The sequence below is a fragment of the Hevea brasiliensis genome, chromosome 5 (assembly GCF_030052815.1).
Source record: "Hevea brasiliensis isolate MT/VB/25A 57/8 chromosome 5, ASM3005281v1, whole genome shotgun sequence".
In the NCBI taxonomy this organism is placed as follows: Eukaryota; Viridiplantae; Streptophyta; class Magnoliopsida; order Malpighiales; family Euphorbiaceae; genus Hevea; species Hevea brasiliensis.
The window spans coordinates 3,017,238-3,068,779 of NC_079497.1; the positions used below are offsets into that span (position 1 = coordinate 3,017,238).

Sequence of the window (51,542 nt, forward strand, 5' to 3'; positions counted from 1 at the left end):
CAACTTCCCACTGGGTTACCCATCGCTAGGGCACCGGCTCATTTAACTTAGTTGTATTTTATTTTTAAAATTTTTTCCACATTTTTCTTGCTAATATTTGAGTTAATTATGGTTCCTCACTTTAGTTTAAATATTTTTCCAGACGTTCTAACTGTCTGGACCTACACCGGTCACCAGAACAGTAAAATGTACATAATGAATACAGTGGGGTTGTTACATTAAAAGTGCTATGAATGTTGTATTGTAGTTTGGGAGAAGGAGGATTAAACATTGGAAGTACAATTTGTGTGCAGGTTGTGTGATTGATAAAGGCAGTGTATAATTTGAGTCATAACCTAATTATGTGACCTCAATTGGTATGAGGCCAATTGGAGGCAAAACTAGACATAAAATGGACCAACTTTCACGTAGAAAACTTGCCAAAATTCTATCCAGAAAATGACCAATTTAGTGACCTAATCCTGATTGGCAAATTGAAACCCAGAATTTTTGACCATATGAATAGTAATTAATCAAATGACCATAACTCATTGTAGAAAGGTCCAAATGACCTAAAATTTATACAGATGGAAAGCTTAGACATAGGGCTACAACTTTGATGAAGATCACAGAACCCAAAAATGCCATTTGTAAGTCAAATTGCTTGTACAAGTTGAGGTATCAAAACTGTCTAGAACCATTGTAATCTAGAATTTGACCATATGAACAGTAGTCACTCATTTGACCATAACTCACTCAAAACAGGTCCAAATGACCTAAAATTTATATTAATGGAAAGATTAGACATAGAGCTATAACTCTTATGAAGACACCAAAGCCCAGAAATGATCAGAACCAAGTCAAATTGCTTGCCCAATTGAGGGTACTAAATCTGCCAGAATTGAAATTGACCTAAAAATGATCTAAATTTGTAATGAGAATGCAATCTGTCCAGTTTTAGTAAATTGACTATATCTTGGTCTATATAACTCAGAATGACATAAAATTAGTGGCAAAAATTCAATAAGACATAGACCTATAAATTTACTTCTTTGACCAGAATAAAAAAATAAAGGGAAAAAGGATATTTAGCTAGATCAATCTAGCATACCAAAAACTGAAAAATTAACAATACTATATAATAAAGCCTATAAATGAAATTGGCAACATATGCCAACATGTGAGGAATGAAAAATGGAACATATTAGTAACATTAAAACCAATTCACCTTGTGCGTATAAAAAGTCAACATTTATGGTTGACTAGTGATGTGAATAGTAACAGAATGACACGATAAAACATCTGAATGTGTGAATAGGACATTAGTCCTCATCCTCAGAGAGAGGAAATCTGTTTTGAGTATAGTAGTACTTCTGAACATTTGATATGATACAATGAAATAATGAATGTATAAGGAATGCAGTAATTATGCAATTGTGACTTAGAAATCTATGTTCCCACTAGGAACAGAATTAAGTGTGACAACCTGTAATTGAAACTTATAATTAAATAATGACACTATAATACTTATAAATGTTTAATTGTACCTATGTGCCCATGTATTGCCTAGACACGTGTGTCAGATTGGATAGGTTGGCATGCCAATAGGGTAATATTTGAACAGTACTGTGTAATGCTTCATGCATAAGACTTTATGCCTATATTTAACGCTTTATGCGTAAGGCTTTATGCCTATATTTCATGCTTTATGCGTAGGGCTTTATACCTATATTACTGAGGCTTGTATGCCAATTATCTGATTATCTGTCTGATAGCTTTTTAGTCGTATTTTTTGTATCTATTATCATGGCTTTAGCCATAGTCATTGATTACATCATTGATGTTCTGGTGGCTTCTTAGCCATAGTTATCATTATCTAGTTTAGTCAGCCTGTCATAGGTTACTTGGGCAGTGTAATTGATTGAAATAAATTTAAGAATATTAGCAATTAAAAACATTTGAAATAATTGAATGTAATGAGAAAAATGATTAGCAATAGAAACACAATTGAATATTATTACTGTAAAGTTGTAAACTCGACATTTTCGAAGGGGTACAAATTAGCATATAAAATGGTTAATTCTAGAAACATTCCAATAAATCAAATTGATTATTGAATATTTAAATTATGCTCTATCTTTTCTTTATTTGTATATATTATTTCTTGTTATACTATTGCACCACTAAGCAGAAATGCTTAGTTGTTTCCTCGCGCGGGTACTTCGATTGAGATTTTTGAAGTCCAGATCTGCAGAAGTGTTAGAAGAGTATAAGGTTATCACCTCCTCAACAATGCATATAGATAGGGCTCACATTAAGCATACTATGTATTTTGTATATTTTAATTATTTCTTATGTTATAATTCAAATTAAGAAATTGTATTGAATACGTATATGATGTAATCAATTTGCATAATATGTAGACTGTAAACTTATATAATTAGTTGACAAATTATGTTACTTAATGTAATTGAACATTTTGATATATGAATTAATTCTGAATATGAATGAGATTGAAATTGCGAATATAGAGAATATGTGATATTTACTATACTAGTCAGATTTTAATAAATAACGTTAGTGCCTAAACCATTTATATCAAGAATTGAAGTGAAATAAGATAAGATAAGGTGATCCGGCACTCCGTGTGACACGCCTTGCTCGGCTATACTGTAGACAAGTGAGGGGTGTTACAATTAGTGGTATCAGAGCACGGTTTAGGCGTTCCTAGGCACAGATAAGTAGAAAGATAGTGTGCATACATGCATTGCATTCATAAGAGTCGATGTGACACTAATGCAGATCTGTTTACTTTTGATTATTCAAGGTTAAGATATGGACTCAGAGTCGCAGAGGGCATTAGAGAAAGAAGTAGAGAGCCGTAATCCGACTGGGAGTGATATGGGAAATAATGATGGAAGAGTGAACAAAATTATGAGATTACAATAGTCTTAGTTATTTGAATTCGATGAATTTCGAGAACAAAATTCCTTTTTAGAGGGGAAGAGTTGTAACATCCTCACTTAACGTAGTCCATATATCCCATTGTTCTGGCAGCTAATGTCTGTCCCAAAAAGTTGGAATGTCTGGAACTACACTTAATTGACAGTGATGAAGCATAAAATAATGAAATATGTGATGAGAAAAATTAAGGAAAAATAAAAGAGATGAAATGTGATTAAGTTGAGCGAGCCAAAACCCTAGCGATGGGTGACCGCACCGGAAAGTTACGGTGGGGACCGTTGACTAGCCCTGGACCGTAGAGAACCCTAAAAAATATTTTGAGGACATAATTAAAGGTCTACTGAGGTGTAATTGACATTGGAAATGTCAAAAAAAAATAGTATGTTAGTATAAATGAAAAACAAAAATTAAAGAAATCGGCGGATTAGGGACTAAACTGGTGTTACCAAAAATTCGAAATGCAACCCGAAGAGGGACATTTTGGTCAAGTGACACATAGAGTTGACTTTTAACCTAAATGTCCATAAAAAATTAGTAGTATTAAATTTTAAAAATGTCATGAAAATAGAAAATTTGACATAAAATGTAAATAGTGAGGAATTTGGGGCATAATTACAATTAAGGGGAAATTTGGATTATTAAACATTTAATCCACCTTAATGGAGCACTATGGATTTGTATATTTATTAAGTGGACACCTATATAAACATTAGAAGACAACAGCCCACCTCATCTTCTTCTTCTTCTTCAATTTCCATTCTTAGCTGAATTCACCTTCCTCCCAAAACCACCATTAACGTCCCCACATCAAGCTCTCTCTCTCATGGTTTAAGCCACTTTTCTTCTAAGTCTCTTCACTAAAGTTGGTCTACACACCATGGGCAACATATAGACAGTAAAAAAGAGAGGAAATTCCATGGATTTGTGAAGCTAAAGTTGAGGTTAGTGCTAGTTTTTCATCCCTTGCTTTATTAAACTTTGTTTTAAGGTTGAGATGAGTTGAATGGTGAAGAAATTTGAAGGTTTTGATGAGTTATTGATGTGTACAATTTTTGGCAGCCATGAAAGAATTTAGAGTTTGATTTATTCATGTGTAAAAGAGGTGTTTTGTGATGTTAATTAAGGTATTACATAAGTTAGAAAGATTATTTCATGTGTATGTTTAATGTTGATGTTTTGAGATAGGGTTTGAGTAATTGTGGAAGACCTAGGACAAGTGGTAAATTCTGACAGCCTTGATGAGCTTAGAAGGTTGATAATTTTATGAAATTACTTGGTGAATTATGGTATTGATGGAGTAGTGAAAGTGTATTGTATATGGCTAATTGAAGTATAGGTGTTAGCTAATTAAATCCCATGTTTAAGATGTTAATTTTGCCTCCTTGAATTAAGGTTGTGTATTGTATATTAAGGATTTATGTATACTGCTAGGAATTGACTAATTTGAGACTTGATGAATGAGATTAGAAGTGCTATGAATGCTGTATTGTAGTTTGGGAGAAGGAGGATTAAACATTGGAAGTGCAATTTGTGTGCAGGTTGTGTGATTGATGAAGACAGTGTATAATTTGAGTCATAACCTAATTTGTGTGACCCCAATTGGTATGAGGCCAATTGGAGGCAAAACTAAGCATAAAATGGACCAACTTTCATGTAGAAAGCTTTCCAAAATTCTGTCCAGAAAATGACCAATTTAGTGACCTGATCTGGATTGGCAAATTAAAACCTAGAATTTTTGACCGTATGAACAGTAGTCAATCAAATGACCATAACTCATTGTAGACATGTCCAAATGACCTGAAATTTATATTGATGGAAAGCTTAGACATAGGGCTACAACTTTGGTGAAGATTACAGAACCCAGAAATGTCATTTATTAAGTCAAATTGTTTGCACAAGTTAAGGTATCAAAACTGTCCAGAATCATTGCAACCCGTAATTTGATTATATGAACAGTAGTCACTCATTTGACCATAACTCACTCAAAACAGATCCAAATGACCTAAAATTTATGTCAATGGAAAGATTAGACATAGAGCTATAACTCTTATGAAGACTCCAAAGCTCAGAAATGACCAAAACCAATCACAAGTTAGGGTACTAAATCTGCTAGAATTGAAATTGACCTAAAAATGATTTAAATTTGTAATGAGAATGCAATATGTCCAGCTTTAGTAAATTGACCATATCTTGGTCTATACAACTCAGAATGACATTAAATCAGTGGCAAAAATTCAATAAGACATAGACTTATAAATTTGCTTCTTTGACCAAAATCAAAAAATCAAGAGAAAAAGGACATTTAGCTAGATCAATCTAGCATACCAAAAACTGAAAAATTGACAATACTATACAATAAAGCCTAGAAATGAAATTGGCAATATATGCCAATATGTGAGGAATGAAAAATGGAATATATTAGTGACATTAAAACCAATTCACCTAGTGTGTATAAAAAGTCAACATTTATGGTTGACTAGTGATATGAATAGTAACAGAATGACACGATAAAATATCTGAATGTGTGCATAGGACATTAGTCCTCATCCTCAGAGAGAGGAAATCTATTTTGAGTACAATTGTACTTCTAAACATCTGATATGATACAATGACATAATGAATGTATAAGGAATGCAATAATTATGCAATTGTGACTTAGAAATCTATGTTCCCACTAGGAACAGAATTAAGTGTGACAACCTGTAATTGAAACTTATAATTAAATAATAACACTGTAATACCTATAAATGTTTAATTGTACCTATGTGCCCATGTATTGCCTAGACACGTGTGTCAGATTGGATAGGTTGGCATGCCAATAGGGTAATGTTTGAGCAGTATTGTGTAACACTTTATGCGTAAGGCTTTATGTCTATATTTCACGCTTTATGCGTAAGGCTTTATGCCTATATTTCATGCTTTATGCGTAGGCCTTTATGCCTGTATTACTGAGGCTTGTATGCCAATTACCTAATTATCTATCTGATGGCTTTTTAGTCATATTGTTTGTATCTATTATCATGGCTTTAGCCATAGTCATTGATTACATCATTGACGTTCTGGTGGCTTCTTAGCCATAGTTACCATTATCCAGTTTAGTCAGCCTGTCATAGGTTACTTGGGCAGTGTAATTGATTGAAATAAATTTAATAATATTAGTAATTAAAAACATTAGAAAAAATTGAATGTAATGAGAAAAAGGATTAGCAATAGAAACACAATTGAATATTATTACTGTAAAGTTATAAACTCAGTTTTTCCGAAGGGGTACAAATTAGCATATAAGATGGTTAATACTAGAAACATTCCAGTATATCAAATTGATTATTGAATATTTAAATTATGCTATATCCTTTGTTTATTTGTATATATTATTTCTTGTTATACTATTGCACTACTAAGCAGAAATACTTCGCGCGATAGAATTATTTCCTCGCGCAGGTACTTCGACTGAGATTTTTGGAGTCCAGATCTGCAGAAGTGTAAAAAGAGTACAAGGTTGTCACCTCCTCAACAATGCATGTAGATAGGGCTCACATTAAGTATACTATGTATTTTGTATATTTTAATTATTTCTTATGTTGTAATTCAAATTAAGAAATTGTCTTGAATATGTATATGATGTAATCAATTTGCATAGTATGTAGACTGTGAACTTATGTAATTAGTTGAAAAATTATGTTACTTAATGGAATTGAACATTTTAATATATGAGTTGATTCTGAATATGAATAAGATTGAAATTGCGAATTTGGAGAATATGTGATATTTACGACACTAGTCAGATTTTAATAAACAATGTTAGTGCCTAAACCATTTATATCAATAACTAAAGTGAAATAAGATAAGATAAGGTGCTCCAGCACTCCTTGTGACACGTCTTGCTCAGTTACATAAGGCCAGATCTAAGTCAAGAATGAAAAAAGGCCAACTGTTTTGAGTGCGGAGAGCAAGGTCACTATAGGAGAGACTATCCCAAGTTGAAAAATAAAAAGGAAAAACAACCAGAAAGTTCTGCGAATGTGGTTGATAGTTTTATTGATTCTGATGGCGATGACAGTGCTGGAGAAATTTTATCCTTGAGTTCAGATCATGGGTAAAATTCCTGGATTCTTGATACTGGAGCTACTTATAACATGTGTCCACACAGAAACTGTTTTGTCACTTACAAACAGATGAGTGGCAAGGTGTTTCTGGGCAATGATCATACATTATCTGTTGAAGTAATTGGTAACATCAGATTGAGGATGTTTGATGGCATTGTCAGAACTATAGAGTGTTGGCATGTTCCAGGACTAAAGAGGAACCTGATTTCTCTTGGTACACTTGACTTTCATGGATTTAGATACCATGCAGAGAATGGAGTTCTCAAAGTGTGCAAGGGCTCTATGATACTCATGAAGAGCAGTTTAGTTTCAGAATTGTATTTTCTTCAGGCAGTTCAGTTTTAGGGAAAGCTACAGTAGCATCCGAAAGCAAAAATCAGAATTAGACTCAATTGTGGCATATGCGTCTTGGTCATATGAGTGAAAGAGGATTATCTGTGTTAAGCAAGCGGGATTTGTTGGACGAGCAGAAAACAGAATTTATGGACTTTTGTAAATACTATGTGTTTGGTAAACAGACCAAGGTGAAGTTCGATAAAAAGGCAGTGCACAAGACCAGAGGAACGATGGATTATATCCACTCAGATCTATGGGGTCCTAATAGAATCCTTTTCAAGAGCGGTTTTAGGTACTTCATAACTTTGATTAATGATTACTCTCGGATGGTGTGGGTGTATTTTCTAAAAATAAAAGATGAGGCATTTTCAACCTTTATAAAGTGGAAGACGATGATTGAGAAGCAGACAGAAAATAAGGTCAAGCGTCTTAAAACTGATAACGGGTTGGAATTTTACAATCATGAATTCGATGCATTATGCAAAAATGAAGGTATAGTGAGACATCGCACTTGTACAAGGACACCATAACAGAATGGTATTGCAGAACGCATGAACAGAATGCTTTGTGACAAAGCACGAAGCATGCTCTCACATTCAAGATTGGGAAAGGATTTCTAGGCTGAAGTAATTAATACAGCATGTTTCTTGGTTAATAGATCTCCATCTACAGCTATTGAGTGCAAAACTCATTTTGAGATATGGTCCGATTCACCTATTAATTACTCTTAGCTGAGAGTATTTGGTTGCCCTGCTTATGCTCATGTGAGAGATGGTAAGCTTGAACCGAGGGCAAAAAAATGCATATTTCTAGGGTATGCATCTAGAGTGAAAGGCTACAGGTTGTGGTACAATGATTCAAAGTCTCTAGGATTAATTATCAGTAGGGATGTGACATTTAATGAGTCTGCTTCATTGGATAGTCAGAAAGAGAAGTCAATAGCAGAATCAGATTACGGTGTTAGAGAACAGGTGGAGCTTGATATTGATACTTCAGCAGTTCAGTCTAGTGATTCAAAGGATGAGGTGCAAGATCCTGATCAACAAGAGGATGCACCTGAGCAATAGCAACAGGAACCATATAGCATTGCAACTGGTAGAGAGAGAAGATAGATTAGACCACTGCAGAGAAATGCATATGTAGATCTAGTTGTGTTTGCCTTGTCAGTTGCTGAGATAGTTGATGTGCATGAACCCAACAATTATAGAGAAGCTATTTCTTGTTCAGATGCAGATCAGTGGGTCGGTGCTATGGGTGAAGAAATTGAATCTCTTCAAAAGAATCAAACTTGAGAGCTTGTAACATTGCCTAAGGGACAAAAAGTAGTAGGTTGCAAATGGGTGTTCAAGAAAAAGGAAGGCACTCCAGGGGTTAAAGCACCTCGATATAAGGCACAGTTAGTAGCAAAAGGCTTTACTCAGAGGGAGGGGATTGACTTTAATGAAGTATTTTCTCCAGTTGTGAAACATAGTTCTATCAAAGTTTTACTTGCTATGGTTGCTCTTCATGATCTAGAGCTTAAGCAACTAGATGTGAAGATAACATTTTTGCATGGTGAGTCGGAGGAGCAAATTTATATGAGTCAGCCTGAGGGATTTCTCATTCCAAGTATGGAAAACCATGTTTGCTTATTTAAAAAATCTTTATATGGTCTGAAGCAGTCTCCTAGGCAGCGGTACAAAAGATTTGATACATTCATAGTTCATAATGGCTTTAATCGTAGTTCATATGACAGTTGTGTGTATCATAAGAAGCTTTTAGATGATTCTTTTGTTTATTTGTTATTGTATGTGGATGACATGCTTATTGATGCTAAAAGCATGTCACAAATTAACATTCTGAAAAATCAGTTGAGTGATGCATTTGAGATGAAAGATTTGGGTGCTACAAAAAAGATCTTGGGAATGAAAATTATCGAGGATAGAAGTGTTGGGAAGTTTTTCTTGTCTCAATAGGCCTATGTTGAGAAAGTGCTTAAGCGTTTCAACATGAATAATGCTAAGCCTGTGACTGTTCCGTTTGCTGCCCATTTCAAGTTATCTGCAGACATGTCACCCAAAACAGATGAGAAGATGGAGCACATGTCCAGTGTTTCCTATTTGAGTGCTGTTGGTAGCATCATGTATGCTATGGTATGCACCTGACCTAATATTTCACATGCAATTAGTGTTGTGAGTAGATACGTGGCGTGTCCTGGGAAAGAGCATTGGCAGGCAGTGAAATGGATTTTGAGGTATTTGAAGGGTATTACAGATGTTGGTTTGACATTTGACAGGGCCAAGATGAGTGATTCAGTTATTGGCTATGTGGATTTAGATTTTGTAGAGGACTTAGACAAGAGGAGATCTTTGACAGTTTATTTGTTTACTCTTTCTGGAAGTGCTATCAGTTAGAGGGCAACATTGGAAACTACAGTTGCTTTGTCTACCATAGAGGCTGAATATATGGCCTTAGCAGAGGTAATAAAGGAAGTTTTATGGTTACAAGGTTTGGTTGGTGATCTTGGGTTGATATAGAATAAGGCAACGATGTTTTGTGACAGCTAGAGTGTAATACATCTCACAAAGAATCAGATGTACCATGAGCGAACTAAGCACATTGATGTCAGATATCACTTAATTCGGGACATTATATCTCAGGGGACTGTAGTTGTACAGAAAGTCTGTACACATGATAATCCAGCAGATATGATGACCAAGGGAGTCCCAGTTAGCAAGTTTAGGCATTGCCTAGACTTGGTTGGTATTTGTAGTGCTCAGTAATGCCCTTGTGAGGGCATATGGTGAGACAGAGTATTTTTGTGGTTATTTTATTGATGATAAAGTGAATTCAAGCCAAGGGGAAGAATCGTTATTTTTGTGGCTTGAATTTTGGATATATTTTTTCATGGACCCGAATTGTGACCCGACCTGAAAGTCTAGCGCTGCGACCCGATTAGAATAAAAAGTAAGATATTGATCTCCTTAGGGGTGTGGAGGCAATGCTCCCGCAGTATGGACCAGTATAAATATTGTAATATTCTACAATTTGTGGTAGAGTTATGAGATCTTCGAGAAACACACTGGGGTTAGGGTTTAAGAGTTTTGATTGATTGTATCTTGCTCTTTTCATCATAGTGAAATTTTTTTTCTCTTGTCTTGCTCATGGACGTAGACCTTATGGTTGAATCATGTTAAACCCTGTGTTATTCTTCTTCTCTTTTCAATACTATGTGATTGTGCGATTTGTATGTGTGTCTTAGATTTGCGTGCTTGTTATAACAGTTCAGTACAAAGGCACCAACAACTAACAGAATCACAAAAGCAAATCCTATAGCAACTGGCAGCAGAACTCTGTAGCCTAATGATAACTTGATGGTTTTGATCATTTCAAATGCAGTATTATCTGGGATAGTATTTTGTGGCTTTCTTTCATTATCTTGAAAGGAGAGTGATGATGATGATGCTGTTGTTTTCTTAGGCATATATATTGAAAGAATACCCCTAGACAATTTTGCATGAATTTCATTAATTTTATAACCTTTTGAAAGCCTTAATTCTTTTTGAAAACGACTCCGTTTGCTGATCCCTTCCAAAGGACGTTCTCCAGCTATTATCATGACTCCAAGATTGTTGACTGGAATCTTAAGTTGATCCTTTTTGAAACCTACAACATAAAACCATATATGGGATTCGGAAGATAAAGCAGAAACATGCATTATATATAAAAATTATAAAGACAAGATGCAGTCAAGAATAAAGAGAAAATGATATAGAATACGATACCATTGAGATCAACCTCAAGAATGTCACGTGCTTGCTCTCTTTTTCACTTGCAGAAGGGTTCGAAATCTTCGTAGACAATAGCTCGAGCCATTGATGCCAATAATCAACTTGTCTAATTAATTTCTTGAGCCAATGATTGATTTCTCCGTAACTCTTTTATATTCATGCAAGCTACAAGAATTAAGATGTGGGCTGATATGTTGGTTACTTTTGGGTTGAAAGGGAATGATCCCTTCCTGAAATTTAAGGATTTGGGTTGGCTGGTTTTGTGTCTTCAAGTAAATATCCTCGGATCACGTGTGGATAATGTTTGTCACCTTCTCCAATCTCCCTGGATGTGAGATAAATATAATTCTTTTCTTTCCTGCTGCATATGTTATATATGGAACTTGTCTATATGCTTTTCTTCAGTTTTGTAATCCCTTTCTATTCACAATAAGATTCTTAATTTCAAATTTTTATATAGCGAAACTTATATATATATATATATATAACGATTTCATTATAATAATTAATTATGAAAAAATTTATCATAATTAATTATTATAATAAAATTATTATATATATATCAATTTTCTTATATAATTCTTTTATCTGATCCGTGATTTATGGACTATTGGTATAACTTTATATCATCTCGTCCAAAACTATATTAGCCCTTTTTGATGCTAATAATAAATAGTGCATGCATAATTAGTCTAAATAACTTTTAAGCTACATTATTAGGCTCAAAATGATTAATTTTAATAATCATGGTTTTGCACAGGGACAAGTACTCCGTAGCCTTTATTGGTATATGGACAAAACGGAATAATAATTATAGCAAAATCAAATCTTTCAAGCAATGACTAAATGATAATCATTGTAATTAGAGATTGTAATCACTCCAATTAGAGCGAAGCTCTTATTCATTGGTCATCTTCATTGGGTATGACCAATTTTATTTATAGAGGTTGCTTGTTTAAATCCATCACACATCTCATATGGTGAGGGATAACCATAAAGATAATGAATTTTGATATAAATAAATAAAGAGATTTAAATTCAATGGATATCATAAAACTAGCTTTTTGATGGTCATCTTTGTAATTAAAATCTCTACTTTTCTTTTTTTCACCTCCAATAATTTTAGATGACTAAACTACTTAAAAATACTTTTTAAATTTTAACTTAATACTATTAAATTATCTTAAAATTGTGAGAGCTCAATTTTATTTTTTAATTAAAAAACAAATAAATAGAAAACACACATTCCCTACAACTATTCACTTTTAACTTCAAAACCTTCATCCTTCTATTATTAGATGATAAGAAAAATTTTCCATATGATTGGGAGATTATCTAATTGTAATCTCTAATTTTAAATTAATTGGAATACTAATAGTATAATACTAAAAAAAAAAACTTTATGACTCATTTGAGATTAGGGTTGAGAGGTCATAAAAAAAATGATTGACACTAAGTAAGGATAATTTAGTGGGCTAACATACTATTTAAGTCTTTCGACTATAAAATACTTGTTATAAAGACTTAAAATTATATATCTACTAATAATTTAAATATTTTAATACAATAATTAATACTCGATTTAATAAAAAAATTAAAAAATTATAGAAAAATAATTTAAAAAAGTTATTTAATATGTGATTTAAAGTTTTTATAATTAAAATATGTTTAAATTTTAAATAAATTTTTTATTATAAATAATTCCAATAATAACAGTAAGCATAAGAATAAGTAAACAATTAGGGGCGGAAGATGACAATGAGGGAAAAAAAATATAAATATTATAATAATTTTTTTTATTGATATTTTATATAAAATTATAAATTATTACGATGTAAAAATTATAATATTAAAATTTTGTAAATTAATTATTTAAATAATTATAATTTTGTAATATTTACTTTTATACATTTATTTAACCTTCCGTGTAAGAAAAAAAGAAGCGTTTTTATTTTATAATTTTTTTAATAAGATAAAGACGAACTCGAAGAAAGGTGCTATGTGGCGTCTTCAGTGTGCTCATTGCTTGTTGACTAGCAAAAGCATCACGACGACTTCGCTCATTTGGCTTGCTTTGTTTTTCCTTTTACTATTTTACCCTTACATGCTTGAGTATTTTCTTTTGACTACTAGTCCATTCATTAGATTGTCATTTTTATGATTGTTAAATTTTAACCTAAAACTTGTTTTTAATAATACAAAATTTAAATAGTTCGATTCTACATTATTGTAAAAATTACTGTTGAAAATTTTCATTAATTAATATTGAAATTTAAAGTAAAATTAAATTAACATATTTGAATTATAAAAATTTTATATAATTAAATAATATTTTAAATGATACTTTTAAAATATATTTTTTTATTTTATCAAAATATTAAATGGAACTTAATCTCACAATTTTTTTTTTTCAATCGATCTATACCGAACCGGCAGGCGCAATCTCACATGCAATACGGCGTAGCGTTGCGATCCTATATCACCCATGTGCGGAGGATTCTGTCACAATTAACCAACCAAAGAAGTACCGCAACTGAACCCAACTATTGCAGCGTCACAACCGTCAACAGCCATTGAAAGAGACTGGAGTGTGGTTTAACCAAAAAGGTTAAAGTGGGCAAAACGGAAAATAATTCGTAATTATGGGAAGACTCAGGGGCATTTACTACAACTACATTCTCTGCTCTGTTCTACTCGCATTTCTCTCTCTAGTTGTCAGGTTGCTTTCCCTTGTAATACTCTTCTCTTCTCTCATTCCCCTCCTTCTCTCACAAGCCTTGCAGGAGATAACCTCCTTCACAAGAGGAGCTCGCAATGCAGGTCAGTTCTTAGTTTCTCATATCCATCAACAGAAAAGCTCAATCCTTATTCTTTCAGCAAATTTTTTTTCTCTGTTTGATTTATTAATTTATTCTCTTCAAGACGAGAACGGTTAAAGTGGAGCAGGTATCAGATCTAGCAAGTGAGAGAGAGATTCACGAGTTTTTCTCTTTCTCTGGTGAAATCGAGCACATTGAGATCCTACGGTGCGTTTTACTTGCTTATTCTTGTTTACTTGCTAACTTTTATCTGCTATTTTGGGCCTGTGTTTGGTCGCTGAGAAAATATAGGGACAGTAAACCTTGTGGAAAATTGGTTGCTTCGTTTTTTTTAAGTTCAGTTAATTGAGTAGTTATCTTATGTAGCATTTTCTAAGAAACAGTATGGAATTTAGTGTTTTTTTTTTTTTTTAAATCTCTATAGTTATTTTTTTAATGCAATTTTACTATCTCCTTCTCTTTAGTTAATTAGGCTCAATGAATCTTTTTTTTTTTTAATTTTTTTTATGGTGTTCTACGCTTACCTAATTGAGGTTCTTGGTGTTGTTTTATCTTTGGACGCAGTGAAAATGGGCAATCAAAAACAGCATTCGTTACATTCAAAGATCCTAAAGCACTTGAAATTGCTTTGCTGTTATCGGTATGTCCTTATTTTTTCTAGTTTTTGTTAATATACTTTGTGTAGTTACTTGAAATTATGAATTCAGATGTACTTTGTGTACAATATACTTCAATCTTTGTGAGTGAGTGAACTGCAAACAATTTTAAAGAATTGAATGTTTAAATTTTAACCAAATGAGCGTTGTTCTTTAAAATTACCCAATAAATGCCTTCTGATTTGTCCGAACTGCAAGTTGATGCATGATCATTGAAATTCAATTAGTTATAGGAATTAGGTTTATTTGAAATGCTTAAACTTCAAGATGATTTTATTGATTTTTGTTTCAGAAAGTAGGAACTGCTTATCAATTTTGTGTAATGATTATCAGCAATATGCTGTGATTATTTTATTTTTCTTTCTCTAGAAATGTAGTGTCTGGTGAAAGTATTAGATTTACATACTTGAATGCATGATATGGCTGAATTTTGTTCATTTTATGGTGAAATCACTTGGTGTAGATGCAATATGCTTTCTGACTTGCTGTTATGGAGCAACTAACCTAGCTTAAGATTTTTTTTTTTTTGGCAGTCGTTTTCTATTGGATTTGATATGAGCAACCATTATGTGTGGAGAAGTTCTAAAATGCAAACTATTCTTATTTGGTGCAGGGAGCAACTATTGTTGACCAGATAGTGAGTATAACTCCTGCAGAAAATTATGTGCCAAATCATGAGCTACAGGTAAGTGGATGAGAAAAATGCTGTAATATCTGTTTCAATGATTTTCAAATATCCATATTCACAACTGCATTTTTGCAGGAAGTAAGAAGGATGGACACTGTTGTATCTGCTGTTCCTGCCGAAAGTTTTCCATCGAATGTTGAGGTAAGTAAACTTTCCGATGGTTATCTTATAGTAAGAGATAACTCTATTTGTGAAAATGTAAACTAGTTGAGGGTAAATAGTGGAGACTGTGTGAAAGTGAAAAAACTGTGGAGAAATGTTGTTCATGCTTGTTGTCTTACTTTAAATTAAAAAAAGGTATTAACCTTTTAGAAAATGCTTAATTGTCTTAAGAAATTGGTTGATCAATATTTTTCTTAATCTTCCATTCAATTCTTCCATCTGTTCCCTGCTTTAGCCAGGAACAATTTGTATGGTCTTTAGAAGGTTTATTGTGATTAACATGTTTCTCTATTCACATATCATAGTCCCTGTTCGGAATCTGTGTGATAAGTAATGCATATGATAAAATATGTTGGCATCCATGGATGCTTTCAGTTAATGTCTAGTCATTTGCACTTTAGAAGTTTTCCTCTCCATCTGTATGGTCTTAGGGTCACATTGTCTTTATTAGCAGGCTCAAACTAGCCCCCCTAGCAATGGAAAAATGTATGTCAGTAGAGCGCAAGAAGTGGTTTCAAGTATGCTGGCAAAAGGTTCAGCTTTTCGCCAAGATGCAGTAAATAAGGCCAAGGCATTTGATGAAAAACATCGCTTGACTGCTAGTGCATCTGCCAAGGTAATTTCTTTTGATCAGAGAGTTGGGCTTACAGAGAAATTGACAGTTGGCATTTCGGCGGTCAATGAGAAAGTGAAATCTGTGGACCAAAGACTTCATGTTTCAGATAAAACCATGGCAGCAATATTTGCGGCAGAGAGGAAGATAAATGACACAGGGTCAGCTGTCAAATCAAGCAGGTGAATCTCTTCCCTAACGATATATCTTATGGATCTTTGGTTGTTGTAAACAATATATTTTTCCTTGTTTCCTTGATACTTCAACTAATGGATATTTAAAGCCGACATACTTTGATGGTTGTAATTTGTTGTTTGAGTTTGGCTGCTTTAAATGAAGATATGATGCAGAGTTTATGAGTAACAGTTTTGGAGTTTTATGTGAACCTAATAATTCTCATTAGATTTATTAGATTGCATATCGAGATACTTTATCATTTGTGTTACTATTATTGAATAACTCACAATTCCATGAATGATTATGAATGTCAATTTTGCAAATTTTTGCAGTAAATGACAATTTAAGAAATGTGGCACTTTGCCATATTTAAAATGGTCTTAGTGCTGTATTTGGTTTTCCTTTTTCTTTATGAATAGTCTAAATTATGTGGATCACTCAGTTAACTTGGATGAAATAACTTTTGCAATGATTCAGAAGGGAAGTCAACTGGCAACTGCTGTTAACATACTTTCTTATGCCTGTGGAGTAGTCTGAATTTTTATGTTGATCACTTAGCTAATTTGCACAAAAAGAAAGTTCACTCAGCTAATTTGCAAAAAAGGAAGTTCAATTAGCTAATTTGCAAAAGAGAGAGTTTTGTAGTGATTCATCAACTAGCAAATGCTGTTGATTTATTTGTATTGTTTATCTTTCTTTCCACTGAGGAGAATGCTTTTTATAACAAAGGAAATGGATATTGAATGAAATATTTCCTTTATGGTCCTGGTGTATTTTTGGATGCTGTATTGTTATTTGATGTTGACCTCAGTCAGTTTCTAATGATATTTTAAATATTAAAAAGATGTGAATTAACAATCTATTTGAACTTTGGACAGATATGTAATGGCTGGAACAGCTTGGCTAAATGGTGCCTTTAGTAAAGTGGCAAGGGCGGGTCAGGTTGCTGGTACAAAAACCAGGGAGAAGTTCAATTTGGCTGTTTCAAACTTGACTGCGAAGGTAGTTTCTATTTGTGGCACTAATAGCAGCACAAAGATACTTTTTGGCCATCTGTATTTTTGTTTATGAAGATAATGTCATCTCTTTATGGTTTAATACTGCTATAGATTGAAGCATATCATAGGCACATTGTACCCTCAGGCCTGAATTTATTCAAATTTCATAAGTTAAAATTATCAGTAAACTTAATTTTATTTCGTGGTCTTGTTTTGTAATGCAATAAATGTTGACTGCTCGTTGCAACAAAAAACTTGGTTGATTGTATTTTCTTTATTTGTTTTGTAAAAGTATTTTGTCTCAGTTTTTGTTGTTAATCAGTGTATGTGCCATCATGTAAAATATTTAGCCTCTAGGAATTTGAAACCATCTCTCCTCCAAACATGAGTTTATCACTGTTTTCATTATGTTATCTGAACATACCGTGACACTAATATCAGTCATTTCATGAGGACTTTGAACCTTGATTTTCTAATGGCATTGTTGTGATTTGTTTTCCTCTTATTTTTTCAAATTTCCAAGTTTTAAAAAGTTTGTTGTCATGAATATAATGCAAATCCAATATCAATACCGATTATCGTTGACTATTTTGTTGCTTAATTTCCTAATGGCATAGATGTGGTTCTGTTTTCCTGAATGCAGGAATCTCCAATTGCTGTGTAAGCAAGAAATTGATGTCACTATAAGCTGATTCTTGAGATCTTGTGATAAATGCATTGGACGTTGGACTGGACCCCTACCTGGCTCCAATCATTTAGTTCAGGGAATAGAATGTAGAGATTGGAGATGCAGGCTCGCTAACAGAGGAGAAAAAATTTGTGCAGTGTTCGCCTTATATGCGTATTCATCTTTGGCTTGATGCGTGTGAATTATCATGAAACCCAATATTGCTCTATTTTTCAATATTCTTTGATTCCTAGGGTAATATGCCTATGGCTTCCTTGTAATTTTGTTGTTTGCAACATGTTTTCAAATCCTAAAAAAAATTAAATTCACATTGCCATAGAATGCCACCGTTTCTGAGCATCAGGACTTGGATTTTTCATTTCTATTCTTGTATGGACAATAGCAATTCATTTGATTGATCACTGAGATAAGGACGATCCTTACTTCTGCCTGAATGAATTTAGAAAAACTGTTTTCAGCTAGGGAATGAATTGGAAAGCACGAGCTGTTATGTGTATGTGTGGATCAAGTGACAAACACTGTCCACATTGAGTCAGTTCGATTAGTTCAATGGTTGCCCTTTGACAGTTGGGGCATTTCATTTGATTGGTTCCTGTCTTGGGAATGGCAAATTGGTGTTCGAACCAATGTCAACGGGCTGTAGAGAGAGCAAGGTATTATCCCCCATAACCTATCATCCAATGTTGCTTTTGCTTCAACTTGATAACAAAATTAGTGCCCATTCCTTCAAAATCTCTTATTTCGCATTTTTCATTGTCATACTCTGCTTGGTTCTTGACCATAATCGAGAAAGACACTTTTGCGTTATCGCTTCCATGTGCAATGTAATCTCATGTGCCTAAAATATAAAGATTGGTCCATATGAAAATAATACGCAGGAAAATAAAAATGCCATCCCTAAGAATAAATGAAGAAAAAAAATATTGAGATGAACTAAGAGGGTGTTTGGTTTGGGTGCAGCTGATAGATACCCAAACAGGTAAATTGTGTTTGTGTGTTTGGTAAGTGGGCAACTGATATGATACACATTAATCGACTCTCTATTTTTAAATTTTTTCATCGGTGATGGATCCGATTTTATTTTTTATTTTGACCATATTATTCTTTTTTATTTAACTTGAAAATTAATATTATTAATATTTTTATTTTTTTTTTATTTGTAATGTTAATATTTTAATTAACGTATTTCAACTTTGTTAAAATATTTTTTATTAATAACATAAAATATAAAATATTTATTTATAACCAAAAACTTAAAATTAATTATAAATTTTTCTATTAACAATAATAATTATTTTATTATTTTATCTATATTTTTAAAATTATTTAATTATCTTAAAAAATAATTATTTTCTTATTTCAATAATAAAATAAATGATATAATATAAAAAATTAATAATTATATATTTATTTAAATGATATAATATAAAAAATTAATAATTATATGTTTATTTAAATAATATAATATAAAAAATTAATAATTATATATTTATTTAAATAATATAATATATTAATTTAATAATTATATATTTAATTTAATAATAAAATAAATAATATAATGTAATAAATTTATAATTTTATATTTATTTTAAAAAATAAATTATATGATATATACCCTTATTAGTCATTTTACATATTAACAGCAACAGTTAAATATAATTTAACAAACACTTAATATAAAACAGCTATCATCAGCTATCAGTTATCAGCTATCAGCTATCAGTAACAGCTATCAGCTAACAACTATCAGTTGTATTCAACAGTTAATCCAAACAGGCCCTTGATTGTGAATTGGCAAATGCACCTGTGTGCAAAGTTGAGTATATTGAAATTGTTTGAAGGGCCAACTCTAAGCAATTCAACTGCATTTTTAAGAATTGATAGTTGAAACTCTATTTATTATAATAGGCCAAATATATAAATTGTTTTCCAGGGCAACTTGTCCTCTTCCCACCGCTGGGCGATTGCTTCCAAAACACTACTGCTCAAGGACAAAATGCTGTTAAAGTCAAGGGAGTAGGGAGGTATGGATCTGAATCCTTTTATCAAGGAAAAATTATTTTTTAATTATTATATTTTAATAAAATTAATTATTTAATTTATATATTTTCAAATATTTACTATTTAATTATTTTATTTCTATTAAATTATTTAATTTCTCTTTTTAATTAATTTTAGTTAAATTGTTATTTAGTTTTTTTATTTTAAGAGAATTAATTAATTAATTATATATTTTAAATAATATTATTATTTAATTTTTTTATTTTAATAAAATTAATTAATTGATTTATATATTTTAAAAAATATATTTTTAATTAAATATAAAAAATTTGATATATGTAGATTAAACTTGAATTTATATATTTTTTTAAATTGTTTAAGTATTTTTATTCAATTACTAATATATTATTTTTGTGTTTTTATTTTTGAAAAATAATTATCCTTAATTACTTAAAGATTTAGATAAATTTATTAACTTTTTTATGCATACAACTTGTATCATTTTTAACAAAAATAAAAATATAAAAAAAATGAAGAGTATGGGCATGGAGAAAAATAAAGATGCTAAGAGAGAAATAAAGAAGAGAGAATAATGGAGAGAGGATTAGAGTATATAAAAATAATTATGAGATAAATATTCAATGTAACCAAATTCAGAAACTGATTAATAAAATATTAATTAATTAATTTTATTAAAATAAATAAATTAAATAATAATTTATTTAATATTCACTATTAAAAAATTGACAGATAAATTAAACAGTTTAACGAAAATAAAATATATAAATTAAATAGTATATTTTTAAAATATAAAAATTAAATAGTTAATTTTATTAAAATATGAAAATTAAATAATATTTTTTATAAATTTATTTTAAAATTATTTAATTTTATAATAAAAAATGAAAGAAATGTTTATAATTGTATAACTCATTAAATTTTATCTGTTCATTGAACTTCAACTAAATAAAAAAGTTGTTTTTTTAAATATAATTTTAAAAACAATATGGAAGTATTTTGGAAGAGCTGTTTTTCTTGGATCTTTCAAGTTATGAGAGTTGATTTTCTTGTTTTTAAAATAGTAAAAGTTTATCTAGTGATTTTAAAATTATTTTTAAAATTACAAAATTTAAAATTTATGGCAAGCAAATACTTAATCAATAAAAGAGGAAATATTATTAAAAAATTACCTTCCAAATCACCTCGTGTTAAAAAGATATTTAAAAAAATTAAAATTATAATGAAAATCAAGGGTAGGGGCAAAATAGTAATTTCATATTACTAATGTCCGACATTTGGAGATTGACAATGACACGGCAACGACCAAAGGAGAAGGAGAGCTTCCCGTAACGGCGAAAATAACCTCGTCCATTTGACTCCGTTTCTACCTGCTCGCATAATGTCCACCAATAGTCATGACACGTGTCAAAACAGAGAGAACTTTTACCTGACGTGGCCGAAGACGACTCTGGACTTCAGAATCAGACCCAACTCTCGTGCGCGTCAATCTGTCAAACATGAAGGGCATTTTTGTCTACAAAATTTTATGAAATTCCCATAATGCCCCTTCATCTGACGAGCCGATTCCTTTCTCTCCCTGGTGCCTTTGGTCCGGTTCGGTATATTCCCTGGTTCCATTCTTTTTTGTAACAGAAATCAATAGCTCCTATCTGTTGTTCTCTCTCACTTGTGTGTTTTGTGAGTCTCTCAGGTACAAGTTCTTTCGAGGTGATTATGATTTCTTCAATTTCACTGCTATTTTCTTAAAAAAAAATTTGTTGTTTCTATGTGTAAATTTTGGGTGTGGTTCAATTCATCCTCTTTATCTTTTGGTTGGTTCTTCTTTTCTGTTTTTTTTTTTCATTTTTTTTTTTTTTTTTTGGGGTTGTGGGAGTGGGGTGGAATTCACAAATGGGCAATTGTTGCTTTTTTTTTTTTTTTTGGTGTATGTGTGTGTGTTAGGTTGGCGAGGTCTAATATCGTTGTTTTTGGTTATAATTTTTGTTGTTTTGTATTCAAATTTGTAGCTTTGGTTGGTGGGTATATTTTATTAAATGCATTTGTTATTGCATCTAGGTGTTAAGTGTTAATGCTTGATGTAATGTCTTTGACGGTGATGATACTTAATTTGCTGTCAAGCGCGCATTTTTTGGTTGATTGAGTGTAATTTGAGTAAGAATTTGGCATTTTTTAAGTAAGTTTGAAATTAGGTCTCAAAAAATGCAGATTTTTTAGATTATTATGCTTTTCTTTCTCATATGCTTAAGTTGGGATTAATCGTAGTCCATTGGTTGTTTTGATTCTGTAATTTTGTAGTGATTATTCATTTCAATGACATTTTTGGGATTCATTTTCTTTTCCACAGCATTACCCAGACATTCTCAAAAGCATTCGGGATCGTGTTTTTTTATCATTGGCATTGGACATTTTATTTAGAATTTAATTTTATGATAAAATTTGAATCCAGCAATGACTCTAGTTTCATCTCTTCTTTGCCAATAAAAGACAAACTAAATAAATTACCATCTATATAATGTTGTGTTTATGAATTGCTGTGACTTTGCTACAAAGGCAAAAGCTTTTGTTATTGCATTGATGCATTTGATTGATTTGTGTTAAATATTCCTATTCTGCTCTAATTTTATCGAAGCTGTTTTCTGACCATTTTAGTCACTAGCATTATGTCATCTTTATGCACCAAGTAACGGTTATTTTCCTGAATACATACTTATTTGCGGTGGTGGATTTTTTTAATGGTGTTTGGTGTCACAGAAATCTTATAATGTGGTATTTCATTTAGGATTTCTCTTCCTTTCTTTTTAACTGATGGTTGTAACTGAGGGCCTGCCCTCCCCTCTTTTTAGTATAACGAATTTAACTATTTCTCACATTTTTCTTAGATGCTTTTTAGTTGTCTTGGTTGATGTACTGGTTTGTTTCCTATTCTGTTCATTTCACTTCAATTAATTGTCCTCCAGCTGGCATGTTTTACTTACAGAAGAATTTTTAAAGCAGGGTCTTGCTAAGCTTGGTTATCAAAGATTTCTCTATTGTTGATGAATTTTGATGGGCGTTTGTGAATGGCTTTTGGAGCTGGTTTGTGTTTATGATGCAGATGGGGTTGATGATGGTGTTGTAGCAGTTTGTTAAGATGGAACTCTCCTCGATTCTGTTCTTGGCTAGATTGGAAAACCAATTATAACATGGACAAGGAAAAAAATCAACCTGTCTAAGGGCTATAGTTGATTGGGTTTCAGCAACTTCTTATGAAGACTTTGTGTTTGGCTCTTGAAATTTTGTGCTGAGGCATATATTATATACTGTTAAGCAGTATCTAGTAGGCACAGATATAAGCAACTAGTTTGTAGAACTTGAGTAGTTTATATCATTTATCAAATACATAGAATATGGAGATGCTAGTTTCTCCTCAAGGACAAAAGCACAATATTCAAGTTCAGGCTTGGAAATTTTCACCTGGTGGTTCCAACAAAGATCTTTGGCTTATTGTGCGAGAAGGGTCCCTGGCAGATGTAGATGTAGCATTGGCACTACTTAAGAAGCAAGGAGGAAACATTAATTCAAGGAACAAATTTGGCCTGACTCCTCTTCATATTGCAACTTGGAGGAACCACATTCCCATCATTAGGAGGCTTCTCATAGCTGGTGCTGACCCTGATGCTAAGGTGTGTTAATTTTCTTATCCCTTAATTTGTTTGTATATTTTCAAGTTACACACACAGAGATGCGCACAGACACACACACACAATGTGATAGATATCTCCTTTTCCCTGATCTTTCTACTCAAATTCTCATATGGATGATCAATGATTTTTATCGTCCCTTACCTGAATGACTAAGATTTACTAGTGGTTTCTTTAATATTTCAATGCAATAAAAATCACATCAATTGAAAGTTAATAAATGAAAAATGAATCTAATGATCTTCCTTCACTTGTCTGACAGTCCACTTTTAGTTTTTTTACATGACAATGATTAGTCTTTTAAGCAGTGGCATGCATCTGTAAGGGAATGTATTTGTTACTAGTGTTGATCTTTGTTTTAGGTATTCTGCTTGTCATTGTGTTATTTAATCTTGGACTCTTGCATAAGGGAGAGTATTTTAGTTTACAAGTTAATTGGAACCTTATTAAGTGTAATGCAAATTTAGCTTCCAGGTAACTAATGGTTGTTGAAGGTGAATGGATTATACAAAAGAGAGATGAAACTGGGGGAGTGCATTTTCATTAAATTCAAGGTAAATATCATCTTGAAGTTTCATAAAGAAAATTTTTGGCAAATTGGATTTGTTGAAATATCTCTTTTTGGGAATCTACCGTAATTTGTAATAGTTTGTTCTTGAAGAGGACCATGCTTAACGATTCAATGAATTGTTCTTGTTTATTCAATGAAATATTTGACATCATTTTTGGACTTTTACCTTGCTCTTAACCTATAAAGGATCTTTTGAATTGATAAATGTCTTGCCTCATTGAAGTCAGGTTTCTGTTTTTCTTAGCTTTAAAATGACTGGATATGTTATTGAGGATCTATGGAAGCTGTCAAACTAAGTGGCAGAATATTTTCCTTGCTTAGTTAAGTGCTAAAACTTGTCTTCATGTTTGAATCTATGCCATGAATTCTGGACATCTTACAGCATCCAACCTGAAACTTAAACTACTATGTGACAGGCCTATGAATCCAATAGGAGTGAGCTAGTGGTTGGAGAGGCCTAGGCATTGGATAAGGTGATAAAAAGTTTCATTTTACAAGTTACAACTGATTTGACATTAATAGAAGATACATTCCACTTGAATTGTGTTATGACAGAAACAGAACTGCCTCAATTGTCAAATAGGTTTGGGATATAAAATAGGAATAATTCAAGAGTATTGAAGAAACTTGCGTCATTTGGCTTAACTTGCACTTCCACATGTGAAGAGAAAATTGTAACTATGAAAAATAACAGTTCATGGAATTACTTGTTGTCTTGTTCAATGCTCAGTTGAGGCTGTAAATGAGTTGGGTCAAGCTGCACATTAGCTAGTTCAAGCTTAGCTCATTCATTAAACAAGTCTGCAAAATGAGTTACTTTATTTCATTTGATAAACAAGCAAAACTTGAAGTTGAGTATGGCATTAAGCTTTGCCATCATATTTGCAGGATTATCTAGTGTAAACATTTTTGCTGTTGAAATGACTATTTAAGATAATGATACAAGGGATGTGATATTTTCAATGTATGAAATCAATATGTTTAGTCCTTTTAGGATACATTATTTTTTAAAAAGTTTTTGTTTTGGATACTTTTGTTTTTTAGTTGAGGTGTTTATAATATCTAAGAGATGTCCTAAGGGGTTTGGACTTGAATAATTTAAGTCAATGTTTAAATTTGTTGGGATTCGTAAATTGGGGCAAGTGGGGTACCTTTCCGATAATGCTGATTTTCTTTCTTTTTTGGTTTAAAAAGAAAAAGAAAATGATTTACTGATGGTCAAGTTTTTTTATTGGGAAGTTGGTGGAAGAACTTGGAGGCCAAGTGTGCAATGACTGGGAGTTTAAGTCTTTAAGACTTCAAAATCGAGTAGAGATCGCTAGCTATATATATTGTTATAACAGGCATACAAATCTAAGACACACACACAATCGCACAATTACAATATAGAGAAGAGAAGAAGAATGAACTTTTTTTAACAAGATTTTATGTGGTTCAATTGTAAGGTCCTATGTCCACGGGTAAGACAAGAGCAAAATACAATCACACAAAATTCACAAACTTTAACCTAAGTGTATTTCCCGAATATCTCACAATACTACCTCCATAAGTAGAAAATACAATATTTATTTTGCTCCATACTGCGGGGAACCGAGGCTGGAGCCCACCATTGACCTCACAAAATAATTCATTCGAGGGCGCTTTTGAGTATTATTGAGATTTGGGTGTATTGAGCCAGAGAGAAATTTAATTGGCTTTGTAATTCCTCATTTTTCATGGCAAAAATTTCTTTAATGATCTTTGCCAAGCAACATTCTCTGAGCCAATTCGTTAATTTTGGGTATGTTCTTGAGCATTTGGTCCTGCCATTTTATTTCACTGTTTGCCAATTGCAAAATATTGGGTATGTCATAACATGCTGGTTCATATAAGAATTTGGTTGTCAAGGACATTTGATCTGATATTAAAGTGAGACACTCCCTTTCCCTCACCTTTTAATAGTTAATAAGGCTTCAACCCTGACAATTTTAGTCCTCTATAAGTAGTTGATTGGATTATCAAGATTTTGTGTTATATGAGGTTTCTTGGGATAAGATATTTATTTTGCTCTCTGTTTATGCTCAGTGTGCATAAAACTTCATGTATGGTGGTGTCAGTTTGAATGGCATGATGTTAACATCTGTGTATTGTGGAGTTTCAAGCCTAAAATGTGTTGAATTTGGAGATTTCTGATGAGTGGTATTATGCATGTGTAGTTGCCATCCTTCAGGCTGCAGATCTACATAGGGTTCTTTTGTTAGTAGGACTAGAAACGCAAGTAGAATCTGTCTGTGATTATCTGTTTCCATAATACCTGGTGTTGTGTGATTCCCATAATGCCTGGTGTTGTGTGTGTGTGCCACCACTTTCGACATTATTTTCTGTCTTGAAGAATATGATTTTAAATTGTGAGTGATATAAAAGTGTTGCCTTCAAGGATTATAATGCTGAAATCAGATCTGGTGCCATTCTTATTTTATATTTGCTGAGACTATGTCTTATCCTCCTTTAATAGACCTTAACATTTTTTATTTCAGGATGGAGAATCAGGATGGACTAGCCTTCACAGGGCTTTGCATTTTGGTCATCTTGCAGTGGCAAGTATCCTGCTTCAGTCTGGTGCTTGTATTACTGTGGAGGACTCTAAATCCTGTACGCCTGTTGATCTCCTGTCTGGGCCTGTATTGCAGGCCATTGGAGATGGACATGATTCAGGTTTCTACATCCATGTTTTTACATGATAAATGAGGATCCTATTGTTTTTGCAAATTGTTAATGTGATCAGTATTTAGGGATAACTAATAACTTTGAATTGTTGTTTATGTCTTTAGTGGCTACTGAGGTGTTTAGCTGGGGAAGTGGTGCCAATTATCAATTGGGAACTGGAAATGCTCACTTACAAAGGCTACCTTGCAAAGTTGATGCACTTCATGGTTCTTTTATTAAATTGGTCTCGGCTGCGAAGTTCCATAGTGTAGCAGTTAGTGCACGTGGGGAGGTCTACTCCTGGGGATTTGGAAGGGGGGGGCGCCTTGGGCATCCTGATTTTGATATCCACAGGTAATTAGCATAAGTTTTTATACGTTATTGGTTATCCACATATATGTGAATGATATATCATATTTCAACTTTTTTAAAGTTTTAGCTTCCCTCCCTTACGTATTTCATTCTGTGCTGTCGGTATTAAATTTGATCATTTTTGTAATTTCATTTCGTATATTGTTGTTTTGGATGCAGTATTGAAATTTGTGGACTCTTCTGTTTCTGTTTTTATCACCATCAATTCTATGATCACAAATTAGTGTGATACAGATGGAATAGATTCCCATTTTTCGTCCAGTTTTAGTGCTGAAAAAATATAAGCTCCTGTATGTCCCACTTGTGCAAATGGCATCATCACTTCATGTTTTTTTTCTTCTAGGTTGTTTCTGTAAAAAATTATGAAAACAATCAATCTGGTGAATGGTGATTTTATTTTATTCTTTTCAGTGGTCAAGCTGCAGTTATTACTCCCCGACAGGTGACTTCTGGTTTAGGGTCCCGCCGGGTGAAGGCAATTGCAGCTGCCAAACATCATACTGTTCTTGCTGCTGAGAGTGGCGAAGTTTTTACCTGGGGATCCAATAGAGGTAAAAATAAATTTCTTTTGAAGCATACATGACAACATTTGCCACATAATTGATATCTGATTTTCAAGTTCAGCTCTATGTGTCCATTTCATTGAATGGAATAAGGATATTAGTTACCTGTAACTATATGTTTGTGTCTTTCAAGTACAAAATTTCAAGGCAACATGCAACATTTGCCTTTCCTGTTGATATTTTTCGAGCCCTTACAATTTCTGAAGAATTTACCTTTTTTATATGCAAACCCAACTAGTTTGGGTTTAAAGCTTAGTTGAGTTGACTTTACCTCTTGATATGGTGTTCTACAGAGGGTCAGCTTGGCTACATTGTGGACACTCAGCCCACACCTCGTAGAGTGAGTTTGCTTAGGTCAAGGATCATCTCTGTTGCTGCAGCAAACAAACACACGGCTGTAGTTTCTGATTCTGGTGAAGTCTTCACATGGGGCTACAACAGAGAGGGTCAACTTGGATATGGCACCTCCAACTCAGCATCTAATTACAATCCAAGAGTGGTTGAGTATTTGAAGGGCAAGGTTTTTACAGGAGTTGCGGCTGCAAAATATCACACAATTGTAGTAGGAGCTGATGGAGAGGTAATTCTTTCTAAATTGCATCATTACTGTACTTCATCTTTCTATTCCTTAATGGAGCCAAATGCTACATTATTGCTGTCTGGTTATTATTGTTGCCTGGGCTTTGATTCATTAATATGATGTTGCCATTTAGCTGTGAAATCTTATATATACTCTGTGTGGTGGCAGGTGTACACGTGGGGTCATCGACTTGTTACACCAAGACGTGTTGTGATAGCTAGAAATTTGAAGAAAAGTGGTAGCTGCCCTTTGAAGTTCCATCGCATGGAACGGCTTCATGTGGCTTCTATAGCTGCAGGGATGGTTCACAGCTTGGCTCTTACAGATGATGGTGCAGTATTTTATTGGTTGTCTGCAGATCCTGATCTTAGATGCCAACAGGTTTATTTAAAAGAACTTGGTATCTCTATTTTTACTCCTCATAAATGAAATATTGAAATGTCATCCTTTTTTTTTTTTGGCTAGCTATCTTCTTTGTGTGAAATAATAAGTGAAATTACACTTTTTCCCTTTCTGTAGCTATATTCATTGTGTGCAAAAAAAGTAGTGAGCATTTCTGTGGGGAAGTACTGGAGTGCTGTGGCCACAGTTACAGGTGATGTTTATATGTGGGATGGGAAAAAAGGTGAGGATAACCTGCCAGCTGTCACTCGGTTACACGGTGTAAAAAGGGCTACTTCAGTTTCAGTAGGTGAAACACATCTATTGATTGTTGGTTCTCTATATCATCCTACCTATCCTCCTAATGTGATTGATAGTCTTGAGAACCAGAAATTGCAAGTTGGGGATGAAGTGGAAGATCTTGATGAAGATTTTATGTATAATGATGTGGAGTCTAATCACATGTCATCTGCTGTAGAAAAGGATGATTGTGCACAAAGGCCTTTACCAAGCTTAAAATCTCTTTGTGAAAAAGTGGCCGCAGAAAGTCTAGTTGAGCCCCGAAATGCTATACAGATGCTTGAAATTGCTGATTCACTTGAAGCTGAAGATCTGAGGAAGCATTGTCAGGTACTTTTTATGATGACCCTGATTTTTGAAAGGATCCTTGAAATTTTAAATCATGTGCTCCAAATTGTACTGACTTGTGATTATGCCTTGTTTCATTAAATAAAATTCCATAACTTGATGTCCATTTGACTTATTGTTTGCAGGACATTGTTGTTCACAACCTTGATTATATTCTGACAGTTTCATCTCATGCTTTTGCAAGTGCTTCGCCAGAAATTCTAGCTAATCTTGAAAATCTGTTAGACCTAAGGTCATCTGAACCTTGGAGTTACCGCAGGCTTCCAACTCCAACAGCTACTTTTCCTTTAGTCATCAACAGTGAAGAAGAGGATAGTGAATATGATGTTCCAAGGACTCGTGATAACCACAACAACAAATCCACCTTGAAGATTGGAAATGAAAGATCAGAATTCTTTCTTCAACCCAAAGATGATCCTAATCGAGGCATCTCGAAAAAAGTCCGTGCATTGCGAAAGAAGTTGCAGCAAATTGAGATGCTTGAAATGAAACAATCTACTGGGCATCTTCTTGATGACCAACAACTTGCAAAGCTTCAAACAAGGTTAGCTCTTGAAAGTTCACTTGCTGAGCTTGGTCTTCCGGTTGAGAAAGTGCAGGCAAAAGCATCAGTTGCAGTTTTATCAGATGTAAAAGGGAATAAAAAGGCTGAGGTATCAAGAAAGCAAAGAAGAAAGAGTAAACAAAAGGCAGCACAATGGGAAACAGTTCCTGTCGTTGGCAGAGCTGATGTAGAATCAAACCTTGTGAAGGACTCATTGGATGTTGGGATCTCTCAAGTTTCAATGAACAAGGTAAAGTTGCTAAAATTATAGATAAAATTTCTTTTCCCTGTCAACAAAATGTTAATCGCACTATTCTTGATGTCTTCTTTTTTTTTTTTGGAAATAAATATAGGGATAAGTGATTGTTTTTGTGGGACATACCTATCTTGGGAGTGCTCTGAAGGAATTATAGGGCTAGCTCAAGTTTTAGAATGAGAGTGTCTTTTCTGAGACAGGTTTGAATCAATTTAATAAAGCGATCCCCACCCCTAACAAAAGAAATCAATGCTGAGTGGATTTTGCAGCTTAGTTTTTTAGTTATTAGCTGTATAACTGTGGTTATGTTGACCCTACCCAAAATTAGCTTGTCATTGCTTTCCTATATGCCTCTTAGAGATGATAACTCCCTTTTGTGAACATTCATGATCATTGTTTGGAAATACAATCCCGTAATGCTCCCTCTCTGACTAATATCATATGCGATATTCATCCTCAAGAGAGTAAATTGACAAGTTATATTTTTGAGTATGGTCAGAATCATATGATTTTCCTTCCCCTCACCTCTTTTGTTGCTTCAATTAAACATCTATTATTTGATTCAATGTCAAAGTTTTGGTCTTATTGCCTCTATATTTCCCTTCTTGGGACAAACTAGGACCAAATAAATGGGGTCATAATAGATTATATTTGTTCAGTTGTCACATGCTAGTAAGTCTTATTAACTTCCCCAAATTAAGGGAAAACATGGAGTTAACATTGGGTTTACTTTAGGTTTTAATGAAATTTATTGAATTGTTTAAATTTCACTTCTGATAGGAGGAAGAAAACATTTTTGAGGGAGGTGTGGGGAGCCAATCCTCCAAAGAGCTTCCTTTCTTTGTTCAGAAGAAAGACAGTTCTGACTCTCCAAAAAGTAAGGGTTCATCTCCTTCAATATCCAAGAAGAAAAACCGCAAGGGTGGGCTTTCCATGTTTTTGAGTGGTGCTCTTGATGACACCCCCAAAGATGTTGCTCCCCCTCCACAAACACCAAGAAGTGAGGGTCCTGCATGGGGTGGGGCTAAGGTTTCAAAGGGATTTGCTTCACTTCGTGAAATTCAGGACGAACAGAGCAAAACCAAGGGGAACCAATCAACAAAGAATAAAGATCAAGTGGAAGATCATTCTGATGTTAAAAGTGATGGGAAAATTCTGTTGAGTTCCTTCTTGCCTTCAAAACCAATACCTGTGATATCATCACGCACATCTCAGGCACCTGATGCAGAAAGAAGCACACCTCCTTGGGCTTCTGGAACTCCTCTTCTTTCTCGGACATCTCTTAGAGACATCCAAATGCAGCACGTATATAAAGAGACTTTTTTCCTGTTTTTTTTCATATATTGGCTTTTTCCTTTTTACTTAATTTATTATGGGCATATAATAATTTTTTTCGTATCCTGAAAATGCAATGTTAAGGATATTCATGCTTTAAACAGTATCAAGGATATTGGAGTTGATGATTATTTCTCAGCTTGATATTTATGTGGGATAAGTGATTTCTGTATTTGGAGGATGTCATGTCAAAGTCAAAACTTTTGTATTGGACAAATCATTGCTTGGCATTACCAAGTTAATATTCCTTTGTTCCACCGAATCTGCAAAACTTATACTTTGTGATCTTTTTTGCTCGTCTCTTAGCAGGGGAAACAGCAGCAGAATAGTTCCCATAGTCCGAAGGCAAGAACAGCTGGATTCTCAATTGTATCCAGCCAAGGATCACCATCAGATTCTCCAGGGTTGAACCGCTGGTTCAAACCTGAGATATGCACACCCTCATCGATTCGTTCAATTCAGATTGAGGAGAAGGCTATGAAGGACTTGAAGAGGTTCTACACTAGTGTCAAGGTTGTGAAGAACCCAACTTAACAAAGAGCTACCGCTTGATACTCAGAAAGAGGTTCCTCATCGTTAGTGCTCCTTTTTCCAGTTCATAACAGTGAATTTCAATGTACAGATGATCTTGTAAATTTGGTTCTTTTAATGTTAGTAGTAGTAATTTCTCATCGGCCATTAATTTGTTTTAGATATAAAGATGTCCATTCAGTTGGTATAACTTAAAAAGATAATAAAGCTTAAAATTCCTGATCGAAGTGCATGCAAATGCAACGGCTCTGATTGCATTTTCAAGATTCAATGCTCGAGATAGACTGCTAAAAATCTTGATTTCAACAGTCTCTAAATGCATTTTCTTGACTGTTTGGTTTGCTCAAATGGATACATCCCCAATTAATGTTAAATTCTAATATTCATATGCCTTAACATATTTGCTAAATTTATTTCATTTTCATCAAGTAGGTAATTAGAAGAAAAGATTGATTTTGCTGGGTGGTGTGTGAACCCACTCGGAAATTTGACAAAAACAAAGAAAAGAAATCATCAAAAGGATTTTGTGGGTAATGTAGAATATGTGGAAGGTGTACACGTGTTCTAGAAGCAAAGTGTTGTTGGACCCACAAAGAAAAAAAGTAATCATGCTCGTCTCCAAGTGGGGATTACCCAGGGCAATGACTAGATGCCAAAGACAAATAGCCAATGAAGTTCACTACCTTTGGGCTAAAAAAGGGGGACATGGTCAGTCAAGAATCATGTGAACATTGAGATCTCCTTGCCTTCTTTTGCATTCTCATATTGAAAGGATACATGTGTGTAAGCAAAGATAGAAAAGAAAAAGAAAAGATGGATTGGAAGGGCAGTGGACCCTTAAAGGAAGAAAAGGTTGAGTACTTGAGAGGAAGTATAACATGAACAATGCCTTGATGTGATCACTCCATGAAGATTACTTCTTTAGTTCTTTTGGAGGATAATTTACTCAATGAGTTGGAATTGATGTGATCTTCTCATGGGATTTATGATGAAAGGCTCATATAATCTTGTGATTAATTGCAGTTGATTAAGCCAGCCGTTAATTAGTATGCAAAACTTTCTAATACAGATTAGATCCTTATGTTGCTTTAACGGCAAGCTATTAGACAAAGAAACCCAGCCACGAACACCATGCATCTAATTTAAATGTAAATAATTGCAACTAAATACAAATCAAATTCTAATAAATTAAAAATATGTTTTTTAAGGTTTTATGTATCAAGGTCCAAAATCATTCACCTTCATCCTATCTTAAAAAAAAAAATTATATTTTGAATTATATTATTCAAGACTAATAACTTTTATAACACCCCACGGCAGTGATTTATATATAAATATAAAAATCATATATATATATATATATATATATATATATATATATAGTTGAATAATTAACAACATTAGTTAAACACATGAACAAGCTATAAGCTTAATGTTTGTCTGAACACAAGCAAGTTCTGCTGGAGTTCATCAATTCAAGCAAATTAAACTCAAACGCAACCATCCTAAATTTAAGTTGGCTTACCTTACTGGGATTAAGGCATAATTAGACAATAATGCAAATTAAAACTCACTGTCTAAGAGGGATTAGAATACAATTAAGGGTGGCTAGCAACAAGCACCTTAAACCAAATCTTGAATAAGGATGTTCTCTCAAAACCAAAAGGGATTTTTTTTTTCTCTTTTCTCCTGCCCCAAGAAAATTACATGTTGAAGTTTTCCTTATTGATCTGTTCCATCTTCTTAATTTTGAGCATTTCCTTTTCTGATTATATTAAGACTAATCTTGTTTAATATAGATATTTCATGTTTAGGAATTGTATTAAGGATCTCTCTTAATGATTTAAAATAAAAATGAGTTTCATGTATGAGACTTTTCCATATTACATGAAGAATTAAAGCCATTTAAAATCATATAAGGTACCTAATAATTATGCTGGTTCATATTATAAGACAACCTTCAATCATACTCATGGAACAGGTGTCAATCTTCAATTGCAGAATGTCATTTCTTTATTTAAAACAAAAGTCGGCATAAAAATTCTAGAGATGAAAGAAGAGTTTCATTTGGTAAATTTCACTTGGAATTGACATCCTGGGCAATACAGTACATCATAACACTGAATTAAAGAAGCCTTTTTCAAATTAAAGGTGTACATGAAAATGTGCAAGTTATTAATATATTAATTAATGGATATATGTGCACATCTATGGCGGTGATTTGGACCCGTCGCTCGCAAAGCCAATACATAGACTAAAAGAGGGATCGGAATTGTGATCTAATTGATTATACATGCTATTGGGATTCCTGGAATAGTAATATTTTTGCCATGTATTGGTTGCTAGGTACTATTCTCTCTCTCTCTTCTAGATGTACATGTTTTTACAGAAGAATGAGTGCTGATATCATGCTTTGATCTGGGCGGTGGGTGACCCTTTTCTTTTTTTATTTTTTTATTTTACTTTTTTTCTTCCATGATGAAGAGAGATACTTCATTCTTGTTGAGGCTTTTTCTTGAATCTTGAGAGACCACCAAGAAAATAAGCATAATATACTATATAGTCAGTCATATAAGAAAATAAAATAGTCATTGTGGAGGACTAGGCCCCCTCTCTCTCATACTTCTCTTTGGTCGTCCTCGTTATTTTCAGTGCTAAAGCTACTTTTTTTTTTTTTTTTTCCATAGAGAGAGACTGTAAAAGCCTCCAAAGGCACTTCTAATAAAGCCTTAGAAGAAGACAACATTATCCCTCCAAAACCTACCAGCCTTTTCATTATTTTACTCTTAAAATGACCTGTCTATCATGTGCTTTTCCTCATTTATCTCTTTGTTTATCTTTTCTCTTCCCTCCATTTACTCCCTTTGTCTCACCTATACTTTGATATATATCATTTGAAAACTTGAGTACTTTGCAGCCTTGCTTGATGGGTTTTGATTGTTGAATCATGAGAATAAAGAGGTAGCCAGCTAGCTCTACCTCAAGAATCCTTGGAAGAAGGAAAAGGGGTGTTTGGAATGAAGTTTGATCCAAGATCCTTGTTTCTCCTTTCCTGTTTGGTTTTGGTCTGTTTTCTTTTGTTTCAAGATGGGGATTGAGTTTAATTTTGAGTCTTAGTGTTGGTTTAATTAGTTGTTGCATGAACAGAGAGATTGAAGAAGGAAGATTTTTCTTGTAAAGTTTCAAAATCCTCTCCTCTTCTCTCCTCTCTCTGTGTATGTCTGTGAGAGAGATTGAAGAAGGGAGGGCTTCTGATAAAAAGTTGATTCAAGATTCTTTTCTTTCTTTCTTCTCTTTCTATGTGTGTGCCTCTAGAGAGAGAGAGAGAGAGCTTGAAAATTTTACATTTATGTTCATGTCCTTTTCCATTTTTTTTCACTCTTGATCTTGGAAATAAATACTTGATAATTTCATAGATTGATCTCGGACCAGGCTTCATTCCTCACACCAAGCTTTTCCATGCGGAAATACGATAAGATCCCCAAAGGTATGCTCTTATATATTTTCTAAATCAAGCTTCTTCATAAAATACCATAGTTTTACACTTGCTATGAACTTAAATACCAAAGGAAAATTTCAGGTTTTTTGATTAAATTTTATAGAATATATATATATAGCTAGATCAATTAAAATTATTACTATCTTGCTATATAATATTCTTTGATATATAGTTTCTTGTTCTTTGATAAGATGTTATGTAAGCTTTTCATTCTTCTGAAGAGATAGAAATTGAAGAAATATTCTAGTACTGTGTCGGTTAGCAGAGATTCGCAGACAAAAAAATGAGACATGTACCAATGATGTTTTCATCAGAAATGTGATGTCATTCCTTAGTATATAATTCATATTTTATTTCCTATTGTTGCAACTTCTTGGCTCAAGTTGATTTTCTTTTCAATGCCTTCAAATATTCCTCAATCACTGAGTTACAGATCTCACAAATATAAACCCTAGCAGCAGACCTTTTTCTCTGTGCAAATACATATGTGTGTTTTTAACAGTCCATCCTTTGTACCATCCAAGTTTAATAATTCATATATAATATGATGCTATTTTTCTAAAAAGCTTGTGCTATCTACCATCCATCCCTATATACTCTGGCACGTCCTATTGCTTTGCACCACATAACTTAACTAGAGTCTGCTATTAATATATGATAATATTTTAGGAAAATTATTATTTTTAGTCCGTACGAAGGAAAATTATTATTAGTCCGTACGTCATGTCATAGTTTACACTTATTCCCTACATTTTAGAAAATAAATGAAAGTATATATTCTTAAATTTTGATTCTATCTTATATTTTTGTCTCTTCATCTCAATTTTTGCTATTAATGATGAACGCTTTTGTCTTTAACATTTAACTATTATAAACATTTTTGTGTCTAAAGAATTTTTATTATTATTAATAATTTTATCGTTCATTGACCACCTTTTAGTCTCTTGATTGTATGTTAAATTGACAAAAATGAAGAGGGAAACGAGATAGCTTACAAAATCATTTGAGGGACTAAATCATAGATTTATGAAAATATGAGAACTAAATCATTAGTTTTGATATTATCGATGGAATAAATAATAATTAACCTTAATGTTTTTAAAGCATCATCAAAATATATATAGCATTATTAGTAAGTACAATGTTGTATGTACGTCGGGTATATTATAATCGTTTATTATGATAAGATTTAAGTAATCAATTATTTATTATTACACATACAATGATTTTATTTTAAAATTTTTCCTCTGAGACTGTGTTTACACTCAATTATTGTTTTATTAACTTATTAAAATAATTGGGTTTGGATTTATATTTCCTTTTAGGGTTTTGCTCTTCCATGGACATTGCCCCCATTGTTTTATCATTTACTTGTTTTTTATTAGATACTAATTAATCACATCATTTATGTATAAAAGAGGAGATGATCCAGGTGATCATTACATCAAATGCTCTTAATTAAGTGACATGATTAGATTTGTTTTGGTAAATATGTTGGAGGATGATCGAGAGGAGGATTTGCTTAATTTGCAGTCTGTTTCAAGAAACGCCAAGGCAAAACTTTAATCTATTGTGCTTAATGATTAGATGTGATTAATTAGCTAAAAATGGGTTCTCTACCTTTGGAAAATTCCACAAAGTATTTGAGTTTTTTTAACTTATAACTCATGTTCTAATTCTTTTGAAGTTGCTTAGCCATTCCTGTGCAGAAGCATTCTGAAATGGGTTGCCGTATGCTTGTTTTTCCTTGGCATATGCAGAAGGCGATGATGACTGAAATTTCTTCTTCATGATCATTTAGAGACTCCCCATGAAGGTAGAGTTTGATTAGATAATGTCTCTTATTACGTGATGCGGTCCACAGAAATTCCATGTGGGTATAGACCTGCAAAACGGAAAATAAATAGGTCAGAGGTATGAACCCGGTAAGAGCGCTCCGACGCTCAAGTTAGAGGTGATATCAGAAAATAGTGCATTAGATTAATAGTGAGAAAGAACATACTTCCATAAATGATTTGATCTCTTTATATAGAATATAGACAATAAATGGTTATGGTAAGTCAACTATGTAATTATTTAAATGTTATTAGCTAGCATAATTATAGGAATTTATTTCTATTTATAATGCATAATTATAAGGATTATTATATTTGACAGTCCTATCAATATTCGTTATCTTTAATAAAGATTCTTTCCTTTTATTGAGTGAATTTTATAGTGGTTAAACAAACTAAATGAATCTTATAGTTGAACCATTAAATATCATTAGGCTCATGATTATTCAAAAACCTGAGTTACTAGATTAATTATATATATTTTGAAAAGTTATATCATTAGTCCCCCTTCAAGTACGAATCTTTAGGTTCATTTAAATGTCGAAACTTCGGTCATTGCCCTAATTATTTTTTTTTTTTGAGTGCAGACTATCATCTTGATAAACTTTATAATAGTAAAATTTTCACCTTAGGTGGATTTGCACCTTCGATTTGCTTAGTTTAGCATATTATTCCTTAAGTAGACTTGCACCTTTAATTTGCCTACTTGGTGGGCTATCATTTTAGAAAGAGTAAGCACATTTGCTTTAGTGGACTATCATTGTAGATGGCTTAAGTACCTTTATTTTATTTAGCCTAGCAGACTATTGCCATGGATGAACTAAGCACCCTTTATTTTAGCCTAGTGGACTATTACCATGGATGGGATAAGTATTCTTATTTTATTTAATCTGGCCTGTGGATAGGCTAAGCATCCTTTATTTTATTTAGCTTGGTAGACAATCGCCGTGGATGGGCTAAGCACTCTCAGTTTATTTAGTCTAGTGAACCATAGTCGTAGATGGGTCTCAGTTTATTTAGCCTAGCGTACTATCGTCATGGATAGGCTAAGCATTCTCATTTTATTTAGCTTGGCGTACTATCGCTGTGGATGGGCTAAGCACCCTCAGTTTATTTAGTCTGGCAGACTATCGTCATGGATGGACTAAGCACCCTCAGTTTATTTTTAGCTTGGTAGATTGTTGCCTTGATAATCTTGATAATAGCGAATTATAGACTTAGAGCTATTGGCTTTTTTGAAATTATTTGCAAAAATAATGATTGTCCAAACATTTTTGTGAAAATAGTCACATATAATTCAAGCGATAAATTTATTTGACATTTCTCATTAAATAATAAAATATATCAAGTGCATATTGTTTATGTCAAAAAGATCTGTATACTGGTTTTTAACTGATTATAAAGGCTTCAAATTCAAGGAAGACATGAAAATGATGTGCCATACTTTAGTTGCAGTATTTTGATGCATGTGTATTTATTAGATGAATTTAATTAAAGGCCAAAACTTGGAGCATGATAAGTAAACTTCAAATATAAGAACAAGGGCAATATTGGCACATGTATTTATAGAAATAAATTTTAAGATAGATTAAGATGTCCACAATTTTGCTATTTAAATAATAATGCAATATATAATTTAATCCAATTAGACTTGTATAGTTGCCCTTCATTGATTTTGGAAATTAATTTCTAAAATCAATTCATACTTTATAAATATTGATTTTTTCAAAAAATAAAATTTAAAATTAATTTCAATAAATTGAAAATATTGAATTCATGTAATATAGACAAATATTGGGGAAAATTCCTATTTTAGAATCATGGAACTTCTGTCAAGCAGTAAATAGTGACATTTATTAATTAAAAAAAAAAAGAGCATGTATCATGCATATGTACACTGTGTAATCCAGGTTCTGGCTGAAAACATCTTTAAGTATGGATCTTGTAGCTAGGCCAAAGCTCTATTACTTAAAAATATATTATTTATCTTTAAGTATGGATCTTTTACTTAAAAAAGAGCATCTATCATGCATATGTACACTGTGTAATCCAGGTTCTGGCTGAAAAGATTGTGGCAATTGTTGTAATTAATGACATAATGTTATTAAAATCAAAATATATTCAAAATGCATTCATTTACCTAGCCACTAATTGGTGGCTCTTTATAAATGTTAACAATGAAATAGCCACAATAAGTGGCACTCATGTGACTAATCAAAGTCACAGGCCTTATAATTTAACAACAAAATCAAAATTCCTTTTGATATATGACTTAATGACACGTGAATTTAAATCCAAACTCATTCTATCATGAAATAGATGATAGCACCTTTGGAGATTTTAATAAATCTTATGCAGTAAAAATAGTTGGCATTTTTAATAAATTGTAAAAATCAAGAACCTTTTCTTAATCATGCATGTGGTGGCAATACTCATAATATTATATAAAAAAGAAAAACATGTGCAAAACTTGATGTCATTTTTGTAAATAAAAGAAAATAACATTGCAGCTTTTTAGTAATATCTAGTAATTTAATTATGAGGTTTCTTTTTCCTTATGCTGAAAGAGAACTACTCAAAGCTGTAATTAGTCTCGCCTACCTAGACTATAAAAATGAGTCTAGCGATCATGAGTTGCTTGATCTTGTCTTTACAAAACCTTGGCTCAAAATGAAATTATAAAGTTTGTCCACTTACATGTATGGGTTCACAACCAAACAACATTAAAATAAAATTATATTGGCCAAAAGTAATTTTCAGATTCGATCTTCTAATTTGAACATTCATAAAGGTGTAAAACATATACATAGTATGTGAATTTGAATCAATTACCTCTGTGCTTTTCTAAAGTTTGTTTGAAGGACAATAAAAGTTTTCTTGATTGGGTTATTGCAAACCACAAGTCATCCACATGTTTGGCTCGTTCTTCCCTTTTGAGCTTTGAATGTAAAAAATAGAAATGTGGCCGAGCTTGTTTTTCGGCAAAAATAAAGAGGAAGAGACACAACTTTTTGTATCGTTACCCACAGACGATGCTACTGATGCGGTCCAAGGAAATTCTATGTGGGTGTAGACCTACAAAATAGAAAATAAATAGGTCAAAGGTCCGTAGGGTATGGACTCAGTGAGGACTCTCCGATGAAGGTAGGAAGTGTAGATTTAGGGCCATTAGAAGGTTGGTATTCAAAATTTTGTCTAGGGTTACATGCTTGCATACAAATGAATTATGTACCTAACCAATTTCTAATGCCCTCTAGCATACCAAAACACACTTTTGATATACATTAGGAGTTCATTTGCCATCTAAGATTGTGAATTAACAATTAATTCATTAAACCCTAATTAAAAGAGGGATTGAAATTCAACTAACCTCCAAGGCGCAGAATCAATCCTTCTTACTCCCTTTGGGTGCTCCTAGGGCTCTAAATGTTGCCCATCTAGCTTGTCCACCACAAGCTTTTCCAAGACACCATTTGCAACCCCAAAACCTCTTTTGAAATTTGCCAACCACTTAAATGAGATGGGTTTGCTTTGGTGAGGGTTAATGGATGTGGGTGCACTAGAAACTCTTTCTAGTATTTTGATTCAAGAGAAAACAAAGCTTTCTCTTAGCTATCAGTGGAAGAAAAATAAGAGATGGAGAGAGAGCTAGTGTGTCGTCCACTTAGAAGAAAAGGAAGAAGATGAAGTCTTCTTCTTCTTTCTTCATTTATATACATAAGACAAAAATGCTTAAATGCCATGCCACTTGTCACCATAAGATCTAATCTTGCTTTTGTTTGACTTAATCCAATTAAGCCAAGTGTCAAGCTTTAATTAAATCATCAATAAATGGTTTTCCATCATCGGAAGACAAGTGGCTCAATCATATGAGTGTCACGTGTCACCATGTGAAAAATATCATTTTGCCCTTGTATGTAATTTTCAACTCAAAATTGTATCATCTCCCTTAAATTAATTTATATCACATATAAATTAATTAATTAATTAATTAATCTCCATTAATTAATTTCACCACTTGATTTATATTTAAACTCTTCAAATATTTGGTTTCAAGTCAAGCTAGGAACTTTGCAATCTCATTACAAACCAAACATATTTAATTAATTAATTTGTAATACCCCTATATGCATAGCTGTGTATATTTCACTGTTCCGGTGATTGGTGTCGGTCCAGATAATTAAAAGGATTAGAACTATGTTTAAGACACCTAGAAAAGCCCTAAATGAAAATAAATAGTAATTATCAGATAGTTAAGTCTAAGTAAGAAATATAAAGCATAAAAAGTTAAATGAGCCGAGGGTCACAGCGTTGGGTGACCTTCCCAGGAAGTGACAGCGAGGTCAGTCATAACCCTAATTTTGAATGAGAAATTGTGACACTGCTGTCCTAAGGACTATTGCGAATCTAGTGGAAAAGAGAAAATCACAGAAAAAAGTTGATAAGTAGGTCAAATAATTAGATCAGGACTCCGGAAGAAACACCGAATTATTTACAAACCGGATCAAACCGGCGAAGGGCAAATTGGTCAATTCACCCCTAGAGGTGACTCCTGACCTAATTGTCCAATAAAATCAGAGAAATGAAAATTTTGGAATATAGAATAAAATTAAAGAAGAATGAAAAAATAAAGAAAAAAGAAAAAGAATGAAAAATTAAATTATTGCATCACTTGAATGACATCACATATGATCTCAAAATTAAATTTATTTTCCCAAATTTTTGACCAAGTCAAAAATTAACTTAAATACACATAAAAAAAGAAAATAAAAAATTTTTTTCACTCTTTCTTCCCCAACCAGTCGGCCAAAACCCCAAGTCCCTCTTTTTCCATGGTTTTCCTCCATTAACAAGCTTTTTAAGCTTGAATAACTTGGTTTTGTCCCATAAATTCCAACCCTAAACTCTCAAAAACTTATAATTCACCATAGAAAAGGAGATTAAAGAAGAAAAGAAAGGAAGAAAAGAGAAGAAAGTGAAGAAGTTTTAATCAAAGAAAGGTTAGTGATGAAACTTGAAATTTTTAATTGAATTCCTATGTTTCTAGTTAATTTAACTTAGAATTAAAGTGAAAATGTAAACAAACTATTATGGGGGACTAGTAGTGAATTTCGGCCAGCATTAAGGGGGACTAAAATTATTTGAATTTGATAGAATTAAAGTGATAGGGAAGTTGAATTAGGTATGTAGATTAAGATTATGCACTTTAATCTCATTAGTTGCATGAATTACATAATTAGGGTTCTTGGCACTTAGGGTTTGGGGAAAAATTTAGAGAAAATTTGTAATTGATGTAAGGGAACCTAATTGAGGTTTGAATTGGTCATTTGGAGTCATTTGTGATGTGGTTGAATTGGTAGAAACTCAATATAATTTGGATTGGTTAGGGATCCCAATCTGGCAGTTTGACCTAGGTCCCTTTGAGAGATCAAAACTGAAATTCTGCTAACCCAATTAGAGTGAAACCAATTGAGAATGAAATTAGACACATAAAGACACAATTTTTATTTAGAAACCATGCCCAGAAAATGATATTTAGATAGTGAACAATTAGGTCAAACCCGGGTATTGTGCACTGCCACTGTACCAAAATAACTAAATAAATAGTGTTTGTTCATTTGGCCATAACTTGGGCTAGACATGTCCAAATTACTTGATTTTTGTGGCATTGGAAATGTATGACATAGAACTACAACTTTTATGGAGAACATCAACCCAAATTCTGCCCATAACTAAGTCATTTTGCCACCCAAAGTTAGTTATTTAAAACTACCAGAACCAATAAAGTGCCCAGAAATTCTGGGTAATACCAATCCGGCCAGCCTTAGAAAAATTCTCATATCTTAGGCTACAAAACTCCAAATGGAGTGATTCAAAAAGAGAATTAAAGATAAGACAATAAGAAACAACTTTGATGAAGAACACTTAGTCAAATTTCCACAATAACTAGACCAATGGAATAGTACAAAATAGGAGACCAAAACTAAAAAATTGAATTTTCTCTTATGAGATTTAGAAATTGAAATGGCAACTAAGACTAACAAATTAGGCACTCAAAATGTGGTATGTGGGTGTAATGAGAATTGATATACCTAATTATTATGGAAAAGTCAACATTTTGACCCAATGGTCAAATGAATAGTAACCACCATAATCAAGAACACAAAGAACTCAATTTATGAGAGTATATAAGTAAAGTTTAAATGTAAATTTCAATTGTTAAAATTTTGGTTAAACATAATTTGGATAAATATTGAAACATCTTAATTGTGTGCTTCAGTGAAAAAAGGGTCTTCCGAGGAAAGGAATCGACATGAGTGAATAAGGAAAGACTAATTATGAGGTTTGTGCACAATAAACTTATTTAAGTATTTCTTATTGAAATTTGATTTAGTATGTAATATGAATAGTTTTTAATTGTTTTTGCTTTGGGAATTTTATTTAGAAATTATTGTGTTACCTACTTTGTAAATGAAAATTTTGAGATAAAATATGATTTGTAATTTGTATGAAATATTTAAATATTGTGATTTGAAATTGTTTTTTATTCACACTTGGCATGACAGTCCCTTATTATGTTCCTCCTCCATTAGTGGAGTTGAGTTTGATTTTTGATTTTATTCCTCCCTCTCTGGCTTGCCAGTCTGAGGTGAGTTTGGATGAGTACTCATTAGCTAGCTAGCCACCTCCCTCATTGATTTTGATTAGTGGAGTGAGTTTATCTTGTCCTGGTGTACAACACGGCATGTTCAAAAATTTTGTGTCATGGCCTAAGTTGTGTTATTGATTGGCAACACTGTGTTTATTAAATTATTTGATTAAATTTGTGTTATATTGAGCTTTCAAAATTATGAAATATTTAAATTGTGATTTGTTATAAATGTGATTTGAAAATTGTGAAATGTGATTGTGTAATGTTTAAATTATGATTTGACAATAAATGATTTATGTTCAGTTTTTTCAAAATTTTATTATACACTACTGAGTAAAATTTACTCAATGATAGCTTAATTTTGCTATCGCAGATAGGGAAAAGGGCGTAGCAGCAGAGTGAGCTGCTCCAGTAATAGGGGAGCACAGTTTGAAGATTTTTGTATGGGTATTTATTTATACCCTTATAAATTTAACTTGATGTAAATAATCTTTTGTTCATATGTATCTAAGTAGTTAGATGAGCAGTTGTACATTAAAGTTTGTAATATTATTATTTTTTATTTTCCTTTTGTAAATTAAGACTTGTGTATATAAATTTAATTTAATGGAATGTTTATGAGTTTATCGAATTATTTTGAATAAAAAAATTTTGAGTTGTGAATTTTGAATTGAAATTTGGTTGAATTGTATTGATTTGAGAATATATTGGCAATTGGGGTTGAGAAATGAAACTATTGGGAGTGTTTTCATAGGTTTTGAAGAACTGATTTTTTCCAATTACAGATGACACTCTGCCGAAATTTTTATAAAATTTACGAAAACTTTAATTGATTGAAAATTTGATATGTGGTTTAACTTCAATAAAAGTTTTTAATTCCTACCAAAAGTGCTCGCCACCTTCAAAAGAAGTAAAATTTTTTTAAAATCCCTTGTAGCATATTTAATAGGTTATCGGTGGGCGAAGTTCGGTAATTCATTAAGTATACTACGGGATCATGTTATGCCTTACAGAGGGGTAAGGTGTGACATAATTAAACTCTTTAATTAATCAATTAAATCATATTTTACTTGGTGATTAACTTGTTTATATATGTGACTTACTAGGCTCATTATTAATTGGCAATGAGAAATGATATTAACTCTTAATATTATTAGAACTCTTTCTTACAATAAATGATTTCTCTAAATCATTTTAGGCATCTCATAGACCATGGTTAACACCTAGCATAGCATGCCATAGCCACTCAATCAGTAATAAGGAATATCTTAAATGAACCTTTAATCATATGTTACCATGCACTAAAATCTTTTCGTTACAAAATCCCAATTATAGTTGGAGTCATGGTTAATGTCAAACTCCATTTGTTATGAATCTTATTGTAACACCCTTACTTGTATAACCTAGTATATTTCACTGTTTCGGTGACCGGTGTCGGTCCGGATAATTAAGGGGTTTAGAACCACTCTTAAGACAACTAGATAAGCCTTAAACCCAAATAATTAGTAATTGTCAATTAGTTAAGTGTAAATAAGAAAAACAAAATATAAAAAGTTAAACGAGCCGAGAGTCACAGCGATGGGTGACCTTCTCGAGAATGACTACGAAGTCGATTTAAACTCAAATTTCGAACCGTAAAATGTGACGCTGCAGTCCTTAGGACCATTAGGAACATAGTGGAAAAGAAAAAATCATGAAAAAGAACTGTTAAACCAGTCAAATAATTAGGTCAGGGAGCTGGAAGAAATATTGAATTATTTGCAAACCGGGTTGAACAAGCGAGGGACAATTTGGTCAATTGACCCCGAGAGCTGACTCCTGACCTAACTGTCAAATAAAATCGGAAAAAAAAATTTCAGAATCGAGAATTAAATTAAAGAACTAATAGAAAAATAAATAGAAAAAAAAAAGAAAAAGAAAAGTAAAAAAAGGTAATGACATCACATAGATGACATCATGCATACCTCATAAATATTTTCCTATTTAAGTTATTTTTTACTAAGTCAAAAAGGAGAGAAATAAACATAAAATTTAAAAAAAAAAAAAAAAAAAAAAAAAAAAAAAAAAAACAAAGTGGTCATCTTCTCCTTCCAAATTGCCATTCACCTCTTCTCTCTCTCTTTTCACTCTAATTCCTCCATTTGAGCTCAAATTCAAGCTTTGGTAACTCTAAAATTTCCCTATAAATCATTTCTAAAATTTGTAGAAACCTTTAAATTGAACCTCAACAAGAAGTTGGGAGGAAGAAAATTGAAGAAAAGTGAAAGGAAATCAAGCTTGGCAATTCAAGAAAATTTGACAAGTGAGGTTAGTACTTGTTTCCCTTTTTTTCTTCTTTAAGCTTTGAAATTAAGTTGAGATGAGTGTAAATTGCATGAAAAGTTAAAGAAAATGATAAGTTATGAAGGGACAAACAATTTGGCAGCCATGAGGGTTAGGGGAAAATGATATGTTTCACTTCAATAAATCATGCATGCAAGTCAATCTAAGTGGGTAGGTGTTAGTACTACACTTTAAATTCATGAATGGAGCAAATATGTAAATTAGGGTTTTGGACATTAGGGTTTAGAGATAAAAAATGTGAGAAACTTGTAAATAGTGTCTTTGACCTAATGTGAAGTGAGAAATGGTCATTTGTGACCTAATTAAGTGTGTTAGAAGTGTTTGAATGAAAGCCAAATTCGGAGGGAGTGTGGTCATGCTGCTGGCAGCATGACCAAGTCAACTTTGAAGGATTAAAAATGAAATTTTATAAGTCCAATTGGTATGGGACTAACTGGGAATGAAAATAGACACTAAATGATACAATTTTCATTTAGGAAGCATGCCCAAAAAGTAACCACAACCTAGTGAACAAATTGACTAAAGTTGGAAAATTACAGGCTGCCCTGTATAAACTGACCAAATGAACAATATTTGTTCATTTAGTCATAACTTGAGCTAGGAAGGTCTAAATGACCTGAAATTTTACCAGTGGTTAGATGAGATATAGACCTAAAACTTTCATGAAGAACACAAACCCAAATTATGCCATTAACCAAGTCATTTGGCCACCCCAAGTTGGTGACCCAAATCTGCCAGCACCAAAAATTACCCAGAATTCTGGGTTGAATCCAATCCGGCAGCCATGGTTCAAATGGCCATAACTTGAGCTACAAAACTCCAATTGGGGTGATTCAAAAAGGAGAATAAACTTAAGACATTAGGGAACATTTTCTATGAAGAAAGTTTTGCCAAATTCCAACAGTAAAGTGACCAATGAAACAGTGCAACTTAGGACTCCAAAACTGAAAATTTACAATTTTGCCTAAAAGACCTAAGTTTTGAGAAAACAACCAAAACCAACAAATTTAGTGACCAAAATGTGGTATGTGGGTGAATTTGGAATTTCCATACCTATTAAGCCTTAGAAAGTCAAAAATTTGACTTGAATAGTGTAGTGAATAGTAACCCCGAAACACGAAATTTCAAGAACATCGAGTTTAGCACGTTAGAGCTGGGTAAAAGTGAAGTTAAATTTATTTTTGGATTTATGCTAAGTTATGGTACTGAAACACTGTAAAATTGTGTGTTTCAGTTGAAAAGAATACCGGAAAAGAATCGGAGGAACCGAGTCAAGGTCAAGAGGTGACTCGCTTGAGGTTTGTGCACAACATCACTATGCTTTAAAATTCATTGATTAAGTGAATGAAATATGCATTTTACTTTTGCTTTGAATTGTTAAAAGTTTATTGTGACCTTATTTATGATGTTTTGATTTAAATTGTGAAAGTTATTGTGTATATTTGAAATGACAATTTTTAGCAAATTGTTAAGATAAGTTTTGAAACCACAGTGTCATGATCATATATTTGAACACCTCACTAGCACGACTAGTGATGGTAAGTAGTTTCGAATTTTGACTCCTTCTCTGGAGAAGTGTTGAGGTGTGCCAGTAGAAGAGGATGTGAAAGGATATCCATATATTTGAGCTAGCTAGCCTTGTCATGTGATTTCTCTTTAGCATCTGGCTATTGAGATTCTATTTGTTTCGAATGTCATGATCTAACTGTGGGTTTTATGAAATGTGATTTGATACTTCAAAATGAAATTGTTTGGGATTAAAATCTCATAATGCATGATTTGTATTTAATTCTCATATTCAGTTAAATTTTTGAATAAATGTGATTTAAGCTCTGCATAAAGATTATTTTAGTATGTTGTGTACCACTGAGTCCTAGTACTCAACGATAGCTTTTATTGCTGTCGCAGATTTAGAGACTAGAGGAGCAGCAGACTGAGCTGCTGAGGTGTGAGGATCTGTCAGCTTGAAGTTATCGAGTATAATTTATACCATGACTGTAAATATTTCTTTTGATGTATGTATTGCATATAAATGTATGGACATGTAAATTCGGTCTTGAGCAGCTTGTACAAAGTTTGTATAAAATTGTAATAAAATTTAGTTTGGATTTTCCCAATGTAGATTTTAGTATGATGTATATATAGATTGTTTGTCTTTAAAGAATAGAAATGTTTTATTTTAATTTGCATGAGATTAATAGATATTATTTTACTGATGATTGAATTTTGGAAATTGAGAAATGTTGACTGTTGAATTTTGAGATTTGAGAAATTGTTGAGATTGATTGTGAAATTGAAGTAGTGGTTGAGAAAATTTTTTAGAAGTGCTTTTTTCAGGTATTTGAAGAACTATTTTCTCAAAATATAGACGAAACTCTGGCAAAATTTTTATAAAATTTGCGGAGAAAGAAAATGGACCAATAAAAAAAATATTAACTAGTTTTAATGTTAATTAAATGTTTTAATTACCTATTAGAAAATGCTCACCACTTAACAAAAGTAAGAAAATTGTTTTAAAATCTCTTGTAAGGTACTTAATGAGTTATTGGTAGGTGAAGTGCGGTAATTCATTAGGTATTCTACAGGATCATGTTATGCCTTACAGAGGGGTAAGGTGTGACACTTATGTTCTCTTTTAATTCCAATTCTTGATTAATTAGACTTTCCTGTCAGAAACACCTTTCTGGCTAAGTCTATCTATCCTGGCCAGGAACTTGAATTATCAAGAACAATTAAATAAACATAGAATTTTATCCCTATTTACTTTGAGTAACGGATCTCATCTTGATCAACGCCTATCTCCATATATAACTAGTAGAAGCCAACACATGCTCATATACCCATACACAGTACGAGTATGAAAACAGTATCAAACTTAAACTATCTATATACAAGATAACTATGTTATCTCAGGTCTAAAGATTATATGCACTGATATGGTATATGACAATACATTGACAAGAGTAAACTTCACGTGCTTGTCATAAGCGTCACTGGTTCAGCCTACTTATCATCTATAAGTGTCTATTATGTTTGTTATGTGACATGAGACTCACCAATCTAACTTATTTATATCTCATATTAATACTTTAGGAATAAACATGATTACAATCTTTCTGGATAAGTCATATCCTTTTGTGAAGTATCTTTGATTGTGAACCAATTTATAATACTTTGTGCTAGAAATACTATCACTCATATTCTTAACGACTTAAGAATAGAATTTCTAACAAAATATTAATGGACATTTTCAATTACACATAAACAGATTATGTAAACAGAAACGTATAATTGCCTTTTATTAATGAAATATATATAAGATACGTACAAAATGATATACTCTAGGACATACTACTAACATCCGACGCTCAAGTTAGAGCTGATATTCGAGAATAGTATATCAGATTGATAGAGAGAAAGAACATACCTCGATAAATGATTTGATCTCTTTATATAGAATATGGACAATGAATGGTTATGGTAAGTCAACTATATAATTATGTAGATATTATTAGTTAGCATAATTATAGAAATTTATTTCTATTTATAATGCATAATTATAGGTATTGTTATATTTGACAAACCTATCAATATTACTGATTTTTAATTAAGATTCTTTCCTTATATTGAGTGGGTTTTATAGTGGTTGAACTGACAGAACAAATCTTATGGTTGAACCATTAAATATCATTAGGCTCATGACTATCCAAAAACTCAAGTTACTCGATTAATTATATATATTTTGAAGAGCTATATCATTATGAGAATAGTATTAGAATTATTTTGAGGACTATGAGATATCGAGTTTGAGTTTCAATTATGTTTAGACATAAAAATTAAAAAAAAATTGAGTTTAGTGTGAGTGTGAAAAGTCTATACCTATTTAATGCTTATGAGGTTTTCTCTAACATACATCTAAAGAGAAGTTAGCTAGAAGAAAGTAAACAAATTCTCATTGAAGGCTATCTTAAGGATGATTTTCTATTTTTTGAGAGTATTAACAATCTAATAAATAAGGCTGCTTCTAATTTGTATAAATTGCTTTTGAAAATTTTTTTAATGTATTTTTTTTATTTAATGAAGATTAAATGAATGAATCGAACAATAATTGGTGAGTAAGAGTTATTTTTTTTTTGTTACAAATGTGATTAATATTATAAAAAATAAATTAAATACTTGAATTTTAGGCCTCTTACTTCCTATATGGAGAAAGACCAGCTGACTTAAAAATGATAAAAGATAGAAATCTGCAAAAATTACATTATTCGAACCCGAATTTAATTATTATTCTTAATAATCAAATTTATCCTAAATTATTTAAACCCATTCCAAAACTTATTATTATTATTAAAATAATATCTAAAATTGTTTCACTTTATATATTTTAATTAATAATCTATATAAAATATATTTTTATTAGTAATTTATATTTTAAAATTTTAATAATTCTATAAAATATCTAAATTTTATTTGTTTAAAATAAAATATATAAAATTTATCAATATTATTATTCAAATATATATTTTAAATTTAATTATTTATATAAATTGATTGCAATAAGGAGCACCTAATATATAAATTACAAATCCGATATGAATATGATACAGTCATTATTTTCTAATTCTAAATTCATCTTAAGCTTTACTATATACTATTCGAATCCTTTTCAATATAATATAATTAAATTAAATATTTAAAAATACTTAATTTATTACCATCCTTAATTAGATCATATCATAAGTAACAATATTATATTTTTTTAATTAAAAATAAATATATACATATACAAATTCAAAAAAGGGATACGCATTTTAGTAAAAATGACAGAACAAGTAGATCCAATTCCTTGAAAATTTTCCTTGTATACGACACTTCGAGGCATTCAACCTTTCAAAAATGTTCATTTAATTATCAGGTTTCCTTCAAAAATTAATTAACTTACCCTTAATTAAAATTAAGTTTCCTTCAAAACTACATATACGTACAGAATGTAGCAAATTCAGTTTTAATATTATGGTTTTCTATTTGTTAATTTATATCTTTGCATTTATCAAGTTGTTGTAAACACTTGTTTGTGCAGAGAATGAAT

At 32.2% G+C, this 51,542-nt stretch overlaps 2 protein-coding genes and 1 long non-coding RNA gene across 12 annotated transcripts; all 3 read left to right on the forward strand.

Annotated features, from left to right (window-relative positions):
- The first annotated feature begins 13,818 nt into the window (after nt 1–13,818).
- Nucleotides 13,819–18,295, forward strand: LOC110668944 (binding partner of ACD11 1). Of its 2 annotated transcripts, none has more exons than XM_058146608.1 (8): nt 13,819–13,975; nt 14,078–14,181; nt 14,539–14,614; nt 15,244–15,315; nt 15,394–15,459; nt 15,932–16,275; nt 17,149–17,272; nt 17,912–18,295. In XM_058146608.1, exons 1-8 carry the CDS (start codon nt 13,970–13,972, stop codon nt 17,930–17,932), a joined length of 813 nt encoding a protein of 270 aa, XP_058002591.1. In that variant the 5' UTR covers nt 13,819–13,969; the 3' UTR covers nt 17,933–18,295. The 2 variants fall into 2 exon arrangements, with proteins under 2 accessions (XP_058002591.1, XP_058002592.1); XM_058146609.1 differs by having other exon boundaries at nt 13,820–13,975; nt 15,935–16,275.
- A 3,227-nt stretch (nt 18,296–21,522) lies between these two features.
- On the forward strand, nt 21,523–32,271 carry LOC110668927 (uncharacterized). Of its 5 annotated transcripts, none has more exons than XM_021830334.2 (11): nt 21,523–21,668; nt 22,973–23,640; nt 26,746–26,923; nt 27,040–27,268; nt 27,698–27,837; nt 28,143–28,429; nt 28,598–28,810; nt 28,949–29,440; nt 29,584–30,252; nt 31,039–31,563; nt 31,900–32,271. In XM_021830334.2, the coding sequence occupies exons 2-11, from the start codon at nt 23,365–23,367 to the stop codon at nt 32,125–32,127; spliced, it is 3,237 nt and encodes a 1,078-aa protein (XP_021686026.2). In that variant the 5' UTR covers nt 21,523–21,668; nt 22,973–23,364; the 3' UTR covers nt 32,128–32,271. The 5 variants fall into 5 exon arrangements, with proteins under 5 accessions (XP_021686026.2, XP_021686028.2, XP_021686027.2 ...); XM_021830336.2 differs by having other exon boundaries at nt 31,903–32,271; XM_021830335.2 differs by having other exon boundaries at nt 21,548–21,685.
- Nucleotides 32,272–34,622: 2,351 nt separating this feature from the next.
- On the forward strand, nt 34,623–44,786 carry LOC110668953 (uncharacterized). 5 transcript variants are annotated; one of them, XR_002497605.2, is made up of 4 exons: nt 34,623–35,611; nt 37,311–37,439; nt 43,739–43,801; nt 44,484–44,786. It is a non-coding gene; the product is annotated as an uncharacterized LOC110668953 (long non-coding RNA). The 5 variants fall into 5 exon arrangements; XR_002497604.2 differs by having other exon boundaries at nt 37,333–37,439; XR_002497603.2 differs by having other exon boundaries at nt 34,624–35,611; nt 37,319–37,439.
- The last annotated feature ends 6,756 nt before the right edge of the window (nt 44,787–51,542 follow it).

Excerpts from the sequence above, each read along its gene's own strand:
- LOC110668944 (XM_058146608.1), top strand. Across the intron at positions 14,182-14,538 it reads GAGCACATTGAGATCCTACG|TGAAAATGGGCAATCAAAAA; the intron begins GTGCGTTTTACT and ends CTTTGGACGCAG. Across the intron at positions 15,460-15,931 it reads GTTTTCCATCGAATGTTGAG|CAGGCTCAAACTAGCCCCCC; the intron begins GTAAGTAAACTT and ends TGTCTTTATTAG.
- LOC110668927 (XM_021830334.2), top strand. The coding sequence starts at position 23,365 with ATGGAGATGCTAGTTTCTCCTCAAGGACAAAAGCACAATATTCAAGTT. Across the intron at positions 29,441-29,583 it reads ATCTGAGGAAGCATTGTCAG|GACATTGTTGTTCACAACCT; the intron begins GTACTTTTTATG and ends TATTGTTTGCAG. Across the intron at positions 30,253-31,038 it reads CTCAAGTTTCAATGAACAAG|GAGGAAGAAAACATTTTTGA; the intron begins GTAAAGTTGCTA and ends CACTTCTGATAG.